This window comes from Chiloscyllium plagiosum, unplaced genomic scaffold, assembly GCF_037043375.1.
Source record: "Chiloscyllium plagiosum isolate Xiang-an unplaced genomic scaffold, Cpla_swu_hap1 HiC_scaffold_38, whole genome shotgun sequence".
Taxonomy (NCBI): domain Eukaryota; kingdom Metazoa; phylum Chordata; class Chondrichthyes; order Orectolobiformes; family Hemiscylliidae; genus Chiloscyllium; species Chiloscyllium plagiosum.
Window position 1 is genome coordinate 62,806,074 of NW_028270176.1, and position 72,089 is coordinate 62,878,162.

The following is a 72,089-nucleotide window of genomic DNA, read 5'->3' on the forward strand; positions in this document are numbered from 1 at the left end:
TCACGCTGACCCACTCACACTCACTCCATCACCGTCACACTGTCCAAGTCACACTCACTCCATCACCGTCAGGCTGACCCCCTCACATTCACTCCATCACCGTCACCCTGACCCACTCACACTCACTCCATCACCATCACCATGAACCCTTCACACTCACTCCATCACAGTCATGCTGACCCCTTCACACTCACTCCATCACCGTCACACTGTCCCAGTCACACTCACTCCATCACTGTCAGGTTGACCCCTTCACACTCACTCCATCACCGTCACCCTGACCCACACACATTCACGCCATCAACGTCACCCTGGCACTCTCACACTCACTCCATCAACGTCACCCTGACACTCTCATACTCATTCCATCACAGCCACACTGACCCCTTCAAACTCACTTCATCACCGTCACCATGACCCCCTCACACTCACTCCATCACCATCACCCTGACACAATCACACTCACTCCATCACCATCACTCTAACCCCCTCACACTCGCACTATCACCGTCACCCTGACCCCCTCACACTCACTCCATCACCATCACCCTGACACAATCACACTCACTCCATCACCATCACTCTAACCCCCTCACACTCACTCCATCACCGTCAACCTGACCCCCTCACACTCACTCAAACACCATCATCCAGATCTTCTCACATTCACTCCATCACCATCACCTTCACCCCCTCACACTCACTCCATCACTTTCACCCTGACCCCCTCATACTCGCCCCATCACCGTCACCCTGACACTCTCACACTCACTCCATCACCATCAACCTGACACACTCACACTCACTCCATCACCATCACTCTGACCCCCTCACACTCACTCCATCACCGTCACCCTGACCCCGTCACACTCACTCCATCACCATCACCCTGACACAATCACACTCACTCTATCACCATCACTCTAACTCCCTCATACTCACTCCATCACCGTCACCCTGACCCCCTCACACTCACTCAAACACCATCATCCAGATCTTCTCACACTCACTCCATCACCGTCACCCTGGTCCCCTCACACTCACTCCATCACCGTCACGCTGAATCCCTCACACTCACTCCATCACCCTCACACTGACCCCGTCAGATGCACTACATCACCGTCACCTTGACCCGTTCACACTCACTCCATCACCATCACACTGACCCCGACACACTTACTCCATTACCATCACACTGGCTCCCACACACTCACTCCATCACCATCAGACTGACCATCTTACATTCACTCCATCACCATCACCTTGACCCCCTCACACTCACTCCATCACTTTCACATTGACCCCCTCATACTCGCCCCATCACCGTCACCCTGACCCTCTCACACTCACTCCATCACCATCAACCTGACACACTCACACTCACTCCATCACCATCACTCTGACCCCCTCACACTCACTCCATCACCGTCACCCTGACCCCGTCACACTCACTCCATCACCATCACCCTGAGACAATCACACTCACTCCATCACCATTAATCTAACCCCCTCACACTCACTCCATCACCGTCACCCTGGCCCCCTCACACTCACTCAAACACCATCATCCAGATCTTCTCACACTCACTCCATCACCGTCACCCTGGTCCCCTCACACTCACTCGATCACCGTCACGCTGAATCCCTCACACTCACTCCATCACCCTCACACTGACCCCGTCAGATGCACTGCATCACTGTCACCTTCACCCGTTCACACTCACTCCATCACCATCACACTGACCCCGACACACTCACTCCATTACCAACACACTGGCTCCCACACACTCACTCCATCACCATCAGACTGACCCTCTTACATTCACTCCATCACCATCATCTTGACCCCCTCACACTCACTCCATCACTTTCACCCTGACCCCCTCATACTCGCACCATCACCATCAACCTGACACACTCCCACTCACTCCATCACCATCACTCTGACCCACTCACACTCACTCCATCACCGTCACCCTGAACCTCTCACACTCACTCCATCACCATCATGCAGATCTTCTCACACTCACGCCATCACCGTCACCCTGACACACTCACACTCACTTGATCACCGTCACCGTGACTCCCTCACACTCACTCCATCATCGTCACCTTGACACTCTCACACTCACTCCATCAACGTCACCCTGACCCTCTCACACTCACTCCATCACCGACACCGTGACCCACTCACACTCATTCCATCACAGCCACACTGACCCCTTCACACGTACTTCATCACCGTCACCAAGACCCCCTCAACTTAATCCATCACTGTCACACTGACCCTCTTCCACTCACTCCATCACTGTCACACTAACCCTCTTACATTCATTCCATCACAATCATTCTGACCCCCTCACACTCATTCTATCACTGTTACACGGAACTCTCACACTCACTCCATGATCGTCACCCTGACACCCTCACACTCATACCATCACTGTCACCCTGACCCCCTCACACTCAGTCCATCAATGTCACACAGACCCCCACATACTCAATCCACCGCTGTCACCCTGACCACCTCATACTCACTCCATCACCATCACTCTGACCCCCTCACACTCACTCCATCACCATCAGACTGACCCTCTTACATTCATTCCATCACCATCACCTTGACCCACTCACACTCACTCCAAAACGTTCACCCTGACATACTCACACTCATTCCATCACCTTCACTCTGACCCCCTCATACTCCCTCCATCACCATCATCCTGACACACTCAGTCCATCACCATCACTCTGATCCCCTCACACTCACTCCATCACTCTCACCCTGACCCCCTCACACTCACTCCATCAATGTCACACTGACCCCCGCACACTCAATCCACCACTGTCACCCTGACCCCCTCACACTTACTCCATCAATGTCACACTAACAGCTGCACACTCAATCCACCACTGTCAGCCTGACCACCTCATACTCACTCCATCTCCATCAACTGACCCCCTCACACACACTCCATGACCGTCACCGTTAACCCATCACATTCACTCCATCACCATCATCCTGATCTTCTCACACTCACTCCATCAGCGTCACCCTGACAACCTCACACTCAATCCATCACCGTCACCCTGACCAACTCACACTCACACCATCACCGTCACCCTGACACACATACACTCACTCCATCACCGTCACCGTGACACCCTTCAACTGATTTTGTTGCAGTCACCCTGACCCCTTCACACTCACTCCATCATCGTCACCCTGACACTCTCAATCTCACTCCATCACCGTCACCCTGGTACCCTCACACTCACTCAATCACCGTCACGCTGAACCCCTCACACTCACGCCATCACCGTCACCCTGACACACTCACAATCACTTGATCACCGTCACCTTGACCCCCTCACACACACCCAATAAACGTCACCCTGACCCTCTCACACTCACTCAATCACCGTCACCGTGACCCACTCACACTCATTCCATCACAGCCACACTGACCCCTTCACACTCACTCCATCACCGTCACTCTGAACCACACACACTCACGCCATCATCGTCACCCTGACACTCTCACACTCACTCCATTCAACGTTACCCTGACACTCTCACACTCACTCCATCAACGTCACCCTGACCCTCTCACACTCACTCCATCACCGTCACCGTGACCCACTCACACTCATTCCATCACAGCCACACTGACCCCTTCACACTCACTCCATTACCGTCACCCTGAACCACACACACTCACGCCATCATCGTCACCCTGACACTCTCACACTCACTCGATCAACGTTACCCTGAACCTCTCACACTCACTCCATCATCGTTACCGTGACCCGCTCACACTCATTCCATCACAGCCACACTGACCTCTTCACACTCACTTCATCACCCTCACCATGACCCCCTCAACTTACTCCATCACTGTCACACTGACCCTCTTACATTCATTCCATCACAATCATTCTGACCCCCTCACACTCATTCTATCACTGTTACACGGAACTCTCACACTCACTCCATGATCGTCACCCTGACACCCTCACACTCATACCATCACTGTCACCCTGACCCCCTCACACTCAGTCCATCAATGTCACACAGACCCCCACATACTCAATCCACCACTGTCACCCTGACCCCCTCACACTCACTCCATCACTGTTACATGGAACCCTCACACTCACTCCATGATGGTCACCCTGACACCCTCACACTCAATCCACCACTGTCACCCTGACCACCTCATACTCACTCAATCTCCGTCACCCTGACCCCCTCACACACACTCCATCACCATCATGCAGATCTTCTCCCACTCACTCCATCACAGTCACCCTGGTCCCCTCACACTCGCTCAATCACCATCACTCTGAACCCCTCACACTCACTCCATCACCGTCACCATGACCCACACACACTCACGCCATCACCGTCACCCTGACACACTCACACTCACTTGATCACCGTCACCTTGACCCCTTCACACACACTCCATCATCGTCACCCTGACACTCTCACACTCACTCCATCAACGTCACCCTGACCCTCTCACACTCACTCCATCACCGTCACCGTGACCCACTCACACTCATTCCATCACAGCCACACTGACCCCTTCACACTCTCCATCACCGTAACCCTGAACCACACACACTCACGCCATCATCGTCACCCTGACACTCTCACACTCACTCCATCAACGTTACCCTGACCCTCTCACACTCACTCCATCATCGTCACCGTGACCCGCTCACACTCATTCCATCACAGCCACACTGACCCCTTCACACTCACTTCATCACTGTCACACTGACCCTCTTACACTCACTCCATCACTGTCACACTAACCCTCATACATTCACTCCATCACCATCACCCTGACACCCTCACACTCACTCCATCACTGTTACACGGAACCCTCACACTCACTCCATGATGGTCACCCCGACACCCTCACACTCATTCCATCACTGTCACCCTGACCCCCTCACACTTACTCCATCAATGTCACACTGACAGCCGCACACTCAATCCACCACTGTCACCCTGACCACCTCATACTCACTCCATCTCCGTCACACTGACCCCCTCACACACACTCCATCACCGTCACCGTGGGGCCCTCACATGCACTCCATCACCGTCATCCTGATCATCTCACACTCACTCCATCACCGTCACACTGACCAACTCACACTCACTCCATCACCGTCACGCTGACACACATACACTCACTCCATCACCATCACCGTGACACCCTCAAACTCATTTTGTTGCAGTCACCCTGACCCCTTCACACTCACTTCATCACCGTCACCATGACCTCCACACATTCATTCTATCACTGTCACCCTGAATCCCCTCACACGCACTCCATCACCGTCCCCCTAATCCCCTCACACTCACTCCATCACCGCCACACTGATCCCCTCACATGCACTCCTTCACCGTCACCCTGACCCCCTGGCACTCATTCCTACCCCATCACGCTGACCCACTCACACTCACTCCATCACCGTCACACTGTCCCAGTCACACTCACTCCATCACCGTCAGGCTGAACCCCTCACATTCACTCCATCACCGTCACCCTGACCCACTCACACACACTCCATCACCGTCACCATGAACCCTTCACACTCACGCCATCACAGTCATGCTGACCGCTTCACACTCACTCCAGCACCGTCACACTGTCCCAGTCACACTCACTCCATCACTGTCAGGTTGACACCTTCACACTCACTCCATCACCGTCACCCTGACCCACACACACTCACGCCATCAACGTCACCCTGGCACTCTCACACTCAGTCCATCAACGTCACCCTGACCCTCTCACACTCATTCCATCACCGCCACCGTGACCCACTCACACTCATTCCATCACAGCCACACTGACCCCTTCAAACTCACTCCATCACCGTCACCATGACCCCCTCAACTCCCTCCATCACCATCACCCTGACACAATCACACTCACTGCATCACCATCACCCTGACACAATCACACTCACTCCATCACCATCACTCTAACACCCTCACACTCACTCCATCACTGTCACCCTGACCCCCTCACACTCACTCCATCACTTTCACCCTGACATACTCACACTCACTCGATCACCATCACTCTGACCCCCTCACACTCACTCCATCACCATCACCCTGACACATTCACTCCATCACCATCACTCTGACTCCCTTACACTTACTCCATCACCGTCACCCTGACCCCCTCACACACACTCCATCACCATCATGCAGATATTCTCACACTCACTCCATCACCGTCACCGTGGCCCCTCACACTCACTCAATTACCATCACGCTGAACCCCTCACACTCACTCCATCACCGTCACCCTGACCCACACACACTCACGCCATCATCGTCACCCTGGCACTCTCACACTCACTCCATCAACGTCACCCTGACCCTCTCACACTCATTCCATCACAGCCACACTGACCCCTTCAATCTCACTTCATCACCGTCACCATGACCCCCTCACACTCACTCATCACCATCACCCTGACACAATCACACTCACTCCATCACCATCACTCTAACCCCCTCACACTCGCACCATCACCGTCACCCTGACACCCTCACACTCACTCCAACACCATCACCCTGATACAACCACACTCACTCCATCAACATCACTCGAACCCCCTCACACTTACTCCATCACCGTCACCCTGACCCCCTCACACTCACTCAAACACCATCATCCAGATCTTCTCACACTCACTCCATCACCGTCACCCTGGTCCCCTCACACTCACTCCATCACCGTCACGCTGAACCCCTCACACTCACTCCATCACCCTCACACTGACCCCGTCAGATGCACTACATCACCGTCACCTTGACCCGTTCACACTCACTCCATCACCATCACACTGACCCCGACACACTCACTGCATTACCATCACACTGGCTCCCACACACTCACTCCATCACCTCACAGTGACTCAATCACAGTGACTCCAACACCGTCATCCTGACCCCCTCACACTCACTCCATCACCATCACTCTGACCCCATCACATTCACTCCCTCACCATCAGACTGCCCCTCTTACATTCACTCCATCACCATCACCTTGACCCCCTCACACTCACTCCATCACTTTCAAACTGACCCCCTCAAACTCGCACCATCACCCTCAGCCTGACCCTCTCACACTCACTCCATCACCATCAACCTGACTCAATCACACTCACTCCATCACCATCACTCTGACCCACTCACACTCACTCCATCACCGTCACCCTGACCCCCTCACACTCATTCCATCAGAGCCACACTGACCCCTTCACACTTACTTCATCACCGTCACCATGACCCCCTCAACTCACTCCATCAATGTCACACTGACCCTCTTCCACTCACTCCATCACTGTCACACTAACCCTCATACATTCACTCCATCACCATCACCCTGACACCCTCACACTCACTCCATCACTGTTACACGGAACCCTCACACTCACTCCATGATGGTCACACTGACACCTCACACTCATTCCATCACTGTCACCCTGACCCCCTCACACTCACTCCATCAATGTCACACTGACCCCCGCACACTCAATCCACCACTGTCACCCTGACCACATCATACTCACTCCATCTCCGTCACACTGACCCCCTCACATACACTCCATCACCGTCACCGTGAGCCCCTCACATTCACTCCATCACCGTCATCCTGATCTTCTCACACTCACACCATCAGCGTCACCCTGATAACCTCACACTCAATCCATCACCGTCACCCTGACCAACTCACACTCACTCCATCACCGTCACCCTGACACACATACACTCACTCCATCACCGTCACCGTGACACCGTCAAACTCATTTTGTTGCAGTCACCTTGACCCCCTCACACACACTCCATCATCGTCACCCTGACACTCTCACACTCACTCCATCAACGTCACCCTGACCCTCTCACACTCACTCCATCATCGTCACCGTGACCCGCTCACACTCATTCCATCACAGCCACACTGACACCTTCAAACTCACTTCATCACCGTCACCATGACACGCTCAACTCACTCCATCACCATCACCCTGACACAATCACACTCACTCCATCACCATCACTCTAACCCCCTCACACTCGCACCATCACCGTCACCCTGACCCCCTCACACTCACTCCATCACTGTCACGCTGACCCACTCCCACTAACTCAAACACCATCATCCAGATCTTCTCACACTCACTCCATCACCGTCACCCTGGTCCCCTCACACTCACTCCATCACCGCCACACTGATCCCCTCACATGCACTCCATCACCGTCACCCTGACCCACTCACACTCACTCCATCACCGTCACCATGAACCCTTCACACTCACTCCATTACAGTCATGCTGACCCCTTCACACTCACTCCATCACCGTTACACTGTCCCAGTCACACTCACTCCATCACTGTCAGGTTGACCCCCTCACATTCACTCCATCACCGTCACCCTGACCCACACACACTCACGCCATCATCGTCACCCTGGCACTCTCACACTCACTCCATCAACGTCACCCTGACCCTCTCACACTCATTCCATCACAGCCACACTGACCCCTTCAATCTCACTTAATCACCGTCACCCTGACACAATCACACTCACTCCATCACCATCACTCTAACCCCCTCACACTCGCACCATCACCGTCACCCTGACACCCTCACACTCACTCCATCACCATCGCCCTGATACAACCACACTCACTCCATCACCATCACTCTAACCCCCTCACACTTACTCCATCACCGTCACCCTGACCCCCTCACACTCACTCAAACACCATCATCCAGATCTTCTCACACTCACTCCATCACCGTCACCCTGGTCCCCTCACACTCACTCCATCACCGTCACGCTGAACCCCTCACACTCACTCCATCACCGTCACTCTGACCCCCTCACACTCGCTCCATCACCCTCACACTGACCCCGTCAGATGCACTACATCACCGTCACCTTGACCCGTTCACACTCACTCCATCACCATCACACTGACCCCGACACACTCACTCCATTACCATCACACTGGCTCCCACACACTCACTCCATCACCTCACAGTGACTCAATTACAGTGACTCCAACACCGTCATCCTGACCCCCTCACACTCACTCCATCACCATCACTCTGACCCCCTCACATTCACTCCCTCACCATCAGACTGCCCCTCTTACATTCACTCCATCACCATCACCTTGACCCCCTCACACTCACTCCATCACTTTCAAACTGACCCCTTCAAACTCGCACCATCACCCTCAGCCTGACCCTCTCACACTCACTCCATCACCATCAACCTGACTCAATCACACTCACTCCATCACCATCACTCTGACCCACTCACACTCACTCCATCACCGTCACCATGACCCCCTCAACTCACTCCATCACTGTCACACTGACCCTCTTACCTTCATTCCATCACAATCATTCTGAACCCCTCACACTCATTCTATCACTGTTACACTGACCCCTTCACACTCACTCCATGTTCGTCACCCTGACACCCTCACACTCATACCATCACTGTCACCCTGACCGCCTCACACTCACTCCATCTCTGTCACACTGACCCCCACACACTCAATCCACCACTGTCACCCTGACCACCTCATACTCACTCCATCACCATCGCTCTGACCCCCTCACACTCACTCCATCACCATCAGACTGACCCTCTTACATTCATTCCATCACCATCACCTTGACCCCCTCACACTCACTCCATCACTTTCACCCTGACATACTCACACTCACTACATCGCCATCACTCTGACCCCCTTACACTCACTCCATCACCATCACCCTGACACACTCACTCCATCACCATCATTCTGACCTCCTCACACTCACTCCATCACCGTCACCCTGACCCCCTCACACACACTCCATCACCATCATGCAGATCTTCTCACACTCACTCCATCACCGTCACCCTGACACACTCACACTCACTTGATCACCATCACCGTGACCCCCTCACACTCACTCCATCATCGTCACCCTGACACTCTCACACTCACTCCATCAAAGTCACCCTGACCCTCTCACACTCACTCCATCACCGACACCGTGACCCACTCACACTCATTCCATCACAGCCACACTGACCCCTTCACACTTACTTCATCACCGTCACCATGACCCCCTCAACTCACTCCATCACTGTCACACTGACCCTCTTCCACTCACTCCATCACTGTCACACTAACCCTCTTACATTCATTCCATCACAATCATTCTGACCCTCTCACACTCATTCTATCACTGTTACACGGAACTCTCACACTCACTCCATGATCGTCACCCTGACACCCTCACACTCATATCATCACTGTCACCCTGACCCCCTCACACTAACTCCATCTCTGTCACACTGACCCCCACACACTCAATCCACCACTGTCACCCTGACCACCTCATACTCACTCCATCACCATCACTCTGTCCCCCTCACACTCACTCCATCACCATCATACTGACCCTCTTACATTCATTCCATCACCATCAACGTGACCCCCTCACACTCACTCCATCACTTTCACCCTGACATACTCACACTCACTCCATCACAATCACTCTGACCCCCTCACACTCACTCCATCACCGTCACCCTGACCCCCTCACACACACTCCATCACCATCATGCAGATCTTCTCACACTCACTCAATCACCGTCACCCTGGCCCCTCACACTCACTCAATTACCGTCACGCTGAACCCCTCACACTCACTCCATCACCGTCACCATAACCCACACACACTCACACCATCACCGTCACCCTGACACACTCACACTCACTTGATCACCGTCACCTTGACCCCCTCACACACACTCCATCATCGTCACCCTGACCCTCTCACACTCACTCCATCACCGTCACCGTGACTCACTCACACTCATTCCATCACAGCCACACTGACCCCTTCACGCTCACTCCATCACCGTCACACTGAACTACACATACTCACGCCATCATCGTCACCCTGACCCCCACACACTCACTCCATCAACGTTACGCTGACCCTCTCACACTCACTCCGTCATTGTCACCGTGAACCGCTCCATCACAGCCACACTGACCCCTTCACACTCACTTCATCGCCCTCACCATGAACCCCTCAACTCACTCCATCACTGTCACACTGACCCTCTTCCACTCACTCCATCACTGTCACACTAACCCTCATACATTCCCTCCATCACCATCACCCTGACACCCTCACACTCACTCCATCACTGTTACACGGAACCCTCACACTCACTCCATGATGGTCACACTGACACCTCACACTCATTCCATCACTGTCACCCTGACCCCCTCACACTCACTCCATCAATGTCACACTGACCCCCGCACACTCAATCCACCACTGTCACCCTGACCACATCAGACTCACTCCATCTCCGCCACACTGACCCCCTCACATACACTCCATCACCGTCACCGTGAACCCCTCACATTCACTCCATCACCGTCATCCTGATCGTCTCACACTCACACCATCAGCGTCACCTTGATAACCTCACACCCAATCCATCACCATCACCCTGACACAATCACACTCACTCCATCACCATCACGCTAACCCCCTCACACTAACTCCATCACCGTCACGCTGACCCACTCCCACTAACTCAAACACCATCATCCAGATCTTCTCACACTCACTCCATCACCGTCACCCTGGTCCCCTCACACTCACTCCATCACCGCCACACTGATCCCCTCACACGCACTCCATCACCATCACCCTGACCCACTCACACTCACTCCATCACCGTCACCATGAACCCTTCACACTCACTCCATCACAGTCATGCTGACCCCTTCACATTCACTCCATCACCGTTACACTGTCCCAGTCACACTCACTCCATCACTGTCAGGTTGACCCCCTCACATTCACTCCATCACCGTCACCCTGACCCTGCACACACTCACGCCATCATCGTCACCCTGGCAATCTCACACTCACTCCATCAACGTCACCCTGACCCTCTCACACTCATTCCATCACAGCCACACTGACCCCTTCAATCTCACTTCATCACCGTAACCATGACCCCCTCAACTCACTCCATCACCATCACCCTGACACAATCACACTCACTCCATCACCATCACTCTAACCCCCTCACACTCGCACCATCACCGTCACCCTGACACCCTCACACTCACTCCATCACCATCACCCTGACACAACCACACTCACTCCATCACCATCACTCTAACCCCCTCACACTTACTCCATCACCGTCACCCTGACCCCCTCACACTCACTCAAACACCATCATCCAGATCTTCTCACACTCACTCCATCACCGTCACCCTGGTCCCCTCACACTCACTCCATCACCGTCACGCTGAACCCCTCACACTCACTCCATCACCGTCACTCTGACCCCGTCAGATGCACTACATCACCATCACCTTGACCCGTTCACACTCACTCCATCACCATCACACTGACCCCGACACACTCACTCCATTACCATCACACTGGCTCCCACACACTCACTCCATCACCTCACAGTGACTCAATCACAGTGACTTCAACACCGTCATCCTGACCCCCTCACACTCACTCCATCACCATCACTCTGACCCCCTCACATTCACTCCATCACCATCAGACTGCCCCTCTTACATTCACTCCATCACCATCACCTTGACCCCCTCACACTCACTCCATCACTTTCAAACTGACCCCTTCAAACTCGCACCATCACCCTCAGCCTGACCCTCTCACACTCACTCCATCACCATCACCCTGACACAATCACACTCACTCCATCACCATCACTCTGACCCACTCACACTCACTCCATCACCGTCACCCTGACCCCCTCACACTCATTCCAAAAGAGCCACACTGACCCCTTCACACTTACTTCATCACCGTCACCATGACCCCCTCAACTCACTCCATCACTGTCACACTGACCCTCTTACCTTCATTCCATCACAATCATTCTGAACCCCTCAACTCATTCTATCACTGTTACACTGACCCCTTCACACTCACTCCATGTTCGTCACCCTGACACCCTCACACTCATACCATCACTGTCACCCTGACAGCCTCACACTCACTCCATCTCTGTCACACTGACCCCCACACACTCAATCCACCACTGTCACCCTGACCACCTCATACTCACTCCATCACCATCGCTCTGACCCCCTCACACTCACTCCATCACCATCGCTCTGACCCCCTCACACTCACTCCATCACCATCAGACTGACCCTCTTACATTCATTCCATCACCATCACCTTGACCCCCTCACACTCACTCCATCACTTTCACCCTGACATACTCACACTCACTCCATCGCCATCACTCTGACCCCCTCACACTCACTCCATCACCATCACCCTGTCACACTCACTCCATCACCATCATTCTAACCTCCTCACACTCACTCCATCACCGTCACCCTGACTCCCTCACACACACTCCATCACCATCATGCAGATCTTCTCACACTCACTCCATCACCGTCACCCTGGCCCCTCACACTCACTCAATTACCGTCACGCTGAACCCCTCACACTCACTCCATCACCGTCACCCTGACCCACACACACTCATGCCATCATCGTCACCCTGGCACTCTCACACTCACTCCATCAACGTCACCCAGACCCTCTCACACTCATTCCATCACAGCCACACTGACCCCTTCAAACTCACTTCATCACCGTCACCATGACCCCCTCAACTCACTCCATCACCATCACCCTGACACAATCACACTCACTCCATCACCAGCACTCTAACCCCCTCACACTCGCACCATCACCGTCACCCTGACCCCCTCACACTCACTCAAACACCATCATCCAGATCTTCTCACACTCACTCCATCACCGTCACCCTGGTCCCCTCACACTCACTCCATCACCGTCACGCTGAATCCCTCACACTCACTCCATCACCGTGACTCTGACCCCCTCACACTCGCTCCATCACCCTCACACTGACCCCGTCAAATGCACTACATCACCGTCACCTTGACCCCCTCACACTCACTCCATCATCGTCACCCTGACACTCTCACACTCACACCATCAACGTCAGGGTGACCCACTCACACTCATTCCATCACAGCCACACTGACCCCTTCACACTTACTTCATCACCGTCACCATGACCCCCTCAACTCACTCCATCACTGTCACACTGACCCTCTTCCACTCACTCCATTACTGTCACACTAACCCTCTTACATTCATTCCATCACAATCATTCTGACCCCCTCACACTCATTCTATCACTGTTACACGGAACTCTCACACTCACTCCATGATCGTCACCCTGACACCCTCACACTCATACCATCACTGTCACGCTGACCCCCTCACACTAACTCCATCTCTGTCACACTGACCCCCACGCACTCAATCCACCACTGTCACCCTGACCACCTCATACTCACTACATCACCATCACTCTGACCCCCTCACACTCACTCCATCACCATCAGACTGACCCTCTTACATTCATTCCATCACCATCACTCTAACCCCCTCACACTCATTCCATCACTGTCACCCTGACATACTCACACTCACTCCATCACCATCACTCTGACCCCCTCACACTCACTCCATCACCGTCACCCTGACCCCCTCACACACACTCCATCACCATCATGCAGATCTTCTCACTCTCACTCCATCACCGTTACCCTGGCCCCTCACACTCACTCAATTACCGTCACGCTGAACCCCTCACACTCACTCAATCACCGTCGCCATGACTCACACACACTCACACCATCACCGTCACCCTGACACACTAACACTCACTTGATCACCGTCACCTTGACCCCCTCACACACACTCCATCATCGTCACACTGACCCTCTCACACTCACTCCATCACCGTCACCGTGACCGACTCACACTCATTCCATCACAGCCACACTGACCCCTTCATGCTCATTCCATCACCGTCACCTTGAACCACACACACTCACGCCATCATCGTCACGCTGACACTCTCACACTCACTCCATCAACGTTACCCTGACCCTCTCACACTCACTCCATCATCGTCACCGTGACCCGCTCCATCACAGCCACACTGACCCCTTCACACTCACTTCATCGCCCTCACCATGACCCCCTCAACTCACTCCATCACTGTCACACTGACCCTCTTACACTCACTCCATCACTGTCACACTAACCCTCATACATTCACTCCATCACCATCACCCTGACACCCTCACACTCACTCCATCACTGTTACACGGAACCCTCACACTCACTCCATGATGGTCACACTGACACCCTCACACTCATTCCATCACTGTCACCCTGACCCCCTCACACTCACTCCATCAATGTCACACTGACCCCCGCACACTCAATCCACCACTGTCACCCTGACCACCTCATACTCACTCCATCTCCGTCACACTGACCCCCTCACATACACTCAATCACCGTCACCGTGAGCCCCTCACATTCACTCCATCACTGTCATCCTGATCTTCGCAAACTCACTCCATCAGCGTCACCCTGATAATTTCACACTCAATCCATCACCGTCACCCTGACCAACTCACACTCACACCATCACCGTCACCCTGACACACATACACTCACTCCATCACCGTCACCGTGACACCCTCAAACTCATTTTGTTGCAGTCACCTTGACCCCCTCACACACACTCCATCATCGTCACCCTGACACTCTCACACTCACTCCATCAACGTCACCCTGACCCTCTCACACTCACTCCATCATCGTCACCGTGACCCGCTCACACTCATTCCATCACAGCCACACTGACACCTTCAAACGCACTTCATCACCGTCACCATGACGCCCTCAACTCACTCCATCACCATCACCCTGACACAATCACACTCACTCCATCACCATCACTCTAACCCCCTCACACTCGCACCATCACCGTCACCCTGATCCCCTCACACTCACTCCATCACCATCACCCTGACACAATCACACTCACTCCATCACCATCACTCTAACCCCCTCACACTCACTCCATCACCGTCACGCTGACCCACTCCCACTAACTCAAACACCATCATCCAGATCTTCTCACACTCACTCCAACACCGTCACCCTGGTCCCCTCACACTCACTCCATCACCGCCACACTGATCCCCTCACACGCACTCCATCACCGTCACCCTGACACACTCACACTCACTCCACCACCGTCACCATGACCCCCTCAAACTCACTCCATCACCATCAACCTGACACAATCACACGCACTCCATCACCATCACTCTAACACCCTCACACTCGCACCATCACCGTCACCCTGACCCCCTCACACTCACTCCATCACCATCACCCTGACACAATCACACTCACTCCATCACCATCACTCTAACCCCCTCACACTCACTCCATCACCGTCACCCTGGTCCCCTCACACTCACTCCATCACCGTCACGCTAAACCCCTCACACTCACTCCATCACCCTCACACTGACCCCGTCAGATGCACTACATCACCGTCACCTTGACCCGTTCACACTCACTCCATCACCATCACACTGACCCCGACACACTCACTCCATTACCATCACAATGGCTCCCACACACTCACTCCATCACCTCACAGTGACTCAATCACAGTGACTCCAACACCGTCATCCTGACCCCCTCACACTCACTCCATCACCATCACTCTGACCCCATCACACTCACTCCATCACCATCAGACTGACCCTCTTACATTCACTCCATCACCATCACCTTGACCCCCTCACACTCACTCCATCACTTTCACCCTGACCCCCTCAAACTCGCCCCATCACCCTCAGCCTGACACTCTCACACTCGCACCATCACCATCAACCTGACACACTTACACTCACTCCATCACCATAACTCTGACCCCCTCACACTCACTCCATCACTGTCATCCTGACCCCCTCACACTCACTCCATCACCATCATGCAGATCTTCTCACACTCACGCCATCACCGTCACCCTGACACACTCACACTCACTTGATCACCATCACCGTGACCCCCTCACACTCACTCCATCATCGTCACCCTGACACTCTCACACTCACGCCATCACCGTCATCGTGACCCACTCACACTCATTCCATCACAGCCACACTGACCCCTTCACGCTCATTCCATCACCGTCACCTTGAACCACACACACTCACGCCATCATCGTCACCCTGACACTCTCACACTCACTCCATCAACGTTACCATGACCCTCTCACACTCACTCCTTCATCGTCACCGTGACCCGCTCCATCACAGCCACACTGACCCCTTCACACTCACTTCATCGCCCACACCATGACCCCCTCAACTCACTCCATCACTGTCACACTGACCCTTTTACACTCACTCCATCACTGTCACACTAACCCTCATACATTCACTCCATCACCATCACCCTGACACCCTCATACTCACTCCATCACTGTTACACGGAACCCTCACACTCACTCCATGATGGTCACACTGACACCCTCACACTCATTCCATCACTGTCACCCTGACCCCCTCACACTCACTCCATCAATGTCACACTGACCCCCGCACACTCAATCCACCACTGTCACCCTGACCACCTCATACTCACTCCATCTCCGTCACACTGACCCCCTCACATACACTCCATCACCGTCACCGTGAGCCCCTCACATTCACTCCATCACCGTCATCCTGATCTTCGCACACTCACTCCATCAGCGTCACCCTGATAACCTCACACTCAATCCATCACCGTCACCCTGACCAACTCACACTCACTCCATCACCGTCACCCTGACACACATACACTCACTCCATCACCGTCACCGTGACACGCTCAAACTCATTTTGTTGCAGTCACCTTGACCCCCTCACACACACTCCATCATCGTCACCCTGACACTCTCACACTCACTCCATCAACGTCACCCTGACCCTCTCACACTCACTCCATCATCGTCACCGTGACCCGCTCACACTCATTCCATCACAGCCACACTGACACCTTCAAACGCACTTCATCACCGTCACCAAAACCCCCTCAACTCACTCCATCACCATCACCCTGACACAATCACACTCACTCCATCACCATCACTCTAACCCCCTCACACTCGCACCATCACCGTCACCCTGATCCCCTCACACTCACTCCATCACCATCACCCTGACACAATCACACTCACTCCATCACCATCACTCTAACCCCCTCACACTCACTCCATCACCGTCACGCTGACCCACTCCCACTAACTCAAACACCATCATCCAGATCTTCTCACACTCACTCCAACACCGTCACCCTGGTCCCCTCACACTCACTCCATCACTGCCACACTGATCCCCTCACACGCACTCCATCACCGTCACCCTGACACACTCACACTCACTCCATCACCGTCACCATGAACCCTTCACACTCACTCCATCACAGTCATGCTGACCCCTTCACACACACTCCATCACCGTCACCATGAACCCTTCACACTCACTCCATCACAGTCATGCTGACCCCTTCACACTCACTCCATCACCGTCACACTGTCCCAGTCATACTCACTCCATCACTCACACCATTCCTGAAGAAGGGCCTGTGCCCGAAACGTCGAATCTCCTGTTCCCTGGATGCTGCCTGACCTGCTGTGCTGTTCCAGCAATAAAGTTTCAACTCACTCCATCACTGTCAGGTTGACCCCCTCACATTCACTCCATCACCGTCACCCTGATCCACACACTCTCACGCCATCATCGTCACCCTGGCACTCTCACACTCACTCCATCAACGTCACCCTGACCCTCTCACACTCATTCCATCACAGTCACACTGACCCCTTCAATCTCACTTCATCACCGTCACCATGACCCCCTCAAACTCACTCCATCACCATCAACCTGACACAATCACACTCACTCCATCACCATCACTCTAACACCCTCACACTCGCACCATCACTGTCACCCTGACCCCCTCACACTCACTCCATCACCATCACCCTGACACAATCACACTCCCTCCATCACCATCACTCTAACACCCTCACACTCACTCCATCACCGTCACCCTGACCGCCTCACACTCACTCAAATACCATCATCCAGATCTTCTCACACTCACTCCATCACCGTCACCCTGGTCCCCTCACACTCACTCCATCACCGTCACCCTGGTCCCCTCACACTCACTCCATCACCGTCACGCTAAACCCCTCACACTCACTCCATCACCCTCACACTGACCCCGTCAGATGCACTACATCACCGTCACCTTGACCCGTTCACACTCACTCCATCACCATCACACTGACCCCGACACACTCACTCCATTACCATCACACTGGCTCCCACACACTCACTCCATCACCTCACAGTGACTCAATCACAGTGACTCCAACACCGTCATCCTGACCCCCTCACACTCACTCCATCACCATCACTCTGACCCCCTCACACTCACTCCATCACCATCACACTGACCCCGACACACTCACTCCATCACCATCACTCTGACCCCATCACACTCACTCCATCACCATCAGACTGACCCTCTTACATTCACTCCATCACCATCACCTTGACCCCCTCACACTCACTCCATCACTTTCACCCTGACCCCCTCAAACTCGCCCCATCACCCTCAGCCTGACACTCTCACACTCGCACCATCACCATCAACCTGACACACTCACACTCACTCCATCACCATGACTCTGACCCCCTCACACTCACTCCATCACCGTCATCCTGACCCCCTCACACTCACTCCATCACCATCATGCAGATCTTCTCACACTCACGCCATCACCGTCACCCTGACACACTCACACTCACTTGATCACCATCACCGTGACCCCCTCACACTCACTCCATCATCGTCACCCTGACACTCTCACACTCACTCCATCAACGTCACCCTGACACTCTCACACTCACTCCATCACCGACACCGTGACCCACTCACACTCATTCCATCACAGCCACACTGACCCCTTCACACTTACTTCATCACAGTCACCATGACCCACTCAACTCACTCCGTCACTGTCACACTGACCCTCTTCCACTCACTCCATCACTGTCACACTAACCCTCTTACATTCATTCCATCACAATCATTCTGACCCTCTCACACTCATTCTATCACTGTTACACGGAACTCTCACACTCACTCCATGATCGTCACCCTGACACCCTCACACTCATACCATCAATGTCACCCTGACCCCCTCACAGTCACTCCATCTCTGTCACACTGACCCCCACACACTCAATCCACCACTGTCACCCTGACCACCTCATACTCACTCCATCCCCATCACTCTGACCCCCTCACACTCACTCCATCACCATCAGACTGACCCTCTTACATTCATTCCATCGCCATCAACGTGACCCCCTCACACTCACTCCATCACTTTCACCCTGACATACTCACACTCACTCCATCACCATCAATCTGACCCCCTCACACTCACTCCATCACTATCACCCTGACACACTCACTCCATCACCATCACTCTGACCCCCTCACACTCACTCCATCACCGTCACGCTGACCCTCTCACACACTTCATCATCATCATGCAGATCTTCTCACACTCACTCCATCACCGTCACCCTGGTCCCCTGACTCTCTCTCAATTACTGTCACGCTGAACCCCTCACACTCACTCCATCACCGTCGCCATGTCCCACACACACTCACGCCATCACCGTCACCCTGACACACTCACACTCACTTGATCACCGTCACCTTGACCCCCTCACACACACTCCATCATCATCACCCTGACACTCTCACACTCACTCCATCAACGTCGCCCTGACCCTCTCACACTCACTCCATCACCATCACCGTGACCCACTCACACTCACTCCATCACTGTCACCCTGAATCACGCACACGCACGCCATTATCGTCACCCTGACACTCTCACACTCACTCCATCAACGTTACCCTGACCCTCTCACATTCACTCCATCATCGTCACCGTGACCCGCTCCATCACAGCCACACTGACCCCTTCACACTCACTTCATCGCCCTCACCATGACCCCCTCAACTCACTCCATCACTGTCACACTGACCCTCTTACACTCACTCCATCACTGTCACACTAACCCTCATACATTCACTCCATCACCATCACCCTGACACTCTCACACTCACTCCATCACTGTTACACGGAACCCTCACACTCACTCCATGATGGTCACACTGACACCCTCACACTCATTCCATCACTGTCACCCTGACCCCCTCACACTCACTCCATCAATGTCAAACTGACCCCCGCACACTCAATCCACCACTGTCACCCTGACCACCTCATACTCACTCCATCTCCGTCACACTGACCCCCTCACACACCCACATCACCGTCACCGTGAGCCCCTCACATTCACTCCATCACCGTCATCCTGATCTTCTCACACTCACTCCATCAGCGTCACCCTGATAACCTCACACTCAATCCATCACCGTCACCCTGACCAACTCATACTCACTCCATCACCGTCACCGTGACACCCTCAAACTCATTTTGTTGCAGTCACCTTGACCCCCTCACACACACTCCATCATCGTCACCCTGACACTCTCACACTCACTCCATCAACGTCACCCTGACCCTCTCACACTCACTCCATTATCGTCACCGTGACCCGCTCACACTCATTCCATCACAGCCACACTGACACCTTCAAACTCACTTCATCACCGTCACCATGACCCCCTCAACTCACTCCATCACCATCACCCTGACACACTCACACTCACTTGATCACCGTCACCGTGACCCCCTCACACTCACTCCATCTTCGTCACCCTGACACTCTCACACTCACTCCATCAACGTCACCCTGACACTCTCACACCCACTCCATCACCGACACCGTGATACTCTCACACTCATTCCATCACAGCCACACTGACCCCTTCACACTTACTTCATCACAGTCACCATGACCCACTCAACTCACTCCGTCACTGTCACACTGACCCTCTTCCACTCACTCCATCACTGTCACACTAACCCTCTTACATTCATTCCATCACAATCATTCTGACCCCCTCACACTCATTCTATCACTGTTACACGGAACCCTCACACTCACTCCATGATCGTCACCCTGACACCCTCACACTCATCCCATCACTGTCACCCTGACCCACTCACACTCACTCCATCTCTGCCACACTGACCCCCACACACTCAATCCACCACTGTCACCCTGACCACCACATACTCACTCCATCACCATCACTCTGACCCCCTCACACTCACTCCAACACCGTCACGCGGAACCCCTCACACTCACTCAATCACCATCACCCTGACCCACACACACTCACGCCATCACCGTCCCCCTGACCCTCTCGCACTCACTTGATCACCGTCACCGTGAACCCCTCACACTCACTCCATCATAGTCACTCTGATTCCCTCACACTCACTCCATCACCGCCACACTGAACACCTCACACGCACTCCATCATCGTCACCCTGACCCCATGACACTCATTCCTTCCCCATCACGCTGACCAACTCACACTCACTCCATCACCGTCACCCTGAACCACACACACTCACTCCATCATCGTCACCCTGACACTCTCACACTCACTCCATCAACGTCACCCTGACCCTCTCACTCTCACTCCATCATCGTCACCGTGACCCGCTCACACTCATTCCATCACAGCCACACTGACTCCTTCACACTCACTTCATCACCCTCACCATGACCCCCTCAACTCACTCCATCACTGTCACACTGACCCTCTTACACTCAGTCCATCACTGTCACACTAACCCTCTTACATTTACTCCATCACCATCATCCTGACCCCCTCCCACTCACTCCATCACTATTACACGGAACCCTCACACTAACTCCATGATGGTCACACTGACATCCTCACACTCATTCCATCACTGTCACACTGACCCCCTCACACTCACTCCATCTATGTCACACTGACCCCCGCACACTCAATCCACCACTGTCACCCTGACCACCTCATACTCACTCCATCTCCGTCACACTGACCCCCTCACACACACTCCATCACCGTCACCCTGAGCCCCTCACATTCACTCCATCACCGTCACCCTGATCTTCTCACACTCACTCCATCACCGTCACCCTGACACACATACACTCACACCATCACCATCACCCTGACAGCCTCACACTCATTCTGTTGCATTCACACTGACCCCTTCACACTCACTTCATCACCGTCACCATGACCTCCACACACTCATTCTATCACTGTCACCCTGAATGCCCTCACACGCAATCCATCAGCGTCACCCTGATCCCCTCACACTCACTCCATCACCGCCACACTGATCCCCTAACACATACTCCTTCACCGTCACCCTGACCCCCTCACACTCATTCCTTCCCCATCACGCTGACCCACTCACACTCACTCCATCACCCGTCACACTGTCCCAGTCACACTCACTCCATCACCGTCAGGCTGACCCCCTCACATTCACTCCATCACAGTCACCCTGACCCCACGACACTCGCTCCATCACCGTCACCATGAACCCTTCACACTCACTCCATCACAGTCTTGCTGACCCCTTCACACTCACTCCATCACCGTTCCACTCTCCCAGTCACACTCACTCCATCACTGGCAGGCTGACCCCCTCACATTCACTCCATCACCGTCACCCTGAACCACACACACTCACGCCATCATCGTCACACTGGCACTCTCACACTCACTCCACCAACGTCACCCTGACCCTCTCCCTCACTCCATCATCGTCACCGTGACCCGCTCACACTCATTCCAACACAGTCACACTGACCCTTTCAAACTCATTTCATCACCGTCACCATGACTCCCTCAACTCACTCCATCACTGTCACACTGACCCTCTTACACACAATCCATCACTGTCACACTAACCCTCTTACATTCACTCCATCACCATCACCCTGACCCCCTCACACTCACTCCATCACTGTTACACGGAACTCTCACACTCACTCCATGATGGTCACACTGACACCCTCACACTCATTCCATCACTGTCAGCCTGACCCCCTTACACTCACTCCATCAATGTCACACTGACCCCCGCACACTCAATTCACCACTGTCACCCTGACCACTTCATACTCACCCCATCTCCATCACACTGACCCCCTCACACACACTCCATCACCGTCATCCTGATCTTCTCACATTTACTCCATCAGCGTCACCCTGACAACATCACACTCAATCCATCACCGTCACCCTGACCAATTCACACTCACTCCATCACCGTCACGCTGAACCCCTCACACTCACTCCATCACCGTCACCCTGACCCACACACAATCACTCCATCACCGTCACCCTGTTCTTCTTACACTCTCTCCATCACCCTCACCCTGAAACCCTCAAACTCACTCCATGATTGTCACCCTGACCCCCTGACATTCATTCCTTCCCCATCACACTGACCCACCCACACTCACTCCATCACCGTCACACTGTCCCAGTCACACTCACTCCATCACCGTCAGGCTGACCCCCTCACATTCACTCCATCACCGTCACCCTGACCCCACGACACTCGCTCCATCACCGTCACCATGAACCCTTCACACTCACTCCATCACAGTCATACTGACCCCTTCACACTCACTCCATCACCGTCACATTGTCCCAATCACACTCACTCCATCACCGTCAGGCTGACCCCCTCACATTCACTCCATCACCGTCACCGTGACCCGCTCACACTCATTCCATCACAGCCACACTGACCCCTTCACACTCACTTCATCACCGTCACCATGACCCCCTCAACTCACTCCATCACTGTCACACTGACCCTCGTATACTCACTCCATCACTGTCACACTAATCCTCTTACATTCACTCCATCACCATCATCCTGACCCCCTCACACTCAGTCCATCACTTTTACACGGAACCCCCACACTCACTCCATGATGGTCACCCTGACACCCTCACACTCATTCCATCACTGTCTCCCTGACCCCCTCACACTCACTCCACCAATGTCACACTGACCCCCACACACTCAATCCACCACTGTCACCCTGACCACCTCATGCTCACTCCATCTCCGTCACTCTGACCCCCTCACACACACTCCATCACCGTCACCGTGATCCCCTCACATTCACTCCATCACCGTCATCCTGATCTTCTCACACTCACTCCATCAGCGTCACCCTTACAACCTCACACTCAATCCATCACCGTCACCATGACCAAATCACACTCACTCCATCAGACACCCTATAACTCACTCCATGATCGTCACCCTGACACCCTCACACTGATTCTGTTGCAGTCACACTGACCCCTTCACACTCACTTCATCACCGTCACCATGACCTCCACACACTCATTCTATCACTGTCACCCTGAATCCCCTCACACTCACTCCATCACCGTCACACTGATCCCCTCACACTCACTCCATCACCGCCACACTGATCCCCTCACATGCACTCCTTCACCGTCACCCTGACCCCCTGGCACTCATTCTTTCCCCATCACGCTGACCCACCCACACTCACTCCATCACCGTCACCCTGACCCTCTCGCACTCACTTGATCACCGTCACCGTGAACCCCTCACAATCACTCCATCACCGTCCCCCTGATCCCCTCACACTCACTCCATCACCGCCACACTGATCCCCTCACACGCACTCCTTCACCGAGACCCTGACCCCCTGACACTCATTCCTTCCCCATCACACTGACCCACTCACACTCACTCCATCACCGTCACACTGTCCCAGTCACACTCACTCCATCACCGTCAGGCTGACCCCCTCACATTCACTCCATCACCGTCACCCTGACCCCATGACACTCGCTCCATCACCGTCACCATGAACCCTTCACACTCACTCCATCACAGTCATACTGACCCCTTCACACTCACTCCATCACCGTCACATTGTCCCAATCACACTCACTCCATCACCATCAGGCTGACCCCCTCACATTCACTCCATCACTGTCACCCTGACCCCACGACACTCACTCCATCACCGTCACCGTGACCCGCTCACACTCATTCCATCACAGCCACACTGACCCTTTCACACTCACTTCATCACCGTCACCACGACCCCCTCAACTCACTCCATCACTGTCACACTGACCCTCGTATACTCACTCCATCACTGTCACACTAACCCTCTTACATTCACTCCATCACCATCATCCTGACCCCCTCACACTCAGTCCATCACTTTTACACGGAACCCCCACACTCACTCCATGATGGTCACCCTGACACCCTCACACTCATTCCATCACTGTCTCCCTGACCCCCTCACACTCACTCCACCAATGTCACACTGACCCCCACACACTCAATCCACCACTGTCACCCTGACCACCTCATACTCACTCCATCTCCGTCACTCTGACCCCCTCACACACACTCCATCACCGTCACCGTGACCCCCTCACATTCACTCCATCACCGTCATCCTGATCTTCTCACACTCACTCCATCAGCGTCACCCTTACAACCTCACACTCAATCCATCACCGTCACCATGACCAACTCACACTCACTCCATCAGACACCCTATAACTCACCCCATGATCGTCACCCTGACACCCTCACACTGATTCTGTTGCAGTCACACTGACCCCTTCACACTCACTTCATCACCGTCACCATGACTTCCACACACTCATTCTATCACTGTCACCCTGAATCCCCTCACACTCACTCCATCACCGTCACACTGATCCCCTCACACTCACTCCATCACCGCCACACTGATCCCCTCACATGCACTCCTTCACCGTCACCCTGACCCCCTGGCACCCATTCATTCCCCATCACGCTGACCCACCCACACTCACTCCTTCACCGTCACCCTGACCCTCTCGCACTCACTTGATCACCGTCACCGTGAACCCCTCACAATCACTCCATCACCGTCCCCCTGATCCCCTCACACTCACTCCATCACCGCCACACTGATCCCCTCACACGCACTCCTTTACCGAGACCCTGACCCCCTGACACTCATTCCTTCCCCATCACGCTGACCCACTCACACTCACTCCATCACCGTCACACTGTCCCAGTCACATTCACTCCATCACCGTCAAGCTGCCGCCCTCACATTCACTCCATCACCGTCACCCTGACCCCCCGACACTCGCTCCATCACCGTCACCATGAACCCTTCACACTCACTCCATCACAGTCATACTTACCCCCTCACACTCACTCCATCACCATCAGACTAACCCCCTCACACTCACACCACAACCGTCAACCGGTCAAACTCACACTCATTCCTTCACTCTCACACAGACCCCTTCACACTCACGCCATCACCTTCATCCTTACCGCCACACACTCATTCCATCATCGTCACCCTGACACCCTCACTCTCACTCCATCACTGTCACATTGACCCCCACACACTCAATTCACCTCTGTCACCCTCACCACCTCACAGTCACTCCATATCCTTTACACTGACCCCCTCACACACACTCCATCACCGTCACCGTGACGCCCTCAAATTCACTCCATCACCGTCATCCTGATCTTCTCACACTCACTACATTAGCATCACCCTGACAACCTCACACTCAATCCATCACCGTCACACTGACCCTCTCACACTCACTCCATCATCGTCACCATGACTGCCTCACACTCACTCCATGATCGTCACCCTGAGACCCTCACACTCATTCCATCACAGTCACACTGACTCCTTCACACTCACTTCATCACCGTCACCATGACCCCCTCACACTCACTCCATCAGTGTCACACTGACCCACTTACATTCACTCAATCACCATCACCCTGACCCCCTCGCACTCTCTCCATCACCATCACCCTAACCACCACACACTCGCTCCAATACAGTCACTCTAACCCCCTCTCACTCACTCCGTCATCGTCACCCTGAATCCCACACACTCACTCCATCACCATCATACTCTTCCCCTCACACTCACTCCATCACAGTCACCCTGACCTCCTCACACTCACTCCATCACTGTCACCCTGACCCTCTCATACTCACTCCATCACCGTCACCGTGACCCGCTCACACTCATTCCATCACAGCCACACTGACCCCTCCACACTCACTTCATCACTGTCACACTAACCCTCTTACACTCACTCCATCACGGTCATCCTGACCCCCTCACACTCACTCCATCACTGTTATACGGAACTCTCACACTCACTCCATGATCGTCATCCTGGCACCCTCACACTCATTCCATCACTGTCTCCCTGACCCCTTCATACTCACTTCATCTCCGTCACACTGACCCCCTCACACACACTCCATCACCGTCACCGTGACCCCATCACATTCACTCCATCGCCGTCATCCTGATCTTCTCACACTCACTCCATCAGCGTCACCCTGACAACCTCACATTCACTCCATCAACGTCACCCTGACCCACACACACTCACTCCATCACCGTCACCCTAATCTTCTCACACTCACTCCATCACCGTCACCGTGACACCCTATAACTCACTCCATGATCGTCACCCTGACACCCTCACACTCATTATGTTGCAGTCACACTGACCCCTTCACACTCACTTCATCACCGTCACCATGACCTCCACACACTCATTCTATCACTGTCACCCTGAATCCCCTCACACTCACTCCATCACCGTCACCCTGATCCCCTCACACTCACTCCATCACCGCCACACTGATCCCCTCACATGCACTCCTTCACCGTCACCCTGACCCCCTGGCACTCATTCTTTCCCCATCACGCTGACCCACCCACACTCACTCCATCACCGTCACCCTGACCCTCTCGCACTCACTTGATCACCGTCACCGTGAACCCCTCACAATCACTCCATCACCGTCCCCCTGATCCCCTCACACTCACTCCATCACCGCCACACTGATCCCCTCACACGCACTCCTTCACCGAGACCCTGACCCCCTGACACTCATTCTTTCCCCATCACACTGACCCACTCACACTCACTCCATCACTGTCACACTGTCCCAGTCACACTCACTCCATCACCGTCAGGCTGACCCCCTCACATTCACTCCATCACCGTCACCCTGACCCCACGACACTCGCTCCATCACCGTCACCATGAACCCTTCACACTCACTCCATCACAGTCATACTGACCCCTTCACACTCACTCCATCACCGTCACATTGTCCCAATCACACTCACTCCATCACCATCAGGCTGACCCCCTCACATTCACTCCATCACTGTCACCCTGACCCCACGACACTCACTCCATCACCGTCACCGTGACCCGCTCACACTCATTCCATCACAGCCACACTGACCCTTTCACACTCACTTCATCACCGTCACCACGACCCCCTCAACTCACTCCATCACTGTCACACTGACTCTCGTATACTCACTCCATCACTGTCACACTAACCCTCTTACATTCACTCCATCACCATCATCCTGACCCCCTCACACTCAGTCCATCACTTTTACACGGAACCCCCACACTCACTCCATGATGGTCACCCTGACACCCTCACACTCATTCCATCACTGTCTCCCTGACCCCCTCACACTCACTCCACCAATGTCACACTGACCCCCACACACTCAATCCACCACTGTCACCCTGACCACCTCATACTCACTCCATCTCCGTCACTCTGACCCCCTCACACACACTCCATCACCGTCACCGTGACCCCCTCACATTCACTCCATCACCGTCATCCTGATCTTCTCACACTCACTCCATCAGCGTCACCCTTACAACCTCACACTCAATCCATCACCGTCACCATGACCAACTCACACTCACTCCATCAGACACCCTATAACTCACCCCATGATCGTCACCCTGACACCCTCACACTGATTCTGTTGCAGTCACACTGACCCCTTCACACTCACTTCATCACCGTCACCATGACTTCCACACACTCATTCTATCACTGTCACCCTGAATCCCCTCACACTCACTCCATCACCGTCACCCTGATCCCCTCACACTCACTCCATCACCGCCACACTGATCCCCTCACATGCACTCCTTCACCGTCACCCTGACCCCCTGGCACCCATTCATTCCCCATCACGCTGACCCACCCACACTCACTCCTTCACCGTCACCCTGACCCTCTCGCACTCACTTGATCACCGTCACCGTGAACCCCTCACAATCACTCCATCACCGTCCCCCTGATCCCCTCACACTCACTCCATCACCGCCACACTGATCCCCTCACACGCACTCCTTTACCGATACCCTGACCCCCTGACACTCATTCCTTCCCCATCACGCTGACCCACTCACACTCACTCCATCACCGTCACACTGTCCCAGTCACACTCACTCCATCACCGTCAAGCTGCCGCCCTCACATTCACTCCATCACCGTCACCCTGACCCCCCGACACTCGCTCCATCACCGTCACCATGAACCCTTCACACTCACTCCATCACAGTCATACTTACCCCCTCACACTCACTCCATCACCATCAGACTAACCCCCTCACACTCACACCACAACCGTCAACCGGTCAAACTCACACTCATTCCTTCACTCTCACACAGACCCCTTCACACTCACGCCATCACCTTCATCCTTACCGCCACACACTCATTCCATCATCGTCACCCTGACACCCTCACTCTCACTCCATCACTGTCACATTGACCCCCACACACTCAATTCACCTCTGTCACCCTCACCACCTCACAGTCACTCCATATCCTTTACACTGACCCCCTCACACACACTCCATCACCGTCACCGTGACGCCCTCAAATTCACTCCATCACCGTCATCCTGATCTTCTCACACTCACTACATTAGCATCACCCTGACAACCTCACACTCAATCCATCACCGTCACACTGACCCTCTCACACTCACTCCATCATCGTCACCATGACTGCCTCACACTCACTCCATGATCGTCACCCTGAGACCCTCACACTCATTCCATCACAGTCACACTGACTCCTTCACACTCACTTCATCACCGTCACCATGACCCCCTCACACTCACTCCATCAGTGTCACACTGACCCACTTACATTCACTCAATCACCATCACCCTGACCCCCTCGCACTCTCTCCATCACCATCACCCTAACCACCACACACTCGCTCCAATACAGTCACTCTAACCCCCTCTCACTCACTCCGTCATCGTCACCCTGAATCCCACACACTCACTCCATCACCATCATACTCTTCCCCTCACACTCACTCCATCACAGTCACCCTGACCTCCTCACACTCACTCCATCACTGTCACCCTGACCCTCTCATACTCACTCCATCACCGTCACCGTGACCCGCTCACACTCATTCCATCACAGCCACACTGACCCCTCCACACTCACTTCATCACTGTCACACTAACCCTCTTACACTCACTCCATCACGGTCATCCTGACCCCCTCACACTCACTCCATCACTGTTATACGGAACTCTCACACTCACTCCATGATCGTCATCCTGGCACCCTCACACTCATTCCATCACTGTCTCCCTGACCCCTTCATACTCACTTCATCTCCGTCACACTGACCCCCTCACACACACTCCATCACCGTCACCGTGACCCCATCACATTCACTCCATCGCCGTCATCCTGATCTTCTCACACTCACTCCATCAGCGTCACCCTGACAACCTCACATTCACTCCATCAACGTCACCCTGACCCACACACACTCACTCCATCACCGTCACCCTAATCTTCTCACACTCACTCCATCACCGTCACCGTGACACCCTATAACTCACTCCATGATCGTCACCCTGACACCCTCACACTCATTATGTTGCAGTCACACTGACCCCTTCACACTCACTTCATCACCGTCACCATGACCTCCACACACTCATTCTATCACTGTCACCCTGAATCCCCTCACACTCACTCCATCACCGTCACCCTGATCCCCTCACACTCACTCCATCACCGCCACACTGATCCCCTCACACGCACTCCATCACCATCACTCTGACCCCCTGACATTCATTCCTTCACCATCACGCTGACCCACTCACACTCACTCCATCACCGTCACACTGTTCCAGTCACACTCACTCCATCGCCGTCAGGCTGACCCCCTCACATTCACTCCATCACCGTCACCCTGACCCCCCGACACTCGCTCCATCACCGTCACCATGAACCCTTCACACTCACTCAATCATAGTCATACTGACCCCTTCACACTCACTCCATCACCGTCACAGTGACCCTCTCATACTCACTCCATCTCCTTCACACTGACCCCCTCACACACACTCCATCACCGTCACCGCGACGCCGTCACATTCACCTCATCACCATCATCCTGATCGTCTCACACTCACTCCATTAGCGTCACCCTGATAACCTCACACTCACTCCATCACCGTCACGCTGAACCCCTCACACTCACTCCATCACCGTCACCCTGACCCACACACACTCACTCCATCAATGTCACACTGAGCCGCGCACACTCAATCCACCACTGTCACCCTGGCCACCTCATACTCACTCCATCTCCTTCACACTGACGCCCTCACACACACTCCATCACCGTCACCGCGACGCCGTCACATTCACCTCATCACCATCATCCTGATCGTCTCACACTCACTCCATTAGCGTCACCCTGATAACCTCACACTCACTCCATCACCGTCACGCTGAACCCCTCACACTCACTCCATCACCGTCACCCTGACCCACACACACTCACTCCATCACCATCAACCTGACCCTCTCACACTCATTAAATCAATGTCAGCCTGACCCTCTCACACTCACTCCATCACAGTCACCCTGACCCACACACACTCAATCCAACACCATCATCCTGAACTTCTCACACTCACTCCATCACCGTCACCCTGACGACCTCACACACATTCCATCACCGTCACCCTGATCCCCTAACAATCATTCCATCACCGTTACCTGACCTCCACACACTCACTCCATCATCCTCACCCTGACCCCACTCACACTCACCCTGAACACCTCACACACACTCCATCGATGTCACCCTTACCTACTCACACTCACTCCTCCTCCATCAGTTTGACCCCCTCACACTCACTCCATCACCATCACCCGGAGCCCCACACACTCACTCCAACACCCTCACCCTGACACCTCACACTAACTCAGCGTCCCCCTGACCCCTCACACTCACTCCCTCACCGTCAAACTGACCCCTTACACTCACTCCATCACCCTCTTCCTGACCCCCTCACACTCACTCCATCACCCTCACACTGACCCCCTCACACTCACTCCATCACTGTCACCCTGAACCCCTGACACTCACTCCATCACCGTCACTCTGAACCTCTCTCACTCACTACATCTCCGTCACACTGGCCCCCTCACGCTGACTCCATCACAGTCACCCTGACCCCCTCACACTCTCTCCATCTCCATCCCTTGGCCCTCTAACACTCATTAAGTCAATGTCACCCTGACCCTCTCACACTCACTCCATCACAGTCACCCTGACCACCTCACACTCACTCCACCTCCGTCACGCTGACTCTATTAAACTCACTCCGTCAGCGTCACACTGACTCCATTCAACTCACTCCGTCAGCGTCAAACTGACAGCCTCACACTCTCTCCATCATCCTCACACTGACCCCCACGCACTCACTCCATCACCCTCACCCTGACACCTCACACTAAATCATCGTCACCATGACCCACTCACACTCACTCCTACTCCATCAGTTTGACCCCCTCACACTCACTCCATCACCATCACCCGGAGCCCCACACACTCACTCCAACACCCTCACCCTGACACCTCACACTAACTCAGCGTCCCCCTGACCCCTCACACTCACTCCCTCACCGTCAAACTGACCCCTTACACTCACTCCATCACCCTCTTCCTGACCCCCTCACACTCACTCCATCACCCTCACACTGACCCCCTCACACTCACTCCATCACCGTCACCCTGAACCCCTGACACTCACTCCATCACCTCACTCTGAACCTCTCACACTCACTACATCTCCGTCACACTGGCCCCCTCACGCTGACTCCATCACAGTCACCCTGACCCCCTCACACTCTCTCCATCTCCATCCCTTGGCCCTCTAACACTCATTAAGTCAATGTCACCCTGACCCTCTCACACTCACTCCATCACAGTCACCCTGGCCACCTCACACTCACTCCACCTCCGTCACGCTGACTCTATTAAACTCACTCCGTCAGCGTCACACTGACTCCATTCAACTCACTCCGTCAGCGTCACACTGACAGCCTCACACTCTCTCCATCATCCTCACACTGACCCCCACGCACTCACTCCATCACCCTCACCCTGACACCTCACACTAACTCATCGTCACCATGACCCCCTCACACTCACTCCCTCACCGTCACACTTATCCCCTCACACTCACTCCATCACCCTCATCCTGACCCCTTCACACTCACTCCATCACCGTCACCCTGACCCCCTCACACTCACTCCATCACCGTCACCCTGACCCCCTCACACTCACTCCATCATCGTCACACTGATCCCCTCACACTCACTCCTTCACCGTCACACTGACCCCCTCACACTCACTCCATCACCGTCACCCTGACCCCCTCACACTCACTCCATCTCCGTCATTCTGACCCCCTCACACTCACTCCATCACTCTCACCATGACCCCCTCACACTCACTCCATCACTCTCACCATGGCCCTCTCACACTCACTTCGTCACTCTCACCCTGACCTCCTCATACTCACTCCATCGCCGTCACCCTGACCCGCTCACACTCCCTTCATCTTCGTTTACACTGATTCCATTTAACTCACTCCATCAGCGTCACACTGACCCCCACACACTCACTCCATCACCCTCAACCTGACCCTGTCAGGTATGACTCCAATAGTGGAGTATTTGCCCGCAATACCCTTTTTGCTCAGGTACCTTGATGCCACATTTGAAAGAATGTTGCCTTGATGTCAAGGGCTGGAATTCAGTTCCATTTTCTATGTTTGAATCAAGGCTGTAATGAGGTCAGGAGCTGAGTATCCCTGTTGGAACCCAAACTGGGTGTCACTGGGAAGGTATTGCTAAGCAGGTGCTGGCTTGATAGCACTGTTGATGTCCCCTTCCATCACTTTACTGATAATGGAGAGTAGACTGATGAGGTGGTATTTGGCCGAGTTGACTTTGTCCTGTTTTTTATGTGGAGAACACACTTGAGCAGTTTTTTCCCATTGTCGGTTTCTAATCGTATTGTAAAAGCTTGGCTAGGGGAGCGGGAAGTTCTGGAGCACAAGTCTTCACGACTATTGTCAGCATGTTATCAGGGCCCATAGCCTTTGCAGTATCCAGTGCCTTCAACTGTTTATTGATATCAGTCAATCGAATGTCTGAAGACTGCTATCTGTAGTGATGTGGACCACTGGTGGAGGCCGAAATGGATCATCACTCGAAACTTCTGACTGAAGAATTCTATGAAAGCTGACGTGCTGGGCTCTTCCTTCATTGAGTTTGGGGATATTTGTGGAGCCTCGTTCTCCGGTGAGTTATTGAATCGTCCACCACCATCCACGATCAGATTGGCAGAACCGCAGAGCTTAAATCTAATGCGTTGGTTCTGGGATCGCTTACTCTGTCCCTTGCTTTTTATGCAATTTGGCATGTAAGTAGTTCTGTTTGGAAGCTTCAGCAGATTAACGTTTTATGATTATGTATGCCTGATTCTGCTCCTGACTTGTCCTCCTGCACTCTCTATTGAACCAGGGTTAATCCTCTTGCTTGATGGTAATGTTTCATTGAGGGCTATGCTAGGTATATGAGGTTTCAGGTTACAGGGACTCCCAGAGCATCTACCGCCAGACTCCATCACACTGAGCTGCCTCCTGTGCTGGATCGGTCCTGCTTTTGATTTAGGACATATCCAGGGATGGTGATGGTGCTGTCTGGCTCATATCTGTAAGGTAAAATCCCGTGAGTATGCCTATGTCAGGCTGTTGCTTGACTAGTCTGTAAAAGAGTTGTCCCAATTGTGGCATGAGCCCTCATTTGTTAGTAAGGAGGACTTTGCAGGTTCGACAATGATGTTTCTAATGTTCCCTTCTCTGGTGCCCAGGTCAATACATCCGGTTTAATTTCTTTGAGATTTTGTAGTACATCTGAATGACTCGCTCAACCATTTCAGGGGCGATCGAGAGTCAATCACATTTCTTTGGGACTGGAGTCAACGGTCGGCCAGACCAGGTGAGGGATGGAAGATTCCTTCATTGAATTGAATTCCCACCACTGTAGTGGCGGGATTCGAACCTAGGTCCACAGAACCTGATTTTTTTGGATTGATAATCTTGCGGTAATACCATGAGGCTACTTGGAGGTCTCTGGTCGGTGGACTAACACTGGGCACCCTTCTGGATCTGCAACTTCAACCATTGATGCTTGCAGAACTACCTGGTTAGATGATCATCCGCCAATACTCTCACCGTATGATTCATCATCTGTCATGGGGTGATCGCGGACAGACCCTGGAGGCCTTCCTGTCGTGGAGTGGCCATCCTTGTTTTGGGCTTCTTGCTTCAGTTGGTTGCGGTTATGGCATGCCATCCGTGATTCAGCAGACCCCGAAGCAGCGGTCGCTGACTTGGGATCTTCGCCAGGCGGATCTCGGGGCAGCCATCACGGTCAGGATCTGAAACAGACTTCAGGCATTGTACAGCTTCGCTAGGCTGTTTTCTGCACACGTCTGCACGTGCACTAGTGTTTGTACGCGTATTTATTTTGTCTTTTACTTGAGATTTCTTTGCTCTGATATCAGCATCAGCCTTCCACATATTATATGCACTCCAATTCACAGGTTCTTTTTTCCCCTTCTGTTTCTCCTTCTCTGTATCCTCCAACCGTGGCTTCAGTACTTCCAACTGCCTTTTACCAAAACCACATTCCTTGATCCACAATTCTAACTGCTGTACAGACTCTGGGCTGTAATCATTTAACACGTACTGTATTTTCAGTTGGCCATTCCAAGACCTCTGTGGACCCTCTTTTTGTTTCCTCTTGCTGGAGCCAATTTTCAGCATTACTGGAAAGGTCTTTAGCTCTCTTTCTTGCGCAGTACCGTTACCTTTTCCATTTGACTTGCTTTTACCTGCAGAGGTCTCCTCTCGCATTGGGCACGTCCGTCTCAATGCCTTGATTTTTTTGTAAACCAAGGAACCACGTACCCGGTACATCTTTGGCGAGTCCAACTCAGCCAGTGGTGGTTCCAAGTCTAAAATCACCCTTAAACCTGCTGTCTCTTAACCACTCTGGAGACGGCAATCCTTTCCCTTGAGTTTTGCGCGAATATGGTGCGAGAGTTTACTGAACCCTCTTCCTGATTCATTTATTCTCTTAGAGTGAGTCTCTACATAGGATTACTTAAGCCACGACTCTTACCCCGGCACCATTCGATTCGAATCCTGGCGCTGGGGCAATATACAGATTCCCAGTCCACTCACACAAAAGGGCCAATTCAACGCTCGAAATGAGGTGAAAGATCATGAATTCGCTGGCGCCTGCGCCTCCTGGGAATCTTCAGAATCTCACCCAAACGCGGGATCCTTGACGAGTCCCAGGTTTAGTGTCGTGGAAATTAAGCTGACTGAACTCAGATACTAGCAAGAGCAAGGAAAAAGCTTTTTTTTTAACCACTGCAGGGAGCCAATACACTTGGCAAAAACGCCTTGTGTAAGGGCCCTGAACAAAATTCATATATTCTTTTTGTACTATTCTTATCACACGCTCAAGGACAAGGGCTGGAAAACATTCGAGTTCTCATTTTCTCATTCCTTGCCGTGCACATAACTGTCTTTATGTTTTCCTTAACTTTTCTTCTGAATTCAACTGCTCGCCAGGCCAGTTAGAATGTTGAAAAAGTTCAGCAAAGACAGGCTGTCTCCTCGACTGCATAAATTCAGCAAATTGTTTGCAAAGTTCAGAAATGTTTTAGAATTAGCATAACAATCTTTTTCAGGTTTCTCAGAAAACGTTAATTTTGTTAGTTTTCCATCACACTGACAGAGGGGAAATCAAGATCTCAGCTGTGGATCAAATAATGATTGATATTGCACACCACTCCCATTGTTTTGTAATCCACATTTTAATTTATATAGCTCCATATCAGGAGTGCAGTTTAACAACCTTGTGTCTGTAGTTTGCATATTTCGGTCTGTACTGAAAATCATTTTTACCTGCATTTTGTATTGCATAAATGCATCTCATTAACATTGTCTCTGCTAATTCGTTATTGTAGGTGTATCCTTGAATCTCTTCTTCAAACGATTTATAAAGAGTAACGAGCCAATGCTAGTGATTGGGTAACATCACTGTCCCTCCGCATAGACTGAACAGCCATGTCCCCGAGTCCTCTCATTCTTCTCTCTTTTTCCCAATGTCATAATCAAAATGTAAATGAGGTCCAATAAATGATACTTCATCACAGTTCCTTATCATCGATAACATCAACAATGTGACCCACACTTGCCCTCTCTGATTCTGGAATAACAATCTGAATTGTGTTTGTCATGTACAATTCCCGTTAACATATCCATGCCGTTTGTTTGTTATACAACCACATTTTCTCAGGCACATTTTGCTATCAGATCATGGATGAAAATGTTCTCTCAATGTTTTACTGATATTGCAATGACTGACCTGTATATACAGGATTTGTTTATCCATTTATGAGCAGAGAAGCATATTTATGTTCTGTAAAACCTCTGGCATTATTTCCATATCCAAGGCAGACTGAATGATTACACACAATTAATCTTCTATCTCCAACATTCCTTCCTTCAGTCATACTCACATATCACACACAGAATGCATGAATGTTCAAAGTTATTTTGAACTTTAATGAAATAGTATTGAATTGAAAGGGATTAACGGAGCTGTTTATTCAGCGATTGTGATTATGTCAGTCTCCATGGATCCTATGCGTCCCCAGAGAGTTTCTCCCTTCTATGAATAAGGGAATGCTTTCAGTGTTTTATCCCATCGTATTTGCAGAAGCATCACTCACACCAGTAACAGGGATCCGCAGCTTTAGGGAGAGGGTGAGGAGAGATCAGAAACTGATAGCATTAGACTGGAATGTTCCAACAATGGATCAGAATCTGACAACACTAGACTGGAATGTTCCAACAATGGGCAGGAGTTTATTCTGGGGTCTTTATTGGCTTTCCCAGCCTTGGATATCATTAGTAACGCGGATTGAAGATGTACTGATGGTTATTCAAGCTGGTTGATATCCTATCCTTGCTATAGTTGGTGTTCCTGGTAAGTCACTCGAGATGTCGAGAGAAACGGTCTGAACTGAATTGATGATCATGAGATGTAAATTTTGGAAAGGTGCAAGTCAACGTTTTCATTTCCAATCAAAGATTCCATTCCTTAGAAATTATAACGAGCAAATTACTCAATACAAATTGCTCACCAATATGTGAGGATGAAACAAACGGTTCTCAACCTCCTTGATTCATTTCCTCCTGCACAGTTTATATCTCCATATATTCCCCATTGACCAATGCTTTCCAGTACAACCATTGTGACATCCAGTCTCCTCCTCAGTTTTAGTGCAGCTTCTGAATAAACCATCCTTTGTGCCTTTGTTAGTTCCGAATACAGCTGTTTGAAGTCCCTTCTTACCACGAGTCCATTGCAAAATAATTGCACTTGAGATGCTTAACTTGTTCTTTGCACAGAATCTGAAAGACGGGAAGACAGAGTACGGTGATCACATCATTGGTTCATAATCCAGAGCCACAGAATAATAATCTGTTGATATCGCCTTGCTTCATGCCCATTAGAGAAAGCAGTGAGTCATCCTTCCCTGGTCAGGTCTCTGTGTGACTGCAAACCCACAGCACTGTGATGTACTCTTTATTGTCCAGTGGAATAGCTGAACTAACCACTCAGTTCAAGCTAACCATAACATGCTGACCTGACCAGGGCTGCACACATCCCATGAGGTAAGAACAAAAGGAAAGATAGCTCCCTTCCTCTGCCTGTGTCCCACATTCCTGTTGCTGATTGCCATTCAGGTAGGTGGCCACTCACTATTTTAGATGGATTCTTTCTGATTGAGTCTCTCCCCTAGAGTGATGTTCATCTCGATAGGCACTTCCGGTGCTGGCTTTATTGATGCTGACCTACAGATGTAAGGATGTTTTAAATTCGGAATCAGTGACAGTTCATCGGAAATGAATGGTTTCCCATTTCACACAAAATAAACGGAGCCAGCGAAGTGAGGGAAATGAATTATTGTGATCAAACCTGCGAGTGCAGTTGAAGCAGTATTTGGGGCATTGTGGGCAGATTTTCACTCCTTTATAAGGAGTGATCTTCTTACCATAGGCAGAGTGAACAGGGTTCCACCAGATTAATCTCTGGATGATGGCACCATGAGGAGTGAGTGAAGGTTGATCGGGAGCGCTGTGAGAGAATACGAGGTGATTGCATTGAACACTGAGTGGGATCGAAAATCACTCCTTATATTCTAAACAGACAATGAGAAGGTGATAAATTCCATGTCTGCTGTTTCACTCAGGATGCATGATTCTGGATAACGTAAGTGCCTCCTAGGACGTTACGCCCTCCCACCCCAAATCCCACTCCTCACGGTGATTGACAGAGACAGAGAGTTTTGAATAAACTCTCCCCACATTAATACAGTGCAGTTGATGTGTGATCCTGCACTGAATGTCATATTATCCACCACCCTGACAGCATACCTTCATTCTAAAACAGTTAACTATTCCAATCAGCTTCTGACCTTCACGAAGAACATGAATCCATCTTCTCAAGGATGCAAGGTGACTCCTTGAGGTTTAAACCATAAGACGATAAGACATAGGAGCAAAAGTTAGGCCCATTAGCCCATAGAGTCTGCACAGCCATTCAATCATATCTGATAGGTTTCTCAAACCCATTGTCAGACCCTCTCCTTGTAACCCTTGATCCCCTGGATAATCAAAAACTTATCTATCTCCGTCTGAAATGTACTCAATGACCTGGCCCCCACAGCCTTCTGTGGCAATAAATGTCAAAGATTCGCATTCTCTGTTGAAAGGCATTTTTCCATATCACTGTGCTAAAAGGTGTTCCCTTTCATTTAAGGCTGTGCGCTCGGCTTCTAGGGGTCCAATGGAAACATCTTACTAACACCCACTCTGTCCAGGTCATTCAGTATTCTGCATGCTTCCGCTACAATCCCTCTCATCCGTCTAAACTTCATCGCGTAGAGACCCAGAATCCTCAAACATGCCCCATACGATCAGCTTTTCATTCCTACGACCATTCTTGTGAAGATCTTGTGAACACACTCCTTTCTGAGATATGAGGCTCAAAATTATGCACAATTGTCCAAATGTGGTCTGACCAGAGCCGTATACAACCTGTTTTATATTCAGATCCTCTCGTAATAAATGCAGTTGCACTCCTAACGAGTGCCTCAACCTGCAAGCTTACCTTGAGAGAACCCTACACGAGAACCCTCCACAATACGACCTGTCCATTAGCCCTTATTTGTATCGTCTGCAAACTTAGCCAGAGTGCTTTCAATTCCCTCATCTAGATTGTTGACATAATGAGTAAAAAGTTACAATTCCAATATTGAACCCTGTCGAACACCACTTGTCACCGGCTGCTCTTCTGATAAGGACCATTTCATCTCGAATCTCTGCTTTCTGCCAGACAGCCAAGCTTCCACCAATGCCATTACTTTGCCTCAAACACCACGGACCCTTATCGTACTCAGTCATCTCCTGCATGACACCTTGTCCAAGGCCTTTTTGAAGTCCTGGTGGATAACATCCATTGGCTGTGCTTGGTCTAGCCTGCTCATTTGTCTTCAAAAATGTCCAACAGATTTATCATGCATGACCTTCCCTTAATAGATCCTTGCTGACTTTGCCTACTTTACCAAACACTTCAAAGTATTCAGAAATCTCACCCTTCGCAATGGATTCCAGGATCTTACCCATGACCGATGTTAAGGTAATAATTATGGAATTTTTATCTTTTTCCTTACTCCCTTGTTAAAAAGGGGTGTTACGTTAGTGGGTTTCCAGTGTTCTGAGATTGTTCCTTACTGTCGTGATTCCTGAAAGATCACCACGATTGCCTCTACTCCCTCTTCAGCTATCTCCCTTATAACACTGGGATATAGTCCATCTGGTCAAGGTTATTTAACCCACCTTCGGGCCATTCAAAATTTTATAACATGTTCTCCATGGCGGTGGCCGTCATACTCAGCTCTGGCCCCTCAATCTTTTGAATGTTTAAGCCATTATTCATGTCTTCCAAAGTGAAGGCTGATGCAAAGTATTTATTCAGTTCCTTGGCCATTTTCTCGTTCCCCCACTACTATGGCTCCAGTATCATTTTCCAGTAGTCCAATGTTGACTTTTGCCGCTCTTTTGTACTTTATATATCGAAAGAAACTGTTACAGCCTTCCTTTACATTGCTGGCTAGCTTACCCCCATATTTAATAATCTCCCTCCTTACGTTATTTGGTTTGCCCTCTATTTTGTCTTTGTAAGTTTCCCAATCTCTGGCTTCCCACTGCACTTTGCCACATTATATCCTTTCTCTTTTGCTTTTATGCTATACCTGACTTCCCTAGTCAGCTATGGTTGTCTCATCCTCCCTGTACCATGCCACTTCTTCCTCGGGATAAATCTCTGCTATATCCTGAATTACTCCAAAAATCTCCTGTCATTGCTGTTCCACTGTTTTTTTCTGTTGACCCCGTCTCCCAGTCAATTTTACATAGCTCCTCCCTCATGTCTCTGTGATTGCCTTTATTCAGCTGTAATATCGTTACTTCTGATTCTAACTTCTCTATGTGAAAATGCAGAGTAAATTCAATAATATTATGATCACTGCCTCCTATGATTTCCTACACCTTAAGCTCCCTCATCTTGTCTGCTTTCACAACCTGCTCCAAATAGCCATTCCACAAATTCCTTGTCATGCGAACAACTATCACCCTGAATTGCCAGGCCATCTGCATAATGAAATCCCACATGATCCCTGTAAATTTGCCTTTCCTACAGATCGTTCTAGTTCCTGATGTATCTTGCATCCCAGCTCCCTGTACATAACTCCAACTGCATTTTTCACCGTTTTGATTCCTCAATTCTACCGACACAGATTCTACACCATCTGACCTTACTTCATTTCTTGTTATTGATTACTGATTCGATCCCGTTCTTAATAATGATACAACTCTATCTCTCTGCCCACCTGCCTATCTTTTCGACTGGATGAATATCCTTGAATATTCAGCTCCCAATTCTGATCCTCTTCCAGCGATGACACTGTATTGCCCACCATGTCGTACCTGCTAATTTGTGTATGAGTCACAAGCGTATTTACCTTATTCCTTACACTGCATGCATTCCGATATAATAGTTCAGTTCTGTATTACCCGTCGCTCTTCTCAATGTCTTATGTTTGTCCAATCGTTTTGTAGCTTCAGGGTGCAGGGGCTGGAGTGTAGGGAGGTTAGGAACATGGCATCAATTTCAAAGGAGGGTGCCTGTAAACAGGAAAGTGGCTTGAAGTGTGTATACTTCAACGCAAGAAGTATACGAAATAAGGTAGGTGAACTTGCAGCGTGGGTTGGTACCTGGGACTTCGATGCTGTGGCTATTACGGAGACATGGCTAGAACAGGGACAGGATTGGCTGTTGCAGGTTCCAGGATTTAAATGTTTTAGTAGGGTCAGAGATGGGGGTAAAAGAGGGGGAGGTGTGGCATTGCTTGTCAACGATAGTATTACAGTGGTGGAAAGGACGATGGATGAGGACTTGCCATCTGAGGTAGTTTGGGCTGAGGTTAGGAATATGAAAGGTGAGGTCACCCTGTTAGGAGTCTTTTACAGGCCTCCTAATAGTCGTAGAATCATTGAAGAAAGGATAGGGAAGGTGATTCAGGAGATGAGTGACAGTAATAGGGTGGTTGTTATGGGGGACTTTAACTTTCCTGATATTGATTGGGAAAGCTATAGCGAAAGTTCGTTAGATGGGTCAGTGTTTGTTCAATGTGTGCAGGAGAGTTTCCTGACACAATATGTAGACAGGCCAACAAGAGGTGAGGCCATACTGGATTTGGTTCTGGGTAACGAACCAGGCCAGGTGTTAGAATTAGAGGTAGGTGAGCACTTTGGGGATAGTGACCATAATTCGGTGATTTTTACTCTCGTGATGGAGAGGGATAAGAGTGTACTACAGGGCAAGAGTTATAGCTGGGGTCAGGGGAATTATGATGCGGTGAGGCATGACTTAGGATGTGTGGCTTGGAAAAGTAGACTCCAAGGCAAGAGTGTAAATGATATGTGGAGCTTGTTCAAGGAGCAACTATTGGGTGTCCTTGATAATTATGTACCTGTCAGGCAGGGAGGAAAGGGTCGTGCGAGGGAGCCGTGGTTTAATAAGGAATTGGAATCCCTTGTTAAATGGAAGAGGGCGGTCTATCTCAAGATGAGACGTGAAGGTTCAATTGGGACGATTGAGAGTTATAGGGTAGCCAGGAAGGACCTGAAGAGAGAGCTAAGAGCAGCAAGGAGGGGACATGAAAGGTCCTTAGTCGGTAGGATTAGGGAAAACCCTAAGGCTTTCTATAGGTATGTTAGGAATAAAAGAATGACTAGGGTAGGAATAGGTCCAGTCAAGGATAGTAGTGGGAAGTTGCGTGTGGAGGCTGAAGAGATTGGGGAGACACTGAATGAATAGTTTTCTTCAGTATTTACTCAGGAACAGGGCATTGTCGTCGATGTGAATACTATATCACAAATAAGTAGAATGGATGGCTTTGAGGTATGTAGAGAAGAGGTGTTGGAAATCCTGGAAAAGGTGAAAATAGATAAGTCCCCTGGGCCTGATGGCATTTATCCTAGAATTCTCTGGGAAGCAAGGGAGGAGATTGCAGAGCTATTGGCCTTGATTTTTATGTCCTCTTTGTCTACAGGAGTAGTGCCAGAAGACTGGAGGATAGCAAATGTGGTTCCCTTGTTCAAAAAGGGGAGTAGGGATAACCCTAGTAACTATAGGCCGGTGAGTCTCACTTCTGTTGTGGGCAAAGTCTTAGAGAGAATTGTAAGGGATAGGATTTATGCACATCTGGATAGGAATAATGTGATCAAGGATAGTCAGCATGGTTTTGTGAAGGGCAGGTCGTGCCTCACAAACCTTATTGAATTCTTTGAAAAGGTGACGAAGGAGGTTGATGAGGGCAAAGCGGTAGATGTGGTATATATGGATTTTAGTCAGGCGTTTGATAAGGTTCCCCATGGTAGGCTACTGCAGAAAATACGGAGATATGGCATTGAGGGTGAGTTGGAGGTTTGGATTAGGAATTGGCTGGATGGAAGAAGACAGAGGGTAGTAGTTCATGGCAAGGTTTCTTCATGGAGTGCCGTCACTAGCGGTGTTCCGCAAGGATCTGTTTTGGGACCATTGCTGTTTGTCATTTTTATAAATGACCTGGAAGAGGGGTTAGAAGGTTGGGTGAGCAAGTTTGCGGATGATACGAAAGTCGGAGGAGTTGTTGACAGTGAGGAAGGATGTGGCAGGTTACAGCAGGATATAGAGAAGCTGCAGAGCTGGGCAGAAAGGTGGCAAATGGAATTCAATGTAGCTAAGTGTGAGGTGATTCACTTTGGGAAGAATAACAAAAAGATGGGGTACTGGGCTAATGGTCGGATACTTGGTAGTGTGGATGAGCAGAGGGGTCTTGGTGTCCATGTACACAGATCTCTGAAAGTTGCCACCCAGATAAATAGTGCGGTGAGGAAGGCATATGGCGTACTGGCTTTTATTGGTAGAGGAATTGAGTTCCGGAGTCCTGAGGTCATGATGCAGTTGTATAAGACTCTGGTGCGGCCGCATCTGGAATATTGTTTGCAGTTTTGGTCGCCATACTATAGGAAGGATGTGGAGGCACTGGAACGGGTGCAGAGGAGGTTTACCAGGATGTTGCCTGGTATGGAAGGAAGATCGTATGAGGAAAGACTGAGACACTTGGGGCTGTTTTCATTAGAGAAAAGAAGGTTTAGGGGTGACTTGATTGAAGTGTACAAGATGATTAGGGGGTTAGATAGGGTTGACAGTGTGAACCTTTTCCCGCGTATGGTGTCGGGTATTACAAGGGGGCATAGCTTTAAATTAAGGGGGGGTAGATATAGGACTGAAGTTAGGGGTAGGTTCTTCACTCAGCGAGTCGTAAGTTCATGGAATGCCCTGCCAGTAGCAGTGGTGGACTCTCCCTCTTTATGGGCATTTAAGCGGGCATTGGATAGGTATATGGAGGATAGTGGGTTAGTATAGGTTAGGTGGGCTTGGATCGGCGCAACATCGAGGGCCAAAGGGCCTGCACTGCGCTGTATTCTTCTATGTTCTATGTTCTATGTTTTTACCTACATGGACCCTGACCACTGGATCACTCCCCTCCCGCTCCAAGTTCTACAAACCAAATGATATTTCACAAACCCGAGTAACAGGTTGGCAACACAACCTTCAGGACTCTCAATCCCGGTCACGGAGAACAGTATCTATGCCTCTAACTATGCTATCCCCAATTATCCATCATTGGGCAACACGGTGACACAGCAATGTGCCTCACAGTGCTTGGGACTCGGGTTCAATTCCAATTTCTGGACCCTGTCTGTGTGGACTTTATACATTCTTCCCGTGTCTGCATTGGGAGCATTAACTCCTTTCTCATTCCACAGTATGTATCTGTGTTTATTTCGGATTTCTACAATCTACTGTATTTTTCTTTTGTTTGATGGATACATGCAGCAAATGTGTCAGATATTTCTAAACGCCGCCGTGGTTCGCGGGTTCCCTCGGTGTTTAGGAATCCTGCCCGACCGATTGTCAGAGTGCAGTGTCCCTTAATAACCATTCCATCTCTTTCAGTCCCTCAGTCCATCATCACTACATGCAGCCTTTCCTGGTGCCACCCATGGGAACCCCGAAACCCCTTTGCCTGGTACTAGATACTCCCTTCGCAGGACTGTGCACACAATGACACTGGGCACTTTCTGACCCGCTGGGGATGTTGGGTAAACACCCTGGCATTAAAAGGAACAGAATAACTAGAATCCAATTGAATAGCAAAGCTGAGTAAACAGGCTGAATTACATCCATCTGCTCTGACATTTTCTAATCTTGTTTATCCTCATCCATCTGCTAATACATGGCCCATATGTATGCCTTGTCAAACAGGTTTGGTGGCGGTGATATATATCAGGCCCTGTGGTGATTGGACTGATTCAGTAGTCTCACGTTCCTGAAGTCACACTAAAGTTTTTATTATCAAGTCTATCCACTTCAAAGAAAAGGCCTTGATGGAGTTGTGCTGAAAGGATATTTGAATTTTGGAGACATCAGAATATGTCACGAGCCAGTGAGGTTATGAATGTGAAGGTCGCACAGTTAAATAAATGGCCAAAGAGCTGGTAGGGGAGGCAGCACTTCTGATATGTGGATCATTAGGATTCCCGAATCGATAGGATATAGACAAGACGGACGGTATGGACCTGAACATGCAGCAATGTCTGATATGTGGATTATTGGGATTCATGGGTCAGTAGGATATACACAAGAAAGACAGGACAGACCTGAACTGGCAGATATCTCCGATGTGTGGATCATTGGGATTCCCAGTTCGGTAGGATATACACAAGAAGGACAGGATGGACCTGAACTGGCAACAATCTCCTGGAAGGCAGGTTTGCTATTGTCCTTTACGAGGGATGGGGCGGTGGTGGGGGAGGGGTGTGGTGGGGAGGGGTATGGGGAACCACAGCAGTAAGCCCACAGGTACAGCGACTGAGGAGGAGTTGGAGACTAATACCAGTACAGCTAAGACCAACAAAAAGCAGGTAGAGGGTATTTAACGCAATTGGAATGGCAGTCTGAAGTGTGCTGATTTTTATGTGAGGGGTCTGTTTGTTTGAACAGATAATTCGAGGCCACTGCATGACAGAAAACTGAAATAGATAATGGTTAATTGTCCGCTATTTCCTTCACTGGACCAGCTTGTCTCTCCCGGTACCTAAAGTGTTTATTGTGGGTCAGAGAAATTCAGAATTAATACAACACAGAAGGAGGCCATTCAGCCTACCGTGCGTCCACGAGCTCTCCAACTTGACAACTTGAAAATAAAGAGAATGATCAGAGATAGACTGAGAGGGAGAAAGAGAAATAAACAGAGAGAAAGAAAGTGAAGTGAGATAAACAGAGTGGAGAGAAAATGGAGTGACACAATGAATGAGAACAAGAGGTGTCAGACGAGTGTGAAGTTAGATCAGGAGACAGCATGAGGAGCAATACACAGAAACTTTACTTAGAAACTCCCAGAGACTGTAAGCCCTTTGTCTGGTGCCATACCCAATAAACACCATGCTGATACTGGCTGTCATCCCAGATCATTTATCGTCAATAACGTCCGAGAGCTGAGTTCCTGATGACAGCTAACCACAATCCAAGAGACCAATAGATTGGTTCCAGGGAGAAGGGGGATTAATTTAAATACTCTTGGCCAACATCAACTTGAGGCCAATCAATACACTGTGTGAGAGACAGGGTGAGAGAATCTCAGTGAGGATGAACACTGACAGAGTGGAAATCAGGATCTCTGCTGGGGGTCAAATAATGATTGATAAGGTTTGCCGACCACTTCCATGGTTTTGTAATTCACATTTCAATTTATATAGCTCCACATAGTAAGTGCACGTTAACAATATTGCCTTTTTGTAGTTTTCATATTTTGGTAGGAACAGAAATGCTTTTTTTGTCCTTGTATTTTGTGTTGAATAAACACATTTTATTACGGAGAAAGAAAGAGCCTGTCTTCAACTGAACCGTGCTGGGACAAGAGTCCGAGTGAATCCTAACCAGGGCTGTAGATAGAGCTTTAGGCTGATTAGGAGTGTGTGTGTGTGTGTGTGAGTGTGTGTGTGTGTGTGTGTGTGTGTGTGTGGTGGGGTGCAGTTATAGGGTTTAATTAAAAAAGGCGAATTAAAAGAGGAGGTAAGAGTGCAGAATTCAGGAGAGGTTATTAAAATCTCCAGCACAGACACAAATAGGATAGAGCATCTGGAAATGTTTAACGATCAAACTTCAAGTGCACTGGACAAACAAATGCCAATGAGAAGAGGAACGTTTAATACAGGACTGACAGAGTTATATCTGAATGCATGCTGTATAAGGAATAAGGTAAGTGAGCTTGTGGCACAGATTGAAATCGGCAGGTGTGAGGTGATGGGCATCACGGTGAAGTGGCTGCGAGGGGCTCAGGATATTTAAGGACATGTATCATAACGAAAAGATAAGCAGGTGGGCAGAGAGAGTGGATTTGCATTATTAGTAAGACATGAAATTAAATCAATAGTAAGAAAGGAAGTAAGGTCAGATGGTGTAGAATCTGCGTGGGTAGAATTGAGGAACCACAAAGGTAAGACAACCACATTGGAGTCTTCTGCAGGGCTCCAAAGAGTAGTCAGGAGCTGGCGCACAACATACACCAGGAGATAGAAAAGATGTGTAGGAAAGCAAAGTACAGTAATCGTGGGTGATTTCAATATGCAAGGGAAATGGGAAAATCAGATTGGTATTGGTTCGCAAGAAAAGGAAGTTCAGGAATGTTTATGAGATGGCTTTTTGGAGCAGCTTATGGTGGAGCCCACGAGGGAACAGATGATACTGAATTTAATGAGGCAGGCTAAATAAGGGAGCTTTGGGTGAAGGATATCTTCAGAAGTAGTGATCAGAACATGGTTGAATTTATTCTGCAGTTTGAGAGAGAGAAAATAGAATTAGAGGTAACAGTATTTCAGCTGAATAAAGTCTACGACAGAGGCATAAGGGAGAAGCTGGGTAGAATTGACTGGGAGAGGGGTCAAGCAGAAAAGACAGAGGAACAGCAATGGCAGCAGATTCCAAGATTAATTCAGGAGACACAGCAAGGATTATTGCCGAGGAATAGAAGCATAGTAAAGGGAGGATGAGACAGTCAGGGCTGACGAGGGAAGTCAGGGATTGCATACAAGCAAAAGAGTAAGCATATAATGTAGTGAGGGACAGTGGGAAACTAAAGAATTGGGAAACTTACAAAGACTAATACAGGGCAAAAAAAGGACGGAGAAGATTAAATATGGGGGTAAGCTAACCAGTAATAGAAAGGAGATTGTCAGAGGTTCTTTAGATATATCAAGTGCAAAAGATAGGTATAAATGAATATGGACCACTGGGAAATGATGCTGCAGAGACAGTAGTGGGAAACAAAGAAATGAATGTGGAAATTTGCATCAGTTTTCATGGTGGAATACACGAGTAATTTCCCAAAAATTGAAGAGAGTGAGAGGGCAGAGCTGAGTATGGTGGCCATAATCAAGAAGATCATGTTAGAAAACTGAATGGCCGGAATGTGGATAAATTACCTGGACCAGATGGACTACACTCCTGCCTTTTAAGGAAGATAGCTGAAGAGGTAGTGCAAGTGTAAGTAGTAATCTTTCAGGAATTACTAATATCAGGGAAGGGCCAAGAGGCTGGAAAATTGCTAACGTCACACCCCGTTTAATAAGGGAGTTAGGCTGAAGATAGAACATTACAGACTGATTAGCCTAACCTTGGTTGTGGATAACATCCTGGAATCCATCGTGAAGGATGGGATTTCTTAATACTTGGAAGTATTTAGGAAAATATTGCAAAGTCAGCATTGTTTCATTAAGGGGAGGTCATGCCTGACAAACCTGTTAGAATACTTTCAGGGAGTAACGAGCAGATTAGTCCAACGAGAACCAATAGATGTTATCCACTTGCTCCTCAAAAATCCTTTGACAAGGTGCCACGCAGGAGGCTATTGAGAATAATAAGGGCCCCTAGAGTTAGAGGCAAGGTGTTAGCATGGATAGAAGCATGACTGTCTGACAGAAACCAGAAACTGGGAATAAAAGTGTCCTTCTCAGGATGGCAGCCAGTGAAAAGTGGTGTTCTTCAAGACTCAGTGTTGGGACCACAGCAATTCCCTTTGTGCATTAATGACCTACATGAAAGAACTGAGAGCATTCTGGCTGAGTTTTCAAACATTGCAAAGATAGAGTGATAGGTAGCATTGAAGAGGTGATTCAGCTGCAGGAGCGTGCTCTAGCGCATCTCCTCAACATCCCACTCCTCCACCCTTGAACTCCAATCTTCCAACTACTACAAGGACAGAACCCCTCTGGTGCTCACCTTCCATTTCACCAACCCAGGATACAATGCATCTTCCTCCGCCATTTCCGCCACCAACAGTCAGACCCCACCACCAGAGGTATACATCCCTCCCACCCCATCAGCATTCTACAGAGACCATTCCCTTCACGACTCCCTCGTTCAGTTCACGCCTGCCCCCTCCCCCCCACCCAACAAGCCACCTTCCACTCCCGGCACCTTCCCTTGCCATTGCAAGAGGTATGATACCTCTGCCAACGCCTTCCACATCACCTCCATCCAAGGCCCCAAAGGATCCTTCCACATCAGGCAGAGAACATCCTGTGCATCCAAATACCTTATCTACTCTGTCCATTGCTCCTGGTCTCCTCTACATTGGGAAGACAGAACGTTGATTTGAAAAACGGTTCAGGGAACACTCTCGGACACACACACACAACAACAACCCCACTGCCCTGTGGCTGAATACTTCAACTCACCCTCCCACTTGGCCAAGGACATGCAAGTTTTTGGCCTCCTCCACTGCCAGATTCTAGCCACCAGACGTCTGTAGGAAGAATGCATCATTTTCCACCTTGTGTCACTCCAACCACACGGTATCAAGGGCACTTTCACCAGTTTCCTCGTCTCCCCTCCCTCCACCTTATCCCAGATCTAACTCTCCAACTCACCACCGCCCTCTTGAACTGTCATACCTGTCCATCTTTCTTCCCATCTATCCACTCCACCTTCCACTCTAACATATTACTATCACCACCCACATTCACCTCGCTATCGTCTTTCAAGCTACCTTCCTCCCAGCCCAGAGCCCCTCCCATTTATCTCTCAGCCTTCTTTCACCCACCCCCGTCATTCCTGAAGGAGACTTTATGCTTGAAACGTCGAATCTCCTGCTCCTCGGATGCCACATGACTGGCTTTGCTTTTCTCTCACCACACGTTTTAACTCTGATCTTCAGCATCTGCGGTCCTCAGTTTCTCCTGCTGAAGGATGTGCACAGGTTAGAGGAGTGAGCAAAAAGTGGCAGATGGAGTATAACATGTGAAAGTGTGAGGCCATGCACTTTGCCAGGAAGAATATCGGCATAGATTATTTTCTAAATAGCGAGCAAATTCAGACGTCTGAAGTGCAAAAAGCCTAGGGAGTTCAGTTCCAGGATTCTCAAAAGGTAAACTTGCAGGTCGTCAATAGATAGGAAGACAAATACAATGAAGGCATTTATTTCAAGAGGGCTTGAATATAAAAGCAGGAATGTACTTCTGAGGCTATATAAGGCTCTGGGCAGGCAACATTGTGCGCAGTTTTGGGTCCCATATCTCAGGAAGGATATACTGGCCTTGGAGTGTTTTCAGAGGAGATTCACGAGAGTGGTCCCAGGAAAGAGAAGCTTAACATATGAAGAACATTTGGAGGTCGCTGGGTCTATATTTGATAGAGTTCAGAAGAATGTTCTGAGATCTAATTGAAACTTGCAGAATACTGAATGACCTTGACATTGTGGATTTTTGGAAGATGTTTCAAATGGTAGGAGAGACTAATACCCGAGGGTAAAGAGTAAAGATGAGACTTTTAGAACAGAGATAAGGAGAAACGTCTTCAGCCAGAAAGTGGTGAATCTTTGGAATTCATTGCCACAGACGGCTGTTGAGTGCAGGTCATTGATTATATTTAAGAGTGAGACAGATACGTTATTGATTGAAAAGGGGATCAACAAAAAAGCAGGAGATTGGGGTTGAGAAACTTAACAGCCATCATTGAATTGCGGAGCAGGGTCAATGGGTTGAGTGGCCAAATTTCTGCTACAATGTCTTCTGGTCGTATGGTTAATATTGGCTCTCCTCATTCCTCATTGGAGATGTATCCTGGAATTTGATATTCTCATGATTTATAAAGAACAACATTCCAATACTGATGACTGGGAAATATCATTTCCCCTCCCTCCAGTCTCAGCAACCATGTCCGCAATATCATAATCACACTGCAATTGAAGTCCAGTGAATGGTACTTCAACACAGTTGATTGACATCGATAACATTAACAGCATGATCCTCACCTGCCCTCTCTGATCCTCCAGTAACCATCTGAATTGTGTGTAACCTCATATTCTCTGTTCACATATCCATGCCATTTGTCTGTTATAACTCATGCTGTCATTGGCACATTTTACTGTCAAGATTATGGACTAGAAAAGGTCTCTCCATATTTTACTGACATTATAATCACTGATCAGTAGTTACAGGCTGTATGTTTCCATTCATAAACGGAGAAACTTGGTTATGTTCTGACAATCCTTTGATATTACACCCATATCCAAGGCAGATTGAATGATTGCACACAATCAATCTACTATCTCTAAATTCCTTCCCGCAGTTGCCCCCACATATCCCATGCAAAATGGATACATTTTGAACGTTCTTTTGAATTTTAATAAAATCAGTATTGAATTGAAAGTGGTTAGCTGGAGCTATTTGTTCAGTGACAGTGATTAATGTCAATCTCCGTGATCCTAGTTATCCCAGTAGAGAATTTCCATCATTGAATGATAAATGGGCTCTGTCAATGTGTTATTCCATGGTATGAGTAGGAGTACACTGACGGCTCTAACAGGGATCAGCAGCTCGAGAGAGAGGGGTAGGAGAGATCAGAATCTGAGAACATCAGAGTGGAACATTACAATAATGGTTCAGAATCTGAGGACCTTGGATTGGAATGTTCCAACAATGGATCAGAATCTGACAACAGTAGACTGGATTGTTCGAACAGTGGATCAGAATCTGAGAACATTAGACTGGAATGTTCCAACAATGGATCAGAATCTGAGAACATTAGTCTGGAATGTTACAACAATGGACAGGAGTTTACCTTTTGGTCTTTCCTGGCTTTCTCTGCCTTGGATATCATTAGCATATCAGATCCAGGCTATCCTTTCCATTATTCAAGGTGGTCATTATCCCATCCTCGCTATAGTTAGTGTTCCTGGTAAGTCATTGTATTTGTCTACTAAACCGGGTTGAACTGAATTTCTGCTCATGAGATATAAATTTTGAAAAGTACAAGTCAATGTCTTCAGTTCCAAACAAAAATTCCTTCCCTTATAAATTATAACTATGAAACTACTATTTATAAATTATTCACTGATACTAGACTGTTCTCAAACTCCATAATCCATTTTGTCCTCCACAGATTTACATCAATCTCCATGTCCTGTCAACTCACCAATCTTGTCCAATACCACCACCTTGATATCCCAGTCTCCTTCTCAGTCTCAGTGCAACTTCTGAATGAACGATAATTTGCGCCTTTGTTCAATCCGGATGCAACAGTTTCAAGTTCCTTCTAACCACATGTCTGTCACTAAATAATTACTGTTGAGAATGTTTAACTTGTTCTCTGCACATACAGGAAGACAGTTTATGGTGGTCAAGCCATTGACTCATAATCTAGAGCCACAGAATAATGGTCTGTTGGTATCGCGTGAAAGACATTGGTGGAATTTAAAAGCAACCATTATTATTTGTTATAAAAACCCATCTGCTTGCCTCAAGTCCTTTAGGGAAGTCAATATGGCATGCTTCCGTAGTCAGGTTTTCGTGTGACTTCTTTGATGAACATATGTGTGTAATGTACCTTTAAGAGAATTAAGAGCCAGCAATAACTACCTCACAGCACCAAGTGTTCTGAATAATAGATATAATGTAACATTTGGTCAAAGAATTCGATTCGCTCATTGTTTCGAGACAAAACCAAATTCAACCAAACAGTTTTAATTATACTCCAAAATATCCACCTCTAATCATGTTTGAATTTAGTCTCTTGACAATCTTAAAAGCCAATGACACAATCCCATGGTTTGGGGGGGGGGGGGGGGGGGAGTTACAAGACCGTGGCAAATTGAAAAGTTGAGAGGAGAACTGCCAAGCCATCAGCATGCAAAGACTGCGTGAAAAATAGTTCTGTTAAAGATACCTTTATTGATTAAACAACATACCCAAGAAGAAAATAAGACAGGAATATTGAGAAGAACCGAAAGCTTTCTAGTTTTGAGATAACAAGTTTTGTTTTGTAAATCTTAATTAGGAGTCTTATCGGACGAGTATTGTGGCGGGCAAAGGTAAAAGATAGGTTAGAGGAAGAAATTATAAATAGTCGTTCGTTTATTATTCTTGTTATACTTTAAGAAATAAAGTTGTTAATTTTTACATTAAATACTTTTGGACTCTAGAATTATTACATATTGCTGCATGGGATAAATCTTTTCTCTGTTGCTAGTTTTAGTTGAGCAGGATAATTTATCCTGTGTTGTAACGCTACAAATCCATAGCAATGTGTTTTACTCTTTACGGTACTGTGGAAAAGCTAAACTAGCCACTCAGTTCAAGGTAGGTCAGCACCACATGCTGCCCTGACCAGGGCTGCATACATCCTGTGAGAGAAGAACAAAAGTAAAGATGGCTCCCTTCCTCTGCCTGTTTCCCGTATTCATACAGCTCATTTCTATTCAGGTAGGTGATCATCCCCTATTTTAGGTGTATTCAATCGCATTGAAATTCGCCCCGAAAGTGATACATATCTCCATAGGCATCTCTGGTGATGGTTTTATTGCTGATGATGTACAGATGTAAGGAACTTACAAATTCCATGTTAGTCGTAGTGCATAAAGAAGAAATTGCTTTTTGTGGCACAAGAAAGAAATGGCGATGTCTAAGTGAGAGAAAATGATTATTGCGATCATCCCTGACAGTGTAGTTGAGGCAGTATTTGGGGACCTGTGGATATACCATCTCTCAAGTTTCACCAGACTAATCCCTGGGGTGATGGCACCTTGAGCAGAGAGTGAAGGTCAGTGAGAGAATAAGAGGTGATTGCATTGAACCTTAAGGGAAAGTGAGGTCTGCAGATGCTGGAGATCAGAGCTGGAAATGTGTTGCTGGAAAAGCGCAACAGGTCAAACAGCATCCAGGGAACAGGAGAAGGACGTATGCCCGAAACGTCGATTCTCCTGTTCCCTGGATGCTGTCTGACCTGCTGCGCTTTTCCAGCAACACATTTCCAGCCTTGAACCTTAAGGGGGATGGGCAATCACTCATGATGTTCTAAAAAGACACTGATAGGCTGATAAATTCCATGGCTTTATTTTCACTCGGGTTACATGATTCTCGATAGTTTAAGAGCCTCTGAGAACGTTCCACCCAACCATCCCTACTCCCTATTTCGATTGAGACAGAGAGAGAGAGAGAGAGAGAGAGAGATACAGGCAGACAGATGTTCAGGCTTTTTTTATTAAACTCTCCCAACATTAATGCAGTTCAATTGGTGCGTGATCCTGCAATGAAGGTCATGCTATCCATAATCCTGACAGCAGACAGAATACCTTCACTATAAAAGAGTTAACTCTTCCCAGCAGCTTCTGACCTCCATGGAGAACATAGGTTTGTCTTTTCGGAGATGGAAGATGCTTCCTTGAGACTTGACACAAAACATTTTGCTTCCCTCCTCACTGCCAGCACACCATGTTAAAGGAGCACACGTTCTACAAACAATGGAGCCATGATTATCATCATGGAGCTCTCTATTAGTGCAGTCTCGGTTTTATTGGTTTGTCATGTTGTAACAAAAATGAAACCCTCCTGTTCCTGTATAACTATCTCGATGGGTTGAATGACTTCCTCCTGGTCTCATGGAACAGGTTTAAGGGTCTGATTGGGCTCTGGCTGCTTCTGTTTAACAGCTCAATGTACTGACCAGACCCATTCTCTTCCTGTGGACTGTCCCTCTTCTTGTTCAGTAGTTTCCGCGGGCTGAATGGCTTCCACATATCAGTGTGTAACCAGCTTGAGATGCTGAATGATGGAGGCAATGTGCATTGATGACCCCACAGTGATCTCTGAGGCACTTCATCAGTTACGTTGTGCAGCCTGAAAGTAAACATTCTTCCCTACTCTCTATTTCCTGTTCGCGACAAATTCCTTCTCCCTGTGTATTCGTTCAGGCCTGTTGAATGGCGTCGCTCTGGGCTGTGTAATGTACTCAACGAGCTGAATTACTTCATTCTATATTCCTGTGTAATTCCTTAGAGGAGCAGAATGATCTCCTCCCGTCTCATTGAAGCGATCCTGTGTGATTGAATGGCGTGGTCCCCCACCCTGTAACAGCATCGGGGGGTGGATTGCGGGAACAACCCATGGGTTAGGGGCAGCAATATATCTCTGTAACAGCATCGAGGGAGTATTGAGAGAACAACACATGCTGTAGGGACAGCAGTATATCTCTGTAACAGCCTCGAGGGTGGATTGAGGGAGCAACACTCGGGTTAGGGTTCAGCAATATATCTCCGTAACATCACCGAGAGTGGATTAAGGAAACAACACATGGGGTAGGTCCACTTGTATATTTCTGTAAAGCAGCAAAGGACGGATTGTGGGAACATCACTTAACTTAGGGACAGCAGTATAACTCTGTAAAACCCTCGAGGTTGATTTAAGGGAACGACACATGAGGTGGGGACAGCAGTACATCTCTGTAACAGCCTCGAGAGGTGGATTGAGAGAACAACACGTGAGGTAGGGACAGCAGTATATCTCTGTAACAGCCTTGAGTGTGTATTGAGGGAACAACACGTGGAGTAGGGACAGCAGTATATCTCTGTAATAACATCAAGGGGTGGATTGATGGAACGAAACATGGGGTAGGGACAGCCGTGTATCTCTGTAACAGCATCGAGGGTGGACTGAGAGAACAAAACGTGAGTTAAGGACAGCAGTATATATCTGTAACAGCATCAAGGGGTAGATTGAGGGAACAACAAACGGGATAGGGGCAGCAGTATATCTCTGTAACAGCATCGAGGGGTGGATTGAGGGAACAGCATATGGGGTAGGGACAGCAGTGTATCTCTGTAACAGCCTCGAGGGAGTATTGAGAGAACAACACGTGAGGTAGGGACAGCAGTGTATCTCTGTAACAGCAGCGAGGGGTGGATTCGGGGAACAACACATGAGGTAGGGGCAGCAGTATATCTCTGCAACAGCCTCGAAGTGTGGATTGACAGAACAACACATGGGATAGGGGCAGCAGCACATCTCTGTAACAGCATCGCGGGATAGATTGAGGGAACAAAATATTGGGTAGGTGCAGTAGTATATCTCTGTAACAGCCTCGAGGGGTGGATTGAGGGAATAACACATGAGGTAGGGACAGCAGTATATCTCTGTAACAGCCTCGAGTGGTGGATTGAGGGAATAACACATGAGGTAGGGACAGCAGTATATCTCTGTAACAGCCTCGAGGGAGTATTGAGGGAATAACACCTAAGAGCCTCGAGGGTTGGATTGATGGAACACAAAATGGGGTAGGGACAGTAGTATATCTCTAAAACAGCATCGAGGGGTGGATTGAGGGAATAACGCATGTAGTAGGGGAAGCAGTTGGCCATTCGGCTGCACCATTCAGAACGCTCATGGCTGATCCCATTGTGTCTGACAATCCGACTCCTGTCTGTTCCCAATAAATATTGACTCTCCTGTCCAGCAAAGATCAGTCGAGCTCAGCCGAGAATATCTTCAATAACCGAGTCTTCCCTATTCCCTGAGGATGATGATACCAGAGATAGCACATCACTAAAGGGAAAGGGACATCCTTATTTCATTGTGGGACACATTAGTTTAAAACTGTGTTAACCTCACATCAAATCACCACCTCTTTTCATACTTATGGATATAATAATTATGAATAAACATAAACCATTCCACCCTCCCAAACTGTCCCACATTCCCACTGACTGTTTCCCAGTCAAATATGTATCAAACCCAGCCTCTGCTTCTGACACAGAATACTTGACAACATAACGCCATATGAGCATGAAAAAAGATCAAAATGAAGCCATTTGACCCATCGAGTCTGATATGCCGTTCAATAATTTCGTGTATGTACCTAAACCTCATTCTCCTGCCTTCTCCCTAGAATCCTTGCTCCCCTTATAAACCAAAAACGGATCGATTTGTGTCTTAATGCCACTAGTGTTTGTGTCTGTGTGTATGTATATGAATGTGTGTGTCTCTCTGTGTGTACGTATATGAATGTGTGTGTGTGTCCATGTGCTTGTTTTCGGTGTATATGTGTGTCTACATCTGTGTGTCTGTGCATCAGCCTCTGTGTTTCTATTTGTGTTTGTGTCTATTTGTGTGCAACTGTATATGTCCCTGTGTGTTGCAATGTGTGCGTATGCCTATCTCCTTATATGTGTTGTGCATGTTAGTATGTTGGGGTGTTTGCCAATACATCTGTGCATTTCTGTGTATACATCTCTGTGCAGTGAGATATCTGTTATTGTTTGGGAGTGAAAGGACTGAGGTTGGAACTGACAGTGGATTTAAAGTGAGAAGTGAACGTTGCTCCTTACTCGGTTAGTGGGAAGTGGATGTTTCAGAATCTCCACATGAGCCATCTTGTTCCTGTTCAGCTCGTGCTAGGGTCCTCTCCACATGGCCGGGGAGAAGGGGGGTGTGAGGGAACGGATGTCAGGCACTCCATCACCTGGCTTGGCCCTTTCTGTCCCATTCCAGGCAGTTTCTCCTGGAACAGAAGAGATGGAGGGAGGGAGTGGGAATGGGTGACCCTGCTGTTAGTGCTGGTGAGGTGGGGCTAGGGAGAATGGTGAGGTGTCCAGAATGAGTCATTCGGGGGATCCAATTTGTATTATTAGTGTGGGGGGTATTGCGTAGGTGACAGAGAAAGTGAGGAAGAAAGTTGCTGAATTCAATAGTGAGTTTGGTAGTGCCGAGCATTATTTGGAGATAGAGCGTGAGCCTTGTTGGGGCGGTCGGTGCTATAACAGATATACAGGGAGTGTGAGGGAGCAGATAGAATACGGTGACCCTTATCCTGACAGAGCGGAGAAAGTTATTGATGCTTGTCCTGTATTTTTGAGTATTTCTTCAGATCATCACAGCGTCAAGGGGACCCTTCCGGAATGTCTTGTCCAAGTCTATCACTAATAATGCCACAGACCATGTCTCTCAGGTTCAGATTAGGTGGAGCTTACAAATAACAGGAGAAGCAAACATTGGTATATTATATTTCAAAACTAAAGCAGTTGCAGAAAGTCTGAGCATCATATGCTCTGAAAATTAGATATGCAAGTATCATGGATACTGCAGTCTTATTGGATGGTCTCAAGTTGCATCTCAACTGCGTTAACTGAGTGACTGCTCATGGTGTGAAAAATAAATTCCCTAAATGTATATCAGATGCGTTGAAGAATATGTATTGAACCAAACTAGAGAGCAAATTTTATCGGATTTGGGGTTGTGTGGTCAGGAGGACTCATCAATAACCTTGCTCTGAAGCAGTTTTGGAGGAGTAGTGACATTAATATGTCGTATTTTACACCGTGCCTGCATAAAACATAGAATATTTGTACATTATGGTCAAACATGATGGAAGCATGGAGCCGAAAGGGTCAAGTTTGTTCCAGTGAATTAGGAAAGTACAATATAACATTCAGTGGGAGATAATCAATGGTTGTTAGAGTCATAGAGTCCTATAGGAGAAAGTGAGATCTGCAGATGCTGGAGATCAGAGATGGAAATGTGTTGCTGGAAAAGCGCAGCAGGTCAGGCAGCATCCAGGGAACAGGAGAATCGACGTTTCGGGCATTAGCCCTTCTTCAGGAAGGTTAAATCGCATGAAATTGAGGAGGACTGAAGAAGGGCTAATGCCCGAAACGTCGATTCTCCTGTTCCCTAGATGCTGCCTGACCTGCTGCGCTTTTCCAGCAACACATTTCCATCATAGAGTCCTATAGCACGGAGACAGGCCCTTCGGCCCAATCTGATCCATTCCGACCAAAACGTCCATTCACACTAACCCCATTTCCCAGCCATTGCCCCGTATCCTCCTAATCCTTTCCTATCCTGCATTTTTCCAACTGCATTTTAAATGTTGTGAATGTACCCACCTTAACGACTTCTGCTGGCAGCTCATTCCATACGCGTATCACCCTGTGTGTAAAAAAAATTGCTCCTCAGATTCCCTTTTATTCTTACCCCTCTTACCTTAAACTGATGCCCTGTAGTCCATGATTGTCCAACCCCGGGAAGTAAAGACTGAGTGCATTCACTCTATCCATGCCTGTCATGATCTTATACCCTTCAAAATGATTCTCCCCTCAGTCTCATATACGCTAAATTAAAAATTCCTAGCTTTTCCAACCTCTCCCTGCAACTTACACCCCTGAGTCCTTGGCAACATCCTTGTAAATTTCTTCTGCACTCTTTCTAGTTTAGTAACATCATTTCTATAGCAAAGTGAACAAAACTGAACATAACGCTATAAGTATGACCACATCAACGTCCCGTATAACTGCAACATATCTCCCCAAATTCGATACTCAGTGCTCTGACTGAGGAATGCCAGTGTGGCAAAAGTCTTCTTCATTGCTCTGTCTATCTCTGAATCAACTTTCAGACAACCATGCACGTGAAGTCCGAGGTCCCTCTGTTCCACTACACTCCTTAAGACCCAGACATTCACCATAAAACACCAATATTGATTTGAGTTTCTAAAATGCAAGAACTTGCACTGATCTGCAGTAAAATCCATTTACCATTTCTCGGCCCACTTCCCCAGCTAATCAAGATACTGATGTACTTTCTGAAATTTCTGATAACCTTTCTCAGTCTCCATGATACCGCCTATTTTATTGTCATCTTCAAACTTACAAATCATGTCTCTGCATTCTCATCTAAATTATAGATATATGGAATATGAGGTGGTCCCAGCGCCGAATTCGAGGCATTCCATTAGTCCCAGGCCTCCAGTCTGACAAGCATCCTTCGACGATTACCCTTTGCTTCCTACCATCAAGCCAATTTTGTACCTAATTTGGCAAGTCCTCCTCAATTTCATGCGATTTAACCTTCCAGAGCAGCGTACCATGTGAAACATTATTGAAGGCCTTACTGGAATCCATATAGACTACGTACACCACCCTGCCCTCCTCAACGTTGCTGGTCACTTCATCAAATAATTCGAACAAATTTGTGAGCTATGGTCTCCGATTCACAAAACCGTGCTGACTTTGATGATGGGCTTTTGCCCAAAATGTTGATTTTTCCATTCCTCGGATGCTGCTTGACCTGCTGTGCTTTTCTAGCACCACTCTAATCTTGTTCCTAATCATACCCTGTCTTTCCAAATAAATGTATATCTTATCTCTCAGAACCTTTTCAAGTAAGTTACCTAATGCAGTAAGTTACCTAATGTGGTCCACAGTTCACAGGTTTTTCTTTGTAGCCCTTCTTGAGTAAGGGCACAACATTCGCCACATTCCGGTCCTCTGGGACCTCACCCGATGGCCAGCAATGATGCAAAAATATCAGCCAGGGCTCCTGCAATTCCTTCTCTGTCCTCCTGTAGTGTTCCTGAATATATCTGGTCACGACCAGGAGATTTATAGAAATACTGCAAAGTCTGAAAAATGCGTCTATTTATTTCAGGTAGAAACACCAAAGAAAGGGAAAGTGACACAACGATGTTTAACATATCAAATTAGAAAATGTATTAATCATAGGAAGTGGCTTCAGATGAAGACTTTATCACATGGCTCTGTGTCTGGAGTTATTTTTAGGCCAGACCAGGAAAGCACGGGAGACTCACTTCCTGAAAGTACATTGGTGAAGGAGATCGATGTTTACAATCAACATTGGATGCAAGGTCACTGTTACCATCATCAGCTTCTAGATCTTGATATTTTATTATTTTTTTTTAACTTCCACCACCTGCCAGAGCATTATCCTGTATTGGATTAGTAATCCAGTGACATTTCCACAACAGCACCCTGTCCACATAGGAACCTATCTGAAACCACACTGAGCAGGTTATTTCTGTCCTGCTAGACAGCTCTGTCAAAATGAACTCCCACCAATTTGATTATCGTGAAGGGACTGAGGGGGTGTTAAATGGTCCGAATGTAATTATTCACTTATTAGGGGACTGGATATAGTTGAGTAATTTTCCACATTGCCAGAGAGATGTCAGAGTTGGAGCTGGAATGAAACAGCTTCCCCAGGGACACGACTTGTTGTGCAGCACAAGTCTTCAGTCCTATTGTAGGAATGGTGTCAGGACCCATTGCCTTTGTCATTTCTACTGTGTTCAGCTGTTTCTTCATGTCACATGCAGCGAATCGAATTGGTTGAAGACTGCGATCTGTGATTCTGTGGACATCATGGCGAGGGTGAGGTGGATCATTCATTCAACACCTCTGGCTGAGGATGGTGCAGATACTACATCCTTGTCTTTTTCACTGATGTGCACGGCTGTTCCATTATTTAGGATCGGGATGTTTCTGGTGTCCTCTCTCCGTAAGTTGTTTAATTGTACAACGACATTTATGTCTGGATGTGGAAGGACTGCGGAGCTTAGATCTGATCTGTTGGTCTTGGGATCATTTCATCCTCTCTATCAGATGTTAGTTCTGCTGTTTGGAATGAAACCACTCAAGCGGCGTAGCTTTGATGTTTTGTCATCAACTTTAGGTACACATGGTTCTGACCTTGGCATGTTCACCCACACTCGTCACTGAACCATCACTCGATTTGATGGCAAAGTTAGATTGATGGAATATCCTGGGGAAAATGTTGCAGATTATGTTTGAATACAATCCTGCTTCTGTTGCTGCTGCTGTCTACAGTATCACATGAAAGCCCAGTTTGAGCTGCAATATCTGCAATTCAATTCTACTGACTCTCCCCCAGTTAACATCGAGACCCATTCACCCATCAGCCATCACTCAGTGACCGCACCTGGTGTCTGATACGGTAATATTTCCATTTTAATATTCTCATTCTGCTGAGGGCTATCCTTGGTGTCATGCTTCCAATTTGTTACATTACTCAAACCCTTTAACATATTCATCTGAATCTTTTCCTTTCTCGTAATGCCATCTTCTGTGTTTGAATTGAATGTGTTTCCCTCTGGTTTTCTCCCTGACCATGATTAAGAGCTCTGTGGTGTCAGTGATGCCAGCCTTATGCAGTTTCTGAGCGAATGAATATGTGCACTTTGCGTTATCGTTCAGTTCCCAGTATCTGGCGCTCCGTGTTGGACAGGGCATTTGAGCAGCTTTCAAACACGTCATTGGAACTTGTTCAAAAACAGAAATTGCTGAAGAAACAAAGCAGCTCTGCCGGCATATTCTGTAGTGAATGTAGTGTTAATCTTTCGGGTCCAGTGACCCTCTACAAAGCTCGCAGTTTCTCCAGAAATTTTTGCATTTATTTCCAGTATCCATAGTTATTTGTTTAGTTGAAAATTGATGCTGTGCATGTTCATTTCTGGAGAAACTCAGCAGGTCTGGCAGAATCTGCAAAGACAGAGAAACAGAGTTGGCGTTACAAGTCCAGTGTGACTTGTTCAGAACTCAAAAGGGTTGGACACTGGGCTTTTTAATCCCTTACCGGAGATGGGGGAGGGATGAGGTCGTGACAAAAGATAAACGGGCTATTAGCAGTGGTGAACGAGAAGATGATGCAAAATGGGTTTAAATTAAGGTGTGAATGGGGGAAAGGGGTTCTCTCTAACTGAGTGTAAGATAAAGAAGACACAACCAAACAAGGTCATAGGGAGAGCAGGAGGGAGAATGTTGACCATGTGGTATTAAATAGATCTGGATCTATGCGTTTTCACAGGAGACATCATCACTTCCTTCACACTATGGAATTCAGGTGCTTGACCTCTTATTAGCACGAGTAAGAGTTTCATGCTGCCTTAGTTTTGTAACATAGAGCAAAACTAACTGTATAAAGTTTGGGTTGCTTTCTTTACCTGTCATATTTAATATTCTGTAACTTTGTAGTGCTTATCATTAAACGTTTGATCTTGAAGTTAGTATCAGATGGAGTGTACGAGTTTGAGGGGTGGCATTCTAAAACTTTATAATATCATGGGGGGCAGGGATAGAGTGAATAGCCAAGGTCTTTTCTGCAGGATCGGGGAGTTCAAACACAAATGCATAGCTGTCAGGTGGAAGGGGGAAACTTGAAAGGGACAAAGTGACAACATGCTTTACACAGAGGGTGATTTATGTATGGACTGAGCAGCCAGAGGAACAGTGGTAGATGCAAGTACAGCTACAATATTTCAAAGACATTTGGACCAACATATGAATGGGAAACGTTTAGAGGCATATGGGCCAAGTGCAAGCAGATGGGACTAGTTTAGTTTAGAAAACCTGGTCAGCATGGACAAGTTGCACCAAATGGTCTGTTTGTGCACGATATGACTGTATGAATCTAGAAAGTGAGAAAAATGTACGAATAGATATGACGTAATAAATTGGCAAGAAATATAAAAACAAGCATCATGAGCTTTTCGGTCTACATAAAAAAGCTTGAAGATGTGTGTGTGAGCTGAAGCAGAAGTGATGTGAGGAAAGTACAAGAGGCCATTAGGAGGGTGTGACTTGGGAACTGACCACAGGGGACAGGCAGATAATTTACACTAGTATTTTAAATCACTCCTCATGGGGAAAGTACTGTAAATGGTATAAAAAAAATGGTAATAGGAGGGAAGTTCTTGAACTGTCTCTAACAAAAGGAACAAGCTATTTTCGTTTTAGATTACTTACAGTGTGGAAACAGACCCTTCAGCCCAACAAGTCCACACCACCCCACCGAAGCGCAACCCACGCATACCCCTTACCTAACACTGCGGGCAATTTAGCATTGCCATTTCACCTGAAATGCACATCTTTGGACTGTGGGAGGAAATCGGAGCACCCAGAGGAAATCCACGCAGACACAGGGAGAATGTGCAAACTCCACACAGTCAGTCGCCTGAGGTGGGAATTGAACCCAGATCTCTGGCGCTGTGAGGCAGCAGTGCTAACCACTGTGCCACCGTGCCGCCCACAATCTATCTACCAGATAAGAATAATGGTAGGCAGGTCAGCAGTAATTCTTAGTTAATTTTAAAAGCAGAGCGATTAGCAGTACTGTGTGAAATATTCCATCACTCTCTGGATTACAGGAGTATTCCAGTGAAACTGGAGATACTCCAACGTGGCGTCTGTCTTCAAGAAAGGAATGAGACAGAAGGCAGGAACAATTTGGCCTAACCATTATTGCTAGGAATCTGCTAGAGCCTGTTATTAAGGAGGGAATTGCAGGGCACCGAGAAAAGCTTAATGCAGAGTTGGCATGGTTTTGTGAAGGGGAAACTATTTTTGTTCTGTAAAATCATACAAATTCCTTTTTGGAGATACCTGAGAATGTCAAGTTTAGAGTCATACTGGAAAAGCACAGCATGTCAGGCAGCATCCAAGGAGCAGGAAAATCAATGTTTCATGCAGGAGCCCTTCATCAGGAATCCCTGAGAAAGTAACAGGCAGATTTGATAAAGGGAACTGGTCAACATGAGGTTTTCCAGAGATTTTTCGCAAGGTATCACAAAAGAAACGTTCTGACACAAGACAGAGGCTTTTAGTATGATGGCTAATATATTAGCGTGGGATGACGGTTAGGGAACACATAGAAATCGGAGAGTCCGGATTAAAGGATCTTTATGATAAAGATGTATCTACTGGATTACCACAAATATCAGGCCGATAGCATCGGTTATGTACAATCTATACTGATAGCCTGACGGCAGGAGCTGAGTGCAATATACATCCGAGTTTGTGGATGACTTTGAGAACCAAAATGCAGGCTGCTATTTAATGAAGAGGACTCCCATAAAAGGAGCAGTACAAAGGGATTGGAGTGTTCCTGTGTATGAAACGTAACGTCAGCATGCTGATGCAGCAAGTAACTAGGTTGGTTCATGAGGCGGCTTCCTGGGATGGAAGGGTTGAATTATTGAATACATCTAAACTGGTGAGGCAATTATTCATTGTGGTTGAAATGAATGAGGATGATATGACGGAAATGTACAAGATACAGATGGGGCTTGACAAGGTAGATGCTGAGGAGGTGTTTCCCCTGAGTCTCGAACTCGAGGTGGTAGATACCAAATAAGGAACATCGATTTCAATCTGAGGTGAAAATTCAATGTATTCTCTCAGAAGGTAGTGAATGTCTGGAGTTCCCTAACCCAGAGAGTTGTGGAGGGATTCAAGGAATTGGGTAGGAAAATGGAGTTGAGCCTGGAAGTAGATCAGCCATGTTCTTATTGAATGAGAGTTCAGTCTTGAGGGGGCGAATAGCCATCTCATGTTCCTACTTCTTAGTTTTTTTATGTTATGCTTTTGGAAAGTAATTGGTTATTTTCCTAGAAATTGTGTTGTACAATGTTGCTTTCGGGAGAGGAGAAAATTTGCCTGAGTTAACCCTGGATGGGCTATGGGAGCTGCATTCAGAGCAATTCCAGAGCAGAAGTTACAGAGCGGGGAAACCTGGAAAAAGGGATTGCAGCTGGGGGTCACTTCCTGACCAATCCTAGAATTTCCCAGTGCATTTCCGAAACTACACCTAACCATCGGCGTGGCTTCGATCTGCCTGTGTGTAGCACGTCTGAAGGGCTAAATTGAACACCAGAACATAGGGCTGAGGGACACGAGTGGGCCAAACGGCCCTTTGACACTACCCCACCAGTAAATAAGGTCATGGCTCATCTTATTGTGGTCCCAGCTGCACTTTTCTCTCCATGCACCATTATCCCTGATTCACTTGTCTATGGAAAATCAGACAAAGCCAGCCTCGATATAATATAAAGATTCAGCTAACCCAAACTTCTGAGAAAGAGAATTCCCACTTTAATGAAATCCCACTTTGTGATTTTTTCCTCACTCCTGTTCTGACTGAGGTTGGAGGGTGTCACTCTTTCCTTTTCTGGTCCAACTCCTCCACTGCTCACAACAAATTTAAATGTAACCGGGTTGATGATATGACCGATGATAAAGGTCTCAGACTGGATCAGGTTTAGTGATAGGAACAAGTCAGGCAGACTTCTTGCATCAGCCGCAGGTAACTAATAGGATGAGCAGAGGGATCTTGGTGTCCATGTACACAGATCTCTGAAAGTTGCCACCCAGGTATATAGTGCGGTGAAGAAGGCATATGGCGTACTGGCTTTTATTGGTAGAGGAATTGAGTTCTGGAGACCTGAGGTCATGTTGCAGGTGTATAAGACTCTGGTGCGGCCGCATCTGGAGTATTGTGTGCAGCTTTGGTCGCCATACTATAGGAAGGATGTGGAGGCACTAGAAAGGGTGCAGAGGAGGTTTACCAGGATGTATGGTAGGAAGATCGTATGGAGAAAGGCCGAGGCACTTGGGGCTGTTTTCATTGGAGAAAAGAAGGTTTAGGGGTGACTTGATAGAGGTGTACAAGATGATTAGGAGTTTAGATAGGGTTGACCATGAGAACATTTTTCCACGTATGGAGTCAGCTATTACGAGGGGGCATAGCTTTAAAATAAGGGATGGTAGGTATAGGACAGATGTTATGGGTAGATTCTTTACTCAGCGAGTCGTGAGTTCACGGAATGCCCTGCCAGTAGCAGTGGTGGACTCTCCCTCATTATGGGCATTTAAACGGGCATTGGATAAGCATACGGAGGATAGTGGGCTAGTGTAGGTTAGGTGGGCTTGGATCAGCGCAACATCGAGGGCCAATCAACTGCGCTGTATTTTTCTATGTTCTATGTTCTATATTCTAGGACTAACGGAGCAGCATGTTAGATTTGTGGTTAGCACTGCTGCCTCGTATCAGCAAGGAGTTGAGCTCAATTCTAACCTCGCCTGACCCTCTATGTGGAGTTTGAACTTTCTTCCCGTGTCTGTGTGGGTTTCTTCCCAATTCTCCAGTTTCCTCCCAATTACCCAGAGTGACCAGGAATGTGTAGGTTAAATAGGGTAGTCATGGGAAATTCGGGGTTACGTGGATAGGGTAGGGGGACAGGTCTGGGTGGGATACTGTTTGGTGGGTTGGTGTGGACTCGATGGGTCGAATGTCCTGCTTCCACACTGCAGTTGTTCAATGACAAAGGTATCAAGTTTGGGCTCTACAAACTCCCAGTCAGTATATACCTGATCGCCTCAATGCTTTGCATCTTTCAATACGATCAGCTTTCATTCCAAGGGTAACCTGTTAATGTCCCCATAATATCAGCCCTTAATGCATGGAATAAATTAAGTGAAACACTTCCAGTGTTACTTTATCCTTTCTCAGATAAGAATGCAAAAATAAAACTAATCTCACACACCGATGAGTCGGTTTATGTTTGTTTTCTCAGGGTGCAGTGAGTCTTTGGAACACTCTTCCTGCAGACCATTCGAGGCAAAGATATTGAATATTTTTGAGGCAAGGTTCAAGAATCACAAAGGAGTCAAGGTTATCGAGGAGTGGGCAGCAATGTGCCTTGTGGGGAAAATGTGGACAGTGGTACTAAATGACACGGCTCCAGAATATCCAGGGATTAAACGAAATGATAACATCGATAAAGATTTAAGGGGGAAACAAGATGGCAGCGATCTGAAAAGTCTGCTTTGATGAGCTCTGCATCACAGTAATGCTCTACCCCACCCCACCACAGTCATTTACTTACAATTCAACACTATAAGAGCTATAGAATCCTTACTCATCTCATTTTGTCAAGTAGAACTGACAAAACATGGGAAAGGATCGAGTAACTCCCAACACGCAAGGCACCCGTCAGAAGCTTTCAGTATGCCTGTGACCTCACCTGCAACTCCCTCTGCTCGTTCCATGGACCCAGTTATTCACCAGGCCTTGGTCACCGAGATCACCAAGTTAAGTGAAATGATTGAAGGCATGATTGAGGAAAAGTTCAGCTGGAGGCTAGAACCACTCTGAGCAGTGCTCCAAAAGCATGACGAGCAACTTGAAAGCCTTGGAAACAGAACGGGTGAGGTCGAGCACCAAACTGCAGGGGCAGAGACTGTGATCGATTCCTCTAAGGAGCGGATCTTCACCCTTGAAAAACAGATCCGTACCTTAACTGAACAAGATGACGACCTCGAGAGCAGGGGCAGAAAGAAGAATGTTCATATCATCGGTCTGCTGGAGACATAAGGTGTTCAACCAATGAGTTTTTTGCGTGAAATGGCTGCCGCGATTCCTTCACTTCGAAGCTGAAGAGGGATGGGTGAAGATTGAGACACCTCATCGGGTTGCAGTGCAGAGGTCATGCTCAAACCAACGCCTTCGCTCTGCCCTTGTGCGACTACATCGTTGCAGCGACAAACAAATACTTATGGAAGCTTCCAGAATACAGGGAGAAGATCCGACGAGGGCTCCAGTATTATGTTCTTCCAGGTCTTTTCAGCGGCAGTGATTCATAAGAAAAAATATTTTGATAATATCAAGAGAAGACTAAGGGAACTTGAGATTCAGTATTCCTTAATGAACTCAGCGGTGCTCCGTATGTTTTCAATAGATTCAAGCACTCGTGGATCTTTCAGTAGATCCACTGACTCTCCAGAGGAAGCGAAAACTTTGTGGACACTTTAAAATAGACTGGATGCTTTAATATATATCAATAATCATGTTTCTCTTTCTTCAAAGAACGTTTGTTGAATGTTTCTGGTATTAAGCAGGTTAAACTATAATCGGGGATGGGAATAGTACACACTTTTATCTTCTTCATTAATATTACTACTCGTTTTTCTCTTGCTTAGTTTGTGTGTCGGGTTCGGCTCAAGCTGGAGGGAGTTATGACGGTGATCATGATGACTGAATGTCTACCAAAGGGCAGTTCAATCCCGATATTTGTGATTAATTGCCCTGGATGCAGTATTGATAATGGGGCAGAAGATAAAGATTTGTGACGTGCAAATGCCCCCAGTGGGCAGGGGATAAATGCCCCTCCTGAGTGCCATTGGCATTTTGTATCCTGTTTTGTCTTTTTGTTTTTGTATGTATTTAGTTTTGGAACGTTTTGAGGGCTTGATAGTTGAAGTAGCTTTAGATTGTATGTTTTCTTAGGCTCTAAGAGTCTTTTTTCATTGATGCTCAGAGCTTTATATTTCGAGTTCTTCCTCTCTGGAGTTCAAATATTGTTTCAGTGTGTTATGGCTAATGTCATGCTTAAATGGTGTATCTGGAACATTAAGGGGATCCATTCGCCAGTTAAGAGGAAAAAGATACTTTCTAGTCTTAAAAAGGAGAGGGTGGATGTTGTCCCATTGCAGGAGCTGCACCTTGATGAGAAGGAACATTTGACATTACAGCAGGGCGGGTTTGATCGGGTTTATTTCTCGTCTTTTAATATTAGGAGCAGGGGAGACGCCATACTGGTGAGGAAGAAGTTTCCATTTAAATTACTAGATTTCATTACACACCCACAGGAGGATCATAATCCTCAAAAATATATGGGGAAGAAAACGGTATTTTGAATATTTATTGCCCCCTGGCGCACAGCGTTAAATTTTTGATAGATGCTTTTTCCAAATAAAGTAATCTTTCTTCGCAGCACATTATCGTAGGAGTTGATTTCAATTGTCTTTTGCACCCACGGTGGACAGAATGCCCAAATGCACCCAGTACCATCTTTACAATCAAAGCAATTAGTGGATTTGTGTGTGGAACTGGGGCTGGTGTATGTATGGAGGCAGATGCACCTCATAGATAGGAATTCTCCTTTCTTCCTTAACCCGCAGAAATGCCACACTAGTGTTGATCTCTTCCTCACCTTGCAGCAATCTTCGATTCAGTGGTGTCCTGTACAATTGGGAATATTACCATTTCTGACCATGCAGCAGTATAATTATTAGTCAAGATTAAGGGCAATATAGCAGGTTTGAGAC